The sequence below is a fragment of the Coregonus lavaretus genome (genome assembly GCF_964263955.1).
Source record: "Coregonus lavaretus genome assembly, contig: HAP1_SCAFFOLD_754, whole genome shotgun sequence".
In the NCBI taxonomy this organism is placed as follows: Eukaryota; Metazoa; Chordata; class Actinopteri; order Salmoniformes; family Salmonidae; genus Coregonus; species Coregonus lavaretus.
In genome coordinates this window covers 128,434-200,522 of record NW_028161992.1, presented here as the reverse complement: position 1 = coordinate 200,522, position 72,089 = coordinate 128,434, and the positions used below count along the sequence as shown (strand labels likewise).

General features: G+C 43.1%; 3 protein-coding genes across 3 annotated transcripts in view; all 3 read right to left on the bottom strand.

Annotated features, from left to right (window-relative positions):
* Positions 1-4,535, bottom strand: part of LOC311119771 (tripartite motif-containing protein 16-like) — a 12,254-nt gene extending 7,719 nt beyond the window's left edge. Inside the window, exons 1-2 of the mRNA XM_084194427.1 lie at positions 3,873-4,535; positions 3,364-3,459 (exon numbers count right to left, since the gene is read on the bottom strand). Of these exons, the coding sequence (XP_084050553.1) occupies positions 3,364-3,459; positions 3,873-4,469 (693 nt within the window). The 5' untranslated portion in view covers positions 4,470-4,535. The remainder of the gene's footprint in view (positions 1-3,363; positions 3,460-3,872) is intronic.
* An 8,753-nt stretch (positions 4,536-13,288) lies between these two features.
* LOC311119766 (tripartite motif-containing protein 16-like) lies at positions 13,289-19,007 on the bottom strand (the record flags this gene model as incomplete). Its single annotated transcript, XM_084194422.1, has 6 exons — positions 13,289-15,171; positions 15,408-15,467; positions 15,593-15,752; positions 15,853-16,086; positions 17,907-18,002; positions 18,426-19,007. 6 exons carry the CDS (start codon positions 19,005-19,007, stop codon positions 14,648-14,650), a joined length of 1,656 nt encoding a protein of 551 aa, XP_084050548.1. The 3' UTR covers positions 13,289-14,647.
* Positions 19,008-29,286: 10,279 nt separating this feature from the next.
* LOC311119769 (E3 ubiquitin-protein ligase TRIM47-like) lies at positions 29,287-56,810 on the bottom strand (the record flags this gene model as incomplete). Its single annotated transcript, XM_084194425.1, has 7 exons — positions 29,287-29,460; positions 29,740-29,810; positions 30,218-30,272; positions 30,446-30,562; positions 30,741-30,908; positions 54,331-54,456; positions 56,220-56,810. The coding sequence occupies 7 exons, from the start codon at positions 56,808-56,810 to the stop codon at positions 29,287-29,289; spliced, it is 1,302 nt and encodes a 433-aa protein (XP_084050551.1).
* Between the last annotated feature and the right edge of the window lie 15,279 nt (positions 56,811-72,089).

Here is a 72,089-nt window from a genome sequence, read left to right as displayed (position 1 = left end):
ACAAGACAAACCTTTTTCATTAACCCAACCACCGCCTTGTTCATTCTGGATGCAGAGTGCAGATGTTCCGCTCCAACCTGTTCGCCGACCATGAGCAAAACTTCCTCCACACCTTTCTCCGGAACGCACCCGAAGCGACAGCGTTTCTTCTCCACTCGGTTGAGGCCATCACGCCGCCCTAACAAACTACCCCTACTCCCCCCTCAACTCTACACGATAAACAGTGGAAACCAATAAACAAACCCTCCACCATGAGAAAATAAATTAGGAAAATACGCAAGAACCAAAAGAAAAAAGAATAGTAGCCATCCTCAAGAAACACAAATCTCTCACGCAACCAACTTCTTCTTCTATGATATAATGGCGGTCCACAAACCAACGTTAAAGGTGCATGCCGCCACCTACTGTGCTGGAGTGTGTGGTCAATCACGGTTTCCAACATTTCTAAATCCTCCTACCTAACTCAGTACTTCTGAGAAAATAAAGAAGAGCCCTACTAACTTCTAATAGACCCTCCCCCATCCCCAAAATCCCTTCCAAACCCCCCCAACCCCGTCCAACCCAGCAGAATCTCACCACTAAACCCATTCTCTCAATTCTCCATAATAACATTAATACCTCCAATAGCAGGTCACTCCTATTAGATTTACCAGATGATAAACTATTCAATACAGACAGAGAATCCGACCATACTATAATTCTAACAGGTTGTACGTCCTCCACCCACTGGAGGGCAACTATTATCACCAACAGTTCAACTGAGTATACTGACAGTTCATCTGTTAGTCTTCTACATATCTGCACATCAAATTCAGGAACGTAAACGCCTGCTCCTGTGAGCCCACTATCTGGGTCCTTGGATCCATCTGTGAAAAGTGGTAGAAAAGCATAAAAACTTCTACCAATGTAATTGTCAACCAGTTTCTCTATATCACTGACTTCTGACCAATCTTTCCGTTTCTCTACCAAGGTTAGATCAACAACAGGGTCTGGGAGTAACCATGGAGGAACATCCCCTATCACCACAGAAGGGCCAACCTCCAACTCCCTCAAACCACTCTCATCAGCAAGCTTTCCAACTGTCCAACCAAAACCACTGCCTTGTCTACTAGTATATTCCCAACAGTCATCTAGAACAGTAGCAGTGGGATGCTCAACCTCACAGCCTTTCAACCCAATAAGATAATGACCATTTTTTACGCTGTATATCCAAAGGCATCTCTCCTGCCTCCACCAGTAAGGCACATACAGATGTTGATTTAAATGCACCAATACATATCCTTAAAGCTATATACTGGATTCTGTCCAGCTGCTGAAGCCAAGTTTTGCCTTGTTCGATAAACTATACACCCGTAATCAATTGTCGTCCTGATCAGAGCTCTATAAATATCCATCAACGATTGGTTATGAATGGGGTGCTGACAGACAGAGACCCATACAACCAACTACTGCAAAAGTGATGGAATGAGAGAGGCAGAGACACTGTACATTGCCATAATGTAACGTTTCTTCTTCTTTGGTGTTTAACGGCGGTTGGCATCCAATATGTTGCATTACCGCCCCCAACTGGACTATAATATAAATCCATTATACTTTGTGACACAAAATGGGAAAAGGGGAAATTATAATAATACAAAAAACACCCTTCCAACTAACCCTACACTCATTAAATACCCACTACCCCATTCCACTACTTTGACCCTATCTGCTCCTGCACCATGCCAACGGCCTGGGAGGACGGGACACCACCACTCAACACACCCTGTAACTCCTCTGAAGTCTAATCTTGTATGGCCAAATACTTCTCTGCAGCTGCCACCACAACATCTATTTTCTGTGATTTACGTTCCATTTCTGCGGTACAGTTGATAACCATTGCTATGAACTCTAAGAAGCTAACTTTACTGAAGCATATATCACTCGTTGGCCTATCCCTCTGTGCTGGCACAGATCTACTACTCACAGGGATCCTCTCAGGATCTCTCACCCTTGACCCATCCTCCTCTACTTCCTTCACTGTCTCAGCATACGACACCTTCTGCACTACTCTGACTCTAGCCACCTCAACCTGCCTCTCTCGCACCGGACACTTCCGATCCCCAGCAACATGGACATCCCAACAGTTGACAAACACTTTATTCACCAGAACAATCCTTTATCCCATTCTCTTCCGCACACATAAAACATCTTGGAATTTCCCTCCCACAAACTGCTGCGAAATGACCATAACCGTTGCACCTGAATTTATGGATTTGGCACAAAAGCTTGAATCAAGATAACTGATATATCATAACATGACTTTCTCTGGTAAAGACTCATAACTCAAACGGACTGACTCCTCTGTTTCACCACGCTCACTACCGGGTCTGTGTTGCACCAAACGGCAGGAATCACAAACACCAGCAGTCTTCAACCTTAATTGCTCCACTTCTACACTTAACGCTACCCCAGAAATCACTCCTTTCAATGGTGCCCTGTTCCTAAGAGCAAAGCAAGAAACAGATCTTGACCCAAGTTGCGTGACACGGAGCGCCCACTCCCTCTGGTCAGAAGAAACACAAACAAATATCACAAGTCCACTACAGGTTACCTTCACTGATTCAACTGCACGCAACTCCTTTCCCACCCACCCTGAAACTACAAATGGATCTGCCAAAAGGTATGGATCCACTTTCTCCAACAATGTAACTCCTACTGCACCAGATTCTTCTTTATCATGTCCATTGATGCCAGGCTCTGGTTCCGAGCTCTTCACCACACCTTCTACCTCACTTAACTCTCCCTCATTCATTTCCATTTCACCTCCAGAACTCAGTCTGGCGCACGGCTCACTCGGTTTTCACTTGAATTATAACATTTGAAAGTCTCTATTCCATTGAAACTTTTGTGAGTGTAATGTTTACTGTTCATTTCTGGTGGTTTATTTCACTTTTGTTTAGTATCTATTTTACTTGCTGTGGCAATGTAAACATATGTTTCCCATGCCAATAAAGCCCTTTGAATTCAATTGAATTGAGAGAGAGAGAGAGAGCTCCATGTTAATGTATAGGGGACATGAGTCGGTCATGGTTACTCATGGTCATGTGATGAAGTAGCCCCGCCTTCGACATCAAAATCAGTGTCGGCCCTCAGCCCAATAGGGAATGTCCTCTTGGTGAAACGGTCAAGATGTTGGTTTCTCTCCTCAGGAGACCCGGGTTCATATCCCGCCGGTTACATTAAGCAGTCTATTCTCTGAAAGGGGTTCAGACAGCCTGTTCCCAACAGTGGGGTCAGTGGGATTGGATAGGGGCCCCTCTCTCTCTCTCTCTGACTGGAGGAGAGATGTGAAATGGTGTGTCTCCTCTGGTCAACAATACTCACCTTGAGAGACTCCACAGCCTGTTGGAGCTCCTTCAGGTCCTTCTCTCTCTCCTGGAATCTCAGCTGGACTTTCTGCTGACTCATCCCCAGCTGCCTCTGTGGAGAATCACTCTTCAATGAGCTATCAAGCTTTATTTGTCCAGTAGATCAATAGTATAGTAATGGGACATAGGGCCCATAGAAGATAGGGATTAATATGTTGAGGAAGTGTCTGTGTGAAATTATATTATTATATTGTTATGTGAATGATTATAGTTTTAACAGTGCACAAAACAGGGGAGCTGATTGGGTGTTTGATAACGAATGATAATGGTGTTTGACTTTAGAAAATTGTGATACATTTGGAGAATCTGGGTTAACATATCTATATAATCAAGGTTTGTGTTCATATTTGTTCTGCTGTGGATCGATATCACTTGTATGATCTCATATTCAAACAGCCTTAGTTCCTACTGTATCTTTAATTCTTTGTTTATCAGACAGTCACCAACAAGTAGTTCTGGTCTTACCTGTTTCTCAGTCCTCTCTGCTGCAGCTGACACTGTATCATGGCCTTTATGTTCATCCATTGTACACAGATAACAGATACACTGCTGATCGGTACGACAGTAAACCTCCAGCAGTTTGTCATGATGAGAGCAGATCTTCTCCTGTAGTTGTGCGGTGGCTTTGACCAGCTTGTGCTTCTTGAAAGCAGGAGATTCATAGTGAGGTTGGAGGTGAGTCTCACAGTAAGAGGCCAGACACACCAGACAGGACATGAGGGCTTTCTGCTTTCTGGTCCCAGTGCAGACATCACACGCCACATCTCCAGGTCCAGCATAGCACAGAGCAGGAGGGGGAGCAGCCTGGAGTCCTGTCTTCTTCAGTTTCTCCACCAACTCAGCCAACATGTTATTTTTCCTCAGATTAGGCCTTGGAGTGAAGGTCTCTCTGCACTGAGGACAGCTATAGACCCCTTTCAGAACATCCTGATCCCAGCAGTCCTCAATACAGCTTCTACAGTAACTGTGTCCACAGGCAGTAGTGACCGGCTCCTTCAGTAGATCCAGACAGACAGAACAACAGAACTGGTCCTGGTCGAGCAGAACTCCTTGCTGAGCCATTTGGACGGTTGTTCACTCTCACACAGACAGACGACACAGAGAGTCAGACCAGTTTCGTTTTCTCCTAAAATAGTTTGTGTGAGGGGGAGAAACTTCCTGGTTCTGCCAGAGGGGTGGGGTTAAAAGGAGGGAGGGATATGTTAGAGGAATGGAGGAAGAGAGAGAGGAACTGCATGCAACAGGAAGAGGGAGACAAATAGTTTTGTTCCTAGGTTACAGTCCTTAACATGGAACAAATGAAATAATGAATCTTAAAATGTGAGTTGTTAGAATATATAAAGGGTAACAGTTTCTATGAAGAACATATGTATAATTATTTTAATGACCTTTATATTGCCTTATAATACACTAATGTGTTCTACTTAAGCAATAAGGCCTGAGGAGGTGTGGTATATGGCCAATATACACTACCACAGCTAAGAGCTGTTCTTAGGCACAACGCAATGCGGATTGAGAATTATGGAACACTTTCAAAAATCAAATAAAATCTTAACACAAATATTTAGCAGATGTTATTGTGGGTGTAGCGAAATGCTTGTGTTCCTGGCTCCAACAGTGCAGTAATATCTAACAATACACAATGGACTCTTAACCAACCGTGCTATTTTGTTCGTTGTTTCGCATTGTTTGTAACTTATTTTGTACATAATGTTGCTTCTACCGTCTTTTATGACCGAAAAGAGCTTCTGGACATCAGAAAAGCGATTACTCACCTTGAACTGGACGAATAATTTTTCTTTAATGAGTGGGATTTGTTCCAGACACCTGACAGGGCCCTCATCCCCGTTATTCGCAGTAGAAAGAAAAGGAGATATCGCGGAAGGAGTTTGGGGTGCTTGGTAAGGAGCCGGCGACAAGTGGATAATCTGCCTTTGCCATCGATACTATTGGCCAATTTACAATCGCTTGATAATAAAGTGGACAAACTACAGGCACGAATATCCTACCAACGGGACATTATAAACTGTAATATTTTATGTTTCACCAAGTCGTGGCTGAACGAGGACATGAATAACATACAGCTGGCGGGTTATACACTGTATCGGCAGGATAGAACAGCAGCCTCTGGTAAGACAAGGGGTGGCGGTCTATGTATATTTGTAAACAACAGCTGGTGCACGAAATCTAAGGAAGTCTCGAGGTTTTGCTCGCCTGAGGTAGAGTATCTCATGATAAGCTGTAGACCACACTATCTACCAAGAGAGTTTTCATCTATATTCTTCGTAGCTGTCTATTTACCACCACAAACCGATGCAGGCACTAAGACAGCACTAAATTAACTGTACGACTCCAACACCATCATTAACTTTGCCGATGACACAACAGTGGTAGGCCTGATCACCGACAACGACGAGACAGCCTATAGGGAGGAGGGTCAGAGACCTGCAGTGTGGTGCCAGGACAACATCCTCTCCCTCAACATGATCAAGACGAAGGAGATGATTGTGGACTACAGGAAAAAGAATGCTGGCCTCCCGTGGGAATCGAACCCACAACCCTGGCGTTGCAAACGGCATGCTCTATCAACTAAGCTACATCCCTGCCTGCCATTCCCTCCCCTGCCCTGGACGACGCTGGGCCAATTGTGTTCCGCCCCATGGGTCTCCCGGTCGCGGCCGGCTACGACAGAGCCTGGATTCGAACCAGGATCTCTAGTGGCACAGCTAGCACTGCGATGCAGTGCCTTAGACCACTGCACCACTCGGGAGATCAAAAATACACTGTAGACATTGTTAATGTTGTAAATGGCTTTTGTAGCTGGAAACGGCTGATTTTTTATGGAATATCTACATAGGCAGATGCACATTATCAGCAACCATCAGTCCTGTGTTCCAATGGCACGTTGTGTTTGCTAATCCAAGTTTGGGGTTCAAGATCTCATACAATGCTGTGTACTACTCCCTTCACAGAACTGCGCAAACTGCGCTAACCAGAAAAGAAAGAGGAGTGGGAGGCCCCGGTGCACAACTGAGCAAGAGGACAAATACATTAGTGTCTAGTTTGAGAAACAGACGCCTCACAGGTCCTCAACTGGCAGCTTCATTAAATAGTACCCGCAAAATTCCAGTCTCAACGTCAACAGTGAAGAGGCGATTCTGGGATGCTGACCTAGGCAGTTGCAAAGAAAAAGTCCAGTGTCTGTGTTCTTTTGCCCATCTTAATCTTTCTTTCTGACCTGTAATGTCACTGTCTTGCATGTCTGTTTGCTCACACTCAGGTACATGTAACAAGTGTCTCCTATTTCTCCTGTATGTAACTCCCTCTGGTGTCATTAGATCACATGACCTGGTTGCCACTGTTTTCACCACACGGGCCTCAGCGCTCCATGTTTTCCCATCATGCATTAACACCCTATCATTTGGACTGAGTGTTGGACTGCTGTTGGGACAGCTTTATGGAGGCTCTATCAGTTTGTGGGCACCGTTTGTCAGCGTTATAGTGCAATTAATTTATTTGCCCCACCAAGATTTACATGCTAAAATCGCCACTGCAGGTGTCACATGATGGATTAAACATGTTTGGAGAATTTTACATAGTGGTTCCCAACTTGACTTCTTTGACACATGCTATACATCATGAGAAAAATGCAGTTTAAAGACATTCACCTTTGGATAAAAGTGTCCTACATCAGTCTACAAGGTTTTCATTGTAATCCATTAGGGAGTCACATGATGACTGTGACCCTATGAATAAACCTGCTATTCAACATGTTTGGCTTGCAGTATGTTTGGCTTAGAGTCTTGCATAGGCAGTTATCTGGCTGCTGTGGTGATGGTAGTAATACTGGAGGATGTCCTGGGTAAACCCCAGGATGTAGACCACAGTTATCTAGCTCCTGTGGTGATGGTAGTAATACTGGAGGATGTCCTGGGTAAACCCCAGGATGTAGACCACAGTTATCTAGCTGCTGTGGTGATGGTAGTAATACTGGAGGATGTCCTGGGTAAACCCCAGGATGTAGACCACAGTTATCTGGCTGCTGTGGTGATGGTAGTAATACTGGAGGATGTCCTGGGTAAACCCCAGGATGTAGACCACAGTTATCTAGCTGCTGTGGTGATGGTAGTAATACTGGAGGATGTCCTGGGTAAACCCCAGGATGTAGACCACAGTTATCTAGCTGCTGTGGTGATGGTAGTAATACTGGAGGATGTCCTGGGTAAACCCCAGGATGTAGACCACAGTTATCTAGCTCCTGTGGTGATGGTAGTAATACTGGAGGATGTCCTGGGTAAACCCCAGGATGTAGACCACAGTTATCTAGCTGCTGTGGTGATGGTAGTAATACTGGAGGATGTCCTGGGTAAACCCCAGGATGTAGACCACAGTTATCTGGCTGCTGTGGTGATGGTAGTAATACTGGAGGATGTCCTGGGTAAACCCCAGGATGTAGACCACAGTTATCTAGCTGCTGTGGTGATGGTAGTAATACTGGAGGATGTCCTGGGTAAACCCCAGGATGTAGACCACAGTTATCTAGCTGCTGTGGTGATGGTAGTAATACTGGAGGATGTCCTGGGTAAACCCCAGGATGTAGACCACAGTTATCTAGCTGCTGTGGTGATGGTAGTAATACTGGAGGATGTCCTGGGTAAACCCCAGGATGTAGACCACAGTTATCTAGCTGCTGTGGTGATGGTAGTAATACTGGAGGATGTCCTGGGTAAACCCCAGGATGCAGACCACAGTTATCTAGCTGCTGTGGTGATGGTAGTAATACTGGAGGATGTCCTGGGTAAACCCCAGGATGTAGACCACAGTTATCTAGCTGCTGTGGTGATGGTAGTAATACTGGAGGATGTCCTGGGTAAACCCCAGGATGTAGACCACAGCATATAGAGTTAGTATATATTTTAGGCCTTATCTATTCAGATTCACCAATGTCCCCCTTTCTGAGAATATGAAGACACCAACAAAAGGTTGGTTGAACCTCACAAAGCAGTCGGTCTATGAAGGAACAATATGTTTCTCTCATGATATTTTGACTATCAGGGAGGGATTCAACAGTCTTAGTCAAGGGTTTCATAAAATGTGTTTTTATTTAATCAGGTACTTTTTCATATAGTACATTAACTGTTTTCACACACACACACACACACACACACACAGATACTTGTTAATATGGTTTATGAGGACAATCAGTTTATAACATGGTTTATGGGGACACACCTTTCCCATGGTCCTATCAATGACATGTAATGTTTTATGTAGAAGACACATCTGACTTCAGATTGGTTCATAGGATCATACTGAAGTAACATGTCTGTAAACACATGAGTTGATAGAATTCTCCTCACTCCTACTCTTGAGGGCGGCTGGATGGAGGGCAACTTCAACCTGAAAACAAACACATATTGTCCACATACCCTCTCAGGTTGTACAACGCATTAAACACAACAGTTGTTTGGAACAAAATATTGACCCAACCGTTGTGTCAAATGCTTTGTATATCAGTGATACAACCTGAGTCTGTATGGGGCCATTAAGGGGAAAATGACACTGAGTTTACAAGCTGGAATTTCAATCAAATTGAAATGTATAAAGTCACACATGATACAGCAGCTATGCATCAGCACACTGAACCCTCAACCTCTGACCCCTGATTGAGAGAAGAACCCAACAGTCTGCCTCCAGTTTGACCATCATCTCCTACAGTCTGAAAACAGGAACTTCCTACCACAACCAATCATCACAACCTCTGAAAGAGAAATACGCCCCTCACACAAACTCAGACCCGTCAGAGCAAGAACTGAACTATGTCCAAGATCATCCATCCCCTACATGACTCAATTACTGAACGATGTCCAAGATCATCCATCCCCTACATGACTCAATTACTGAACGATGTCCAAGATCATCCATCCCCTACATGACTCAATTACTGAACGATGTCCAAGATCATCCATCCCCTACATGACTCAATTACTGAACGATGTCCAAGATCATCCATCCCCTACATGACTCAATTACTGAATGATGTCCACGATCATCCATCCCCTACATGACTCAATTACTGAACGATGTCCAAGATCATCCATCCCCTCCATGACTCAATTACTGAACGATGTCCAAGATCATCCATCCCCTACATGACTCAATTACTGAGCGATGTCCAAGATCATCCATCCCCTACATGACTCAATTACTGAACGATGTCCAAGATCATCCATCCCCTACATGACTCAATTACTGAACGATGTCCAAGATCATCCATCCCCTACATGACTCAATTACTGAACGATGTCCAAGATCATCCATCCCCTACATGACTCAATTACTGAACGATGTCCAAGATCATCCATCCCCTACATGACTCAATTACTGAACGATGTCCAAGATCATCCATCCCCTACATGACTCAATTACTGAACGATGTCCAAGATCATCCATCCCCTACATGACTCAATTACTGAACGATGTCCAAGATCATCCATCCCCTACATGACTCAATTACTGAACGATGTCCAAGATCATCCATCCCCTACATGACTCAATTACTGAACGATGTCAAAGATCATCCATCCCCTACATGACTCAATTACTGAACGATGTCCAAGATCATCCATCCCCTACATGACTCAATTACTGAACGATGTCCAAGATCATCCATCCCCCACATGACTCAATTACTGAACGATGTCAAAGATCATCCATCCCCTACATGACTCCATTACTGAACGATGTCCAAGATCATCCATCCAGTACATGACTCAATTACTGAACGATGTCAAAGATCATTGTATTATATTATATGATAATGTATTATTTTTTATTTTATTTTTTTATTTCACCTTTATTTAACCAGGTAAGCCAGTTGAGAACAGGTTCTCATTTACAACTGCGACGTGGCCAAGATAAAGCAAAGTAGTGCAATAAAAACAACACAGAGTTACATATGGGGTAAAAAAACATAAAGTCAGAAATACAACAGAAAATATATATACAGTGTGTGCAAATGTAGCAAGTTATGGAGGTAAGGCAATAAATAGGCTATAGTGCAGAATAATTACAATAGTATTAACACTGGAATGCTAGATGTGCAAGAGATGATGTGCAAATAGAGATACTGGGGTGCAAAAGAGCAAAATAAATAACAATATAGGGATGAGGTAGTTGGGCGGGCTAATTTCAGATGGGCTGTGTACAGGTGCAGTGATCGGTAAGCTGCTCTGACAACTGATGCTTAAAGTTATTGAGGGAGATAAGAGTCTCCAGCTTCAGAGATTTTTGCAATTCGTTCCAGTCATTGGCAGCAGAGAACTGGAAGGAATGGCGGCCAAAGGAGGTGTTGTGTGGGACAATGTCAGGTTCCACCATTCAGAGGTGGTTCAGGCATGGTTTCAGGTCCCTCCCTGATTCGTGACCCTATACCAGCCCCCATACTCTCCTTCCTCAACCTTTTTAAATTATTTTTTTCATCATGGAGGTGGAAGGTGTACGATCGCCATCCCCATGAGCGTGCCACCCTCCTTCTGGCCATGGAAGAGGCATGTGATGACATCAATGCAGACCAATGTCAAGCTTTGATTCAACATGCCGAAAGGTTTCTCCAGCGGTGCATGAACAATGAGGACATTTACTGATGTGGATGAGAATTCATGGCCAAACGCTCTAGATAGCCTTGATGCAAATTATTGCGTGCTAAACATTATTTTATTTTCATTCATTTAATGTCTTACATGTATGATGCAATTATATCTGAAAAATAATTTTTATTTTCCCATGAATGATTGTTGAGGATTTCTTCATTGATCACACCTTTGATTACACATTGGATAGATATCATGTAAATTATAGATTGTCAATTTTGTTGGGTAATGTAAGTGTATTGCCTAATGTAAACTGTCATCTACAGTACTGTAGCATATTACTTTCAGCACTTCTAAGGGTTATTTGAAACAATTATCTTGCAGTGATTGCTATTGGATTAACTGGTAGTTAATGATATATTTTCAATTGAGTAGTTTTAAGTTGTTTTTGTGATTAAACCAATGCTCTCATTACATTTATATTTTGAATCAATGGTTGTGTGGTGAGAGATGTTTCCAATCCAAATGAATGCACAATGACAGGTTTTGAATGAAAGACTGGCTGCTTTACAAGCGTGACCAGCTAGGGGTTTTATACTAAGAGTTGTGAATATGTACCACCTGCTTGTAAAAATAGTACCAAAGTGATTAAAACAAAACCGTAATAGGATTTTTTTGGGGGGGGTGAATTGTTAATTGATTTTCAATAAGGAACACTGAGGGAAAACACAACAGAAGAAAAAGGGGGGACCCAACCACTACAGTGAGGGAAAAAAGTATTTGACCCCCTCTCAAATCAGAAGGATTTCTGGCTCCCAGGTGTCTTTTATACAGGTAACGAGCTGAGATTAGGAGCACACTCTTAAAGGGAGTGCTCCTAATCTCAGTTTGTTACCTGTGTAAAAGACACCTGTCCACAGAAGCAAACAATCAATCAGATTCCAAACTCTCCACCATGGCCAAGACCAAAGAGCTCTCCAAGGATGTCAGGGACAAGATTGTAGACCTACACAAGGCCGCATCAAAGGGACGATGGACGGGGCCATGTACCGTCAAATCTTGGGTGAGAACCTCCTTCCCTCAGCCAGGGCTTTGAAAATGGGTCGTGGATGGGTATTCCAGCATGACAATGACCCAAAACACACGGCCAAGGCAACAAAGGAGTGGCTCAAGAAGAACCTCATTAAGGTCCTGGAGTGGCCTACCCAGTCTCCAGACCTTAATCCCATAGAAAATCTGTGGAGGGAGCTGAAGGTTCGAGTTGCCAAATGTCAGCCTCGAAACCTTAATGACTTGGAGAAGATCTGCAAAGAGGAGTGGGAAAAAATCCCTCCTGAGATGTGTGCAAACCTGGTGGCCAACTACAAGAAACGTCTGACCTCTGATTGCCAACAAGGGCTTTGCCACCAAGTGCTAAGTCATGTTTTGCAGAGGGGTCAAATACTTATTTCCCTCATTAAAATGCAAATCAATTTCTAACAATAAAAAAAAAAAAAATTGTTATTCTGTCTCTCACTGTTCAAATAAACCTACCATTAAAATTATAGACTGATCATTTCTTTGTCAGTTTGCAAACGTACAAAATCAGCAGGGGATCAAATACTTTTTTCCCTCACTGTAACATTCCAGTATAATATTATAATATTCTAATGAGGCAACCACTAACATTACAGTATGATATTCTAATGAGGCAACCACTAACATTACAGTATGATATTCTAATGAGGCAACCACTAACATTACAGTATGATATTCTAATGAGGCAACCAATAATACTACAGTATGATATTCTAATATTTTAACGAGGCAACCACTAACATTACAATGATATTCTAACGAGGCAACCACTAACATTACAGTATGATTTTCTAATATTCTAACGAGGCAACCACTAACATTACAACGATATTCTAACGAGGCAACCACTAACATTACAGTATGATTTTCTAATATTCTAACGAGGCAACCACTAACATTACATTATGATATTCTAATATTCTAACGAGGCAACCACTAACATTACAATGATATTCTAATGAGGCAACCACTAACATTACAGTATGATATTCTAATGAGGCAACCACTAACATTCCAGTATGATATTCTAATATTCTAATGAGGCAACCACTAACATTACAGTATGATATTCTAATGAGGCAACCACTAACATTACAGTATGATATTCTAATGAGGCAACCACTAACATTACAGTATGATATTCTAATATTCTAACGAGGCAACATTAACATTACAGTATGATATACCTTGGAATAAAAAGCAAAGGAAAACTACTACTAGATGGATTTTTTATTTCCCATCACCATGAATCATATTTAATAACTGAACAGTAGCAGACATAACTTCATCTGTTCCTGACTCTAGATAGTGGATTAAAAAGACCATCAATCTCCAATGATATTAAAGTACAATTCTGAACATTACTAATATACTGAGTGGCAGGTCAAGATATCTGCTGTTTTTATTGTTTGGTTAATACCACCACCTGCTGGACAGGTTTAATGTTGCTTGACTGAGCAGTACGGGAGAATAAAAGATGCCAAATTTAGGGCCGGTTTCCCGGACATCTCAATTGAACATGCTTTTTAGTCTAGGACTAGGCTTCATCTTTGTCCGGGAAACCGGCCCATATAGTTCAATTAGCAAGTAAGTAACACTACCTGTTCCATGATACTGAGGAAAATTACATTGAGACGGAGAACCAATTGAGAAAACATTTCAATGGTTCTGAATGACAACCAACATACATTAACAGCATACATCATGATTAATGTGAATATATAAGATTAAAACATTGCACTTACAAATAATATGAATGCATTGAATTGTAATTCACAACATCTTCTGAAGATCAAATCAATCAAATCATTGTACATAAAAACAGAGCAGAATGAATCATCACAGCTGGGGAACATCACCACCAGCATGACTAGTATCTATGTGGACCCTACTACAGTTTAACCAGCTCAGCTATAGACTACACCAGCATGACTAGTATCTATGTGGACCCTACTACAGTTTAACCAGCTCAGCTATAGACTACACCAGCATGACTAGTATCTATGTGGACCCTACTACAGTTTAACCAGCTCAGCTAGACTACACCAGCATGACTAGTATCTATGTGGACCCTACTACAGTTTAACCAGCTCAGCTATAGACTACACCAGCATGACTAGTATCTATGTGGACCCTACTACAGTTTAACCAGCTCAGCTATAGACTACACCAGCATGACTAGTATCTATGTGGACCCTACTACAGTTTAACCAGCTCAGCTATAGACTACACCAGCATGACTAGTATCTATGTGGACCCTACTACAGTTTAACCAGCTCAGCTATAGACTACACCAGCATGACTAGTATCTATGTGGACCCTACTACAGTTTAACCAGCTCAGCTATAGACTACACCAGCATGACTAGTATCTATGTGGACCCTACTACAGTTTAACCAGCTCAGCTATAGACTACACCAGCATGACTAGTATCTATGTGGACCCTACTACAGTTTAACCAGCTCAGCTATAGACTACACCAGCATGACTAGTATCTATGTGGACCCTACTACAGTTTAACCAGCTCAGCTATAGACTACACCAGCATGACTAGTATCTATGTGGACCCTACTACAGTTTAACCAGCTCAGCAGTACTACAGAGCCCAAACCCAGGATAGAGGGGCTGAGTGAATGTGGTCTGGACTCTGTGGAGGAGGGTCATTGTGTCAGAGACACTGTAGAAGGACAGAGTACCTGCCTTGTGATCCAGGTACACTCCTACTCTGGAGGACTGAGGGCCTGATACTTTAGTCTCAACATTATTGTGTCTGAACCAATAACCATCACTATAACACTCTAAACTCCAGGACTTGTTATTGTATCCAAATGCACTACCAATTGCATTACCTCTCCCTGTTCTGCTGATGTCTTTATATGAGACTGCTGTAACAACATCCTCCCCACTCCACTCCACCTCCCAGTAACAGCGTCCAGACAGACCCTCTCTACACAGAACCTGCCACCAGTTGGTGAATCTGTCTGGATGGTCAGGATATGGTTGGTCTTGGTCTGTATAGGTCACCTTTCTGTTCCCTTCAGACAGAGATAGGCGTGTGTGTGCTGTGTTTGGGTCCAGTGTGAGCTGACAGGAATCTGGGAGAAGAGCAGAGCAGAGACCAATGAGGGGAGTTAGAACAATACGTTAAGTCAGATACTGTATCTACCCTGTCTTTGATTAGAGCACAGCAGAGATCAAATCAGAGAAATATGAGGAGTCAGATAGATACCCAGTCTTTGATTAGATCTACTATTGCTATATATTTCTAGAGGGATTGTTAGGAGTGTCAGTAAAAAGAGACTGTTAGTTACTTCAGAATAAAGAGACTCACATTGTAAGAACTGTTCTCTGGTCTTGGGCTCTGGAGGCAGTACAACCTCCACTATATTCACTACAGACACACAAACACATTCACAGAGAGAGGGAATGTTATCATCATACCATATTCCACATGTTTATGACTAGTAGGGAACTTTCAATGGTCTAAAGTTGATGTTCTTATTATTTTCAACACACCTGTAGTGGAGATCTTGGTCCATTCTCCTTTAAGGACGTCTTCTAGTTTCTCTCTCAGTTCAGACACAGTCTTACTCACATCTCCAAAGTACTGAAGAGGACGGACAACGATGCTGGGTAAGTCTGAAGATACACTGGTACCGGAGAGAGACTGATAACTCTGGAGAGAGAGAGAGAGGGAGAGAGAGCAGAACCAAATGATTGAGAGTTTCTCATTGAGTTTTAATTTCACATCACATGTATCAAGGCAGTTGAGTTACCTGGAGGAAATGGATGTGATCCTCTGTGTGTGAGAGCTGCTCCAGCTCAGTGCTTCTCTTCCTCAGCTCAGCTATCTCCTGCTCCAGTTGCTCCAGGAGTCCTTCAGCTTGACTCACTTGAGCCTTCTCTTGGGCTCTGATCAGCTCCTTCACCTCAGAGCGCCTTCTCTCAATGGAGCGGATAAGCTCAGTAAAGATCTTATCACTGTCCTCCACTGCTGCCTGTGCAGAGCGCTGTTAAGAGAGAGAGAGAGAGACTGACTTGTCTTACTTTAATGAGCCATCCTCATTACACTAACACCCCCACCCCTAAAAGCACATTGCGTGCCACCACAACCTCTACACAATCACATTATCCAGTACCCAACACCACAGTACAATACACCAACCAGCACCACATTCCAACCGTCCATCCAACCCCTCCTCTCCGGCCGTACAGACAGCCCCCCTGAGCCCCCATACCTCCTGAAACATCTCCACACTGTTGATCATGTTGTACAACTCAAACTCAACCCTAAGGCGTCAACAGTAATGGCATTACCCTGGCAACACAGAAAAAACATGATGCACAGTCTGTCATTGCAGAAAACGGACACCCCTCCCCAACTCCCAGGTCAACCCGAGCCAACCAGCTATTGGTGTCCAGGGCTCCATGTAATACCCTCCACTGGACGACCCCTGACCTTTCCAGCACTGGGAGTTTATAGAGCCCCTCCACCTATACCCTGCCATGCTCTCAGCCCCCACAACCCCCTGCCACTGATGCCCCTTCACTCCCACTAAGCTCAGAGTGTTAAAAGTCAGTAAGTCCTCCGGACTCTCCTGCCAGTCCCCAGTCTCTGCTGTCACTTGCAGTTGTGGAAATGGTGGTGGCCCCTCCTCAGGCTGCTCCAGCCCTCAGTACTGCAGCATAGAAATCAGAGACCCCTGCTGTATTGAGTCTCTCCTGCCGCATGATGAAGAGCTGCTGATCCAGCCCCAAACCACCAGCCCTCCTCAACAGAGCACATGCTGGTTCCCTCCAGCCCACCTCCGTACGGTACAGAATCCTCTGCGCTGCTTTGAGTCAGAACGCTGCCACCCTGCTCTCCAGGTCCACCAGGCCTTGTCCCCACTCCTGGACAGGCAGGTACAGAGAGACAGCAGCTGAGAGTTTGTGAAAGGCCAGGGAAATGTCAATTTGATTTCTCTGTGACAGAGAGAGTTGGGAAAGGTCTGTGAGCAGAACCTGAGAACACCCAGGATCACAGAGTTCTGCCCTCTATAAATCAGAGTACAACTCCACAGCCGCGGCCTCATCTCCCCCACAACAGAAGTTACCCACCCATCAGGCTCCCTCATCTCCCCACAACAGAAGTTACCCACCCATCAGGCTCCCTCATCTCCCCACAACAGAAGTTACCCACCCATCATGCTCCCTCATCTCCCCACAACAGAATTTACCCACCCATCAGGCTCCCTCATCTCCCCACAACAGAAGTTACCCACCCATCAGGCTCCCTCATCTCCCCCACAACAGAAGTTACCCACCCATCATGCTCCCTCATCTCCCCACAACAGAGTTTACCCACCCATCAGGCTCCCTCATCTCCCCACAACAGAAGTTACCCGCCCATCAGGCTCCCTCATCTCCCCACAACAGAAGTTACCCACCCATCATGCTCCCTCATCTCCCCTCAACAGAAGTTACCCACCCATCAGGCTCCCTCATCTCCCCACAACAGACAAACATAAAACAAGGGATCTTCTTGGTTTCCCTACTCTGTTTTTCCAACCCCAAAAAGAAAGAGCTGGGAGCATCCATCTCTCTCAACACGGAAATCTAGCTCTGAATCTGTGCTTTCCCTACATCCCATCACTGACAGAGAGACTCAAACTCCCCCTTCAGCTGTCCCCACCTCGCCGGTTACATTAAGCAGTCTATACTCTGAAAGGGGTCCAGACAGCCTGTTCCCAATAGTGGGGTCAGTGGGATTGGATAGGGGCATCTCTCTCTCTCTCTGACTGGAGGAGAGAAGTGAAATGGTGTGTCTCCTCTGGTCAACAATACTCACCTTGAGAGACTCCACAGCCTGTTGGAGCTCCTTCAGCTCCTTCTCTCTCTCCTGGAATCTCTGCTGGACTTTCTGCTGACTCATCCCCAGCTGCCTCTGTGGAGAATCACTCTTCAATGAGCTATCAAGCTTTATTTGTCCAGTAGATCAATAGTATAGTAATGGGACATAGGGCCCATAGAAGATAGGGATTAATATGTTGAGGAAGTGTCTGTGTGAAACTATTTTATTATGTTGCTATGTGAATGATTATAGTTTTTATGGTAGGCGTACATGTATCAAGGGGTTGGGGCTGAACTTTGGACTCATAAAAGGACATTCAGAATGATAATGTTGTTTGACTTTAGAAAATGGTGATACATTTGGAGCAAACTCAATATACTCAAGGTTTGTGTTCATATTTATTCTGCTGAGGATTGATTTCATTTGAATGATCTCATATTCAAACAGACTTAGTTCCTACTGTATCTTTAATTATTTGTTTATCAGACAGTCACCAACAAGTAGTTCTGGTCTTACCTGTTTCTCAGTCCTCTCTGCTGCAGCTGACACTGTATCATGGCCTTTATGTTTATCCATTGTACACAGCATACAGATACACTGTTGATCGGTACGACAGTAAACCTCCAGCAGTTTGTCATGATGAGAGCAGATCTTCTCCTGTAGTTGTGCGGTGGCTTTGACCAGCTTGTGCTTCTTGAAAGCAGGAGATTCATAGTGAGGTTGGAGGTGAGTCTCACAGTAAGAGGCCAGACACACCAGACAGGACATGAGGGCTTTCTGCTTTCTGGGCCCAGTGCAGACATCACACGCCACATCTCCAGGTCCAGCATAGCACAGAGCAGGAGGGGGAGCAGCCTGGAGTCCTGTCTTCTTCAGTTTCTCCACCAACTCAGCCAACATGTTATTTTTCCTCAGATTAGGCCTTGGAGTGAAGGTCTCTCTGCACTGAGGACAGCTATAGACACCTGTCAGAACATCCTGATCCCAGCTTTCTTTAATACAGCCCATACAGTAGCTGTGTCCACAGGCAGTAGTCACCGGATCCTTCAGTAGATCCAGACAGATGGAGCAACAGAACAGTTCCTGATATTCTGCCATTTTGGTGCTCTCTCCCGTAGGTTAAGCAATGGCAGTGTCAAAGATGACTTTGTGTTTCATGGAACTCTACACCAGAGGACAGGGAGGGGCTTCCTACTTGACTGTGTACTCTGTATGTAGAGGGGATGTGTTTTCTTTGATAAGGAAGTGTGACAGAGTGTTGGGTAGTAGCCAGAGATGTTCAGTATTTCTCTTACATCTATTTGAAATACGTATTTTAATTACTTCTGAGTATTTTGTCATTTGAATCACACTGGGCTGAACTAAACATTTCAAAATACTAAATACTTTTCTATACCATTTTTTTTATTGTGATTCACATTTTGCAATAATTGAAAGTCGCTCTGGATAAGAGTGTCTGCTAAATGATTACAATGTAAATGCAAAAATTAATAATTGCAATCACTGAAAAACTCAATTTAAAGGGATTCTTCGGGATTTAGGCAGTGAAGCCCTTTATCTATTTCCCCAGAGTCAGATGAACTCATGGACACCATTTTAATGTGTCTGCATCCTGTATGAAGGAAGTTTGAGGTCGTTTTGGGAGCCAATGTCAACTAGCGTTAGCGCAATGACTGGAAGTCTATGGCATGCTAGCAGTTACTATAGACTTCATAGCGCTAATGCTAGTTAGAAACTTCCTTCAAACTGTAGAGACAAATAAATGGTTCCATTCATTCATTGATTTTTAGAACATTTTCAGGTCATTGTTTGTTTTCAGTGGAAAGTCCAAATACATTATTTTTCAGATGTTGGGGGTAAAACTGGCAAAGCTATAATGTTTATTTATGCTCCATAAAGTTGTCCTAGAATCTGTTGTTACCCTGACCTCTCCCACAGATTCCATCAGGTTACTACATTCAAACCATGACCTCTAACCTGCACCTGAACAGCTTCCTCCTGCCCATCGGTGCCATGAACGTCATCAGCATCCTACCTCTGCTGCTGCTGGCCCCTCTCATGGAGTGTGTCACCTCCTGCTACCTGTCCATGGAGAAAACACCCTTCTCCCACGCCAGAGTCATCAGTAAGCACACACACACACACACACGGCACAGATACACACACAAACACACACAGAGAAAGACACACACACACACAAACACACACACACACACACACACACACACACACACACACACACACCCACCCTACTGGTGTACCTGCCCCCTACTGGTGTATTAGAGACAGACAAGAGACGTTTGAACCAAATGAATGCTTCTTTCTCTTCCCAGTCTTCCTCTCTTCTCTGTTCCAGGCTCTGTGATCTCCTTCCACCTGACACCCAGTCATATCAGAGGCATCTCCCTGCACTTCCTCCCCCTGTGGATATACTGCTACATAGATGACTGGAAATAGCTGATTCATTGTGTCAATCAATTCAATAACAGAGCAATTCCAATGTCATGATTTTGACTTTTATATTGAAAGATCACATTGATTCAGTAATTGATTCAGAATACAGAATTGTTTGGATTCATACATGGACATGGGTGATTTAAATATTCTCATCTGTTCATAAATGGATCAACAATGATCCCAGTTTCTGATTTGACTGGTTTGCCAGTACTACAGTTTACATCAAGAGAAAAAGAAACCCATTTCCAGAGGATTGCAACAGCCAAGAGGTGATCAGGTAGACAGTAAAAGTCTGAAGCCTGAGTGTCAGTCTGTATGTGCTATCAGGCCATCTGTTAAGCAAGACCACTAACAGATCTGGGACCAGGCTACAAAGACTGTGCTATGTCTAATTATTATTATTTTTTAATTTTTTTAATAACGTTAAAAAAGGGGAATTGAACCAGATCATAGGCCTACTGGAAGACTGTTAATAACCCAGAAGCTCTCCATCAACATGTCTGAAATGGTTGAAATCATCTGTACCTACTGGTAATTATTGAGATATGATTGTGTACCAATCCCAAACCCAGGATAGAGGGGCTGAGTGAATGTGGTCTGGACTCTGTGGAGGAGGGTCATTGTGTCAGAGACGCTGTAGAAGGACAGAGTACCTGCCCTGTGGTCCAGGTCCACTCCTACTCTGGAGGACCAGGGGACAGATATTTCTGTTTTATTAGCATTGGGCCAAAACCTACAATGGGGGGGGGGCGATAGCACTCCAAAGTCCAGGACTGACTGTTACCTAGAAATGTAGACTCTGGGACCTTTCCTTTCCTGATGATCCCTCTATATGACACTACTATTTCAACCCATCCACCGCTCCACTCTACCTCCCAGTAGCAGACTCCAGACAGGCCCTCTCTACACAGCAGCTGTCTCCAGTAGTCAGGATAGGGCTGAGCTTTATCAGTGGCTGTCACCTTCCAGTTTCCCTCAGACAGGCTGAGTTCTGGATGAGCTGTATTCAGATCCAATGTCAGCTGGAGGACGTCTGACTGATGAAGAACAAAACCCAATAAGTAAAAGAAAGAACATGTATGTTGTCTTTGAGAGGGTGTTTGAATATCACTTACAGAGGGACAACTCTTCTTTGGTCTTCAGCTAAGGAGATATTTCGAATTCTGTCACTATTAAAAAATGCAACTTCATATCACATGTAACAAGGCAGTTTAGTTACCTGGAGGAAATGGATGTGATCCTCTGTGTGTGAGAGCTGCTCCAGCTCAGTGCTTCTCTTCCTCAGCTCAGCTATCTCCTGCTCCAGTTGCTCCAGGAGTCCTTTAACCCGTCTCACTGCAGTCTTCTCCTGGCCTCTAATCAACCTTTTCACCTCAGTGAGTATTCTCTCAATGGACCCGATCAGTTCATTGTCTCATACTTACTAACTTCTGCCTGTACAGAGCACTGATAACTCACAGAGAGAGAGGAGGGGCTCAATTTCCACTGTTACTGGATTCCAGACAACCTGTTCCCCAGTGTTGTCTTGGTACTATTTTCACAAGTGTGTGGTAAAATTTCACAACTCTTAGAACAAAACTCATCACAGATCGTCGAAAAGGCTGTTACTTTTTTCTTCAAAAACTTGAAGCACATTTTCAATTGACTAAGTACAAAACACAAAACCACACAGTAACATTTTCACCAAACCTAAATCAGTGTTTCATCTAGAAATACCTTTCATATAAAGTAAATGCCTTTCACAATGCAATGCTCACAATACTTTTCATATGATTCTCTTCTCATTTGTTTAAATACATTTGACCTTCACTTAGTCTAACTGCGCTTAATGGTTAATCACTTAACCGTTTGGTAAAACTATAGATTTTAAACTGGTTTGTCTACTATATAAGGATTTTGAGAACTACAGAAATGTGTTTGTAAAGTATAAACATCTAGATAACATGTATGATACATGATAACCATACATAATGACTGCTCATTATTGCTAATTGATTCCACATAGTGGGAACCACAATTGGTCACCATATAAAAGGAGGTTTATGAACATTTCTTTCAACATGGAGCAGGATAGACAGCAAGGGAGAGGAAGAAATCAAAGAGTTTGTGGACAAGGGGCCAATCAGAGAGGAGGGCATGGGCCCCATTAAAGAGGTCAGAGAGGTCAAAGAGGTGGACATGGGTCCCGTCAAAGAGGTCAGAGGTCAAAGAGGTGGACATGGGTCCCGTCAAAGAGGTGGCCATCAGAGAGAGGGAGGCAGACGGCAGGGAACTGTTGTGTCTAATGAAGTCAAGGCCATTGTTGTTGACCATGTGGTAAACAGAGGCCTTACCATGGCAGAGGCTGCCAGATTAGTTCACCCCAATCTGAAAAGATCAACTGTCAATAAGATCATAAGAAAATTTTCTCCATGAAAACCGGTAAGTCTGCTGGATATGCACTATGCTTTACCATTACATTTACAATAAATTACATGTTGTAATGCATGTAAATTCACATAACTTGTTCCAGTATTCTTCCAGTATGATCTACTGACAGTATACTCTTGTTCTACCCTCAGAATTGACAGAAGACCCCGTGGTGGTGGTGGTCGTGTGCTGAACGACCAGCAGGAGTGGGCAGTGGTGGAAATGGTGAGGGTCCAGGAATGACATACGTCTGTCTGAAATAAAGCAGGCCATTGAGGAGAATGATGACACCTTTGCCAATGTGGCATCCATCAGCCTACCAACAATCACCCGCCTTTTGAAGAGGCACCAGGTATCTATGGAACACATTGACCTGGAGCCTTTTGAGAGAAACAACTGGGGGCCGAGTATGTTCAGGTACAGCACTATATAAATACACTGTATTACTGTTGCTATTAATGCACATGCTACTTCACAATATCATAATGGAACTATACTGTAAAAAGAACTAACCAAAATATATTTTTAGAGGGTGATGGTGCTTGATGCTGCTGTGAACCATCACTAGTATATCTTTGTTGATGAGGCGGGCTTCAACCTGGGCCAAAACTTGGGTGCCGTGGGCGGAACCCTATTTGCCGACGGGCGTCCGTCCAAGTGCCTGGACAACGCGGAGGAAACATTTCCAAGTGCAGCAGCTATCTCTGAAGATGGTGTGGTAGGACGTAGACCATTACTTGGATCCTACCACGCTGCACACCTCATTGTGTTTCTCAATGAAATGGAGCAGGCCTGTCAAGGTGAAGGGGTCACCTATGTCATTGTGTGGGACAATGTCAGGTTCCACCATTCAGAGGTGGTTTAGGCATGGTTTCAGGTCCCTCCCTGATTCGTGACCCTATACCAGCCCCCCCGGTACTCTCCTTCCTCAACCTTATTAAATTATTTTTTTCATCATGGAGGTGGAAGGTGTACGATCGCCATCCCCATGAGCGTGCCACCCTCCTTCTGGCCATGGAAGAGGCATGTGATGACATCAATGCAGACCGATGTCAAGCTTTGATTCAACATGCCGAAAGGTTTCTCCAGTGGTGCATGAACAATGAGGACATTTACTGATGTGGATGAGAATTTATGGCCAAATGCTCTAGATAGGCTTGATGCTAATTAATGCGTGCTAAACATTATTTTATTTTCATTCATGTAATGTTTCATTTAAATGTCTTACATCTAATTACAGACAGTACTGTATGTTGCAATTATATCAGAAAAATAAAAAAAATTCCCCATGAATGATTGTAGAGGATGTCATCATTGATCACACCTTTGATTACACATTGGATAGATATCATGGAAATGATAGATTGTCAATGTTGTTGGGTAATGTAAGTGTATTGCCTAATGTAATCTGTAATCTACAGTACTGTAGCATATTACTTTCAGCACTTCTAAGGGTTATTTGAAACAATTATCTTGCAGTTATTGCTATTGGATTAACTGGTAGTTAATTATATATTTTCAATTGATTAGTTTTAAGTTGTTTTGGTGATTAAACCAATGCTCTCATTACATTTATATTTTGAATCAATGGTTGTGTGGTGAGAGATGTTTCCAATCCAAATGAATGGACAATGACAGGTTTTGAATGAAAGACTGGCTGCTTATCAAGCGTGACCAGCTTGGAGTGTTATACTAAGAGTTGTGAAAATGTACCACCTGCTTGTGAAAATAGTACCAAAGTGATTAAAAAGAAACCGTAATAGGATTTTTTGGGCGGGGATGAATTGTTAATTAATTTTCAATAAGGAACACTGAGGGAAAACACAACAGAAGAAAAAGGGGGGACCCAACCACTACAGTGAGGGAAATAAGTATTTGACCCCCTCTCAATCAGAAAGATTTCTGGCTCCCAGGTGTCTTTTATACAGGTAACGAGCTGAGATTAGGAGCACACTCTTAAAGGGAGAGCTCCTAATCTCAGCTTGTTACCTGTATAAAAGACACCTGTCCACAGAAGCAAACAATCAATCAGATTCCAAACTCTCCACCATGGCCAAGACCAAAGAGCTCTCCAAGGATGTCAGGGACAAGATTGTAGACCTACACAAGGCTGGAATGGGCTACAAGACCATCGCCAAGCAGCTTGGTGAGAAGGTGACAACAGTTGGTGCAATTATTCGCAAATGGAAGAAACACAAAATAACTGTCAATCTCCCTCGGCCTGGGACTCCATGCAAGATCTCACCTCGTGGAGTTGCAATGATCATGAGAACGGTGAGGAATCAGCCCAGAACTACACGGGAGGATCTTGTCAATGATCTCAAGGCAGCTGGGACAATAGTCACCAAGAAAACTATTGGTAACACACTACGCCGTGAAGGATTGAAATCCTGCAGCGCCTGTAAGGTCCCCCTGCTCAAGAAAGCACATATACAGGCCCGTCTGAAGTTTGCCAATGAACATCTGAATGATTCAGAGGAGAACTGGGTGAAAGTGTTGTGGTCATATGAGACCAAAATGGAGCTCTTTGGCATCAACTCAACTCGCCGTGTTTGGAGGAGGAATGCTGCCTATGACCCCAAGAACACCATCCCCACCGTCAAACATGGAGGTGGAAACATTATGCTTTGGGGGTGTTTTTCTGCTAAGGGGACAGGACAACTTCACCGCATCAAAGGGACGATGGACGGGGCCATGTACCATCAAATCTTGGGTGAGAACCTCCTTCCCTCAACCAGGGCATTGAAAATGGGTCGTGGATGGGTATTCCAGCATGACAATGACCCAAAACACACGGCCAAGGCAACAAAGGAGTGGCTCAAGAAGAAGCACATTAAGGTCCTGGAGTGGCCTACCCAGTCTCCAGACCTTAATCCCATAGAAAATCTGTGGAGGGAGCTGAAGGTTCGAGTTGCCAAACGTCAGCCTCGAAACCTTAATGACTTGGAGAAGATCTGCAAAGAGGAGTGGGAAAAAATCCCTCCTGAGATGTGTGCAAACCTGGAGGCCAACTACAAGAAACGTCTGACCTCTGATTGCCAACAAGGGTTTTGCCACTAAGTACTAAGTCATGTTTTGCAGAGGGGTCAAATACTTATTCCCCTCATTAAAATACAAATCAATTTATAACATTTTTGAAATGCGTTTTTCTGGATTTTTGTTTTGTTATTCTGTCTCTCACTGTTCAAATAACCCTACCATTAAAATTATAGACTGATCATTTCTTTGTCAGTTTGCAAACGTACAAAAAAAGCAGGGGATAAAAATACTTTTTTCCCCTCACTGTAACATTACAGCATAACATTTTAACGAGGCAACCACTAACATTAAAGTATGATATTCTAATGAGGCAACCACTAACATTACAGTATGATATTCTAATGAGGCAACCACTAACATTACAGTATGATATTCTAATGAGGCAACCACTAACATTACAGTATGATATTCTAATGAGGCAACCACTAACATTACAGTATGATATTCTAATGAGGCAACCACTAACATTACAGTATGGTATTCTAATGAGGCAACCACTAACATTACAGTATGATATTCTAATGAGGCAACCACTAACATTACAGTATGATATTCTAATGAGGCGACCACTAACATTACAGTATGATATTCTAAAGAGGCAACCACTAACATTACAGTATGATATTCTAATGAGGCAACCACTAACATTACAGTATGATATTCTAATATTCTAATGAGGCAACCACTAACATTACAGTATGATATTCTAATAAGGCAACCACTAACATTACAGTATGATATTCTAATATTCTAATGAGGCAACCACTAACATTACAGTATGATATTCTAATGAGGCAACCACTAACATCACATTATGATATTCTAATGCGGCAACCAATAACATTACAGTATGATTTTCTAATATTCTAATGAGGCAACCACTAACATTACATTATGATATTCTAATGAGGCAACCACTAACATTACAGTATGATATTCTAATATTCTAATGAGGCAACCACTAACATTACAGTATGATATTCTAATGAGGCAACCACTAGCATTACAGTATGATGTTCTAATATTCTAACGAGATAACCACTAACATTACATTATGATATTCTAATGAGGCAACCAAAACCATTACAGTATGATATTCTAATATTCTAATGAGGCAACCACTAACATTACAGTATGATTTTCTAATATTCTAATGAGGCAACCACTAACATTACATTATGATATTCTAATGCGGCAACCACTAACATTACAGTATGATTTTCTAATATTCTAATTAGGCAACCACTAACATTACAGTATGATTTTCTAATATTCTAATGAGGCAACCACTAACATTACAGTATGATATTCTAATAAGGCAACCACTAACATTACAGTATGATATTCTAATATTCTAATGAGGCAACCACTAACATTACAGTATGATATTCTAATGAGGCAACCACTAACATTACAGTATGATATTCTAATATTCTAATGAGGCAACCACTAACATTACAGTATGATATTCTAATAAGGCAACCACTAACATTACAGTATGATATTCTAATATTCTAATGAGGCAACCACTAACATTACAGTATGATATTCTAATGAGGCAACCACTAACATCACATTATGATATTCTAATGCGGCAACCAATAACATTACAGTATGATTTTCTAATATTCTAATGAGGCAACCACTAACATTACATTATGATATTCTAATGAGGCAACCACTAACATTACAGTATGATATTCTAATATTCTAATGAGGCAACCACTAACATTACAGTATGATATTCTAATGAGGCAACCACTAGCATTACAGTATGATGTTCTAATATTCTAACGAGATAACCACTAACATTACATTATGATATTCTAATGAGGCAACCAAAACCATTACAGTATGATATTCTAATATTCTAATGAGGCAACCACTAACATTACAGTATGATTTTCTAATATTCTAATGAGGCAACCACTAACATTACATTATGATATTCTAATGCGGCAACCACTAACATTACAGTATGATTTTCTAATATTCTAATTAGGCAACCACTAACATTACAGTATGATTTTATAATATTCTAATGAGGCAACCACTAACATTACAGTATGATTTCCTAATATTCTAATGAGGCAACCACTAACATTACATTATGATATTCTAACGAGGCAACCACTAACATTCCAGTATGATATTCTAATGAGGCAATCATTAACATTACAGTATAATATTCTAATGAGGCAACCACTAACATTACAGTATGATATTCTAATGAGGCAACCACTAACATTACAGTATAATATTCTAATGAGGCAACCACTAACATTACAGTATGATAGTCTAATATTGTAATGCCAGTGAGCAAATCTCCAATCTCCACCCTATTCCCTATGTAGTGCACTACTTTAGATCTGGTCAGAAGTAGCCTAGTGCACTACGTAGGGAACAGGGTGTCATTTGGGCCAGAGTCAGTAACTCCCCTGGGTATGAATTGTCTCTCTATCTTATCTGTCTTCTATATTATGTTCTCCTCTCCTCCTCTCTTCTCTCCTCTATTCACTCTATTCTATCATCCACACCACATGCCAGCTTCAACACAATCCATTTACAAGTTAAAGACACACCTTGGAATAAATAGCAAAGGAAAACTACTACTAGATGGATTTTTTATTTCCCATCACCATGAATCATATTTAATAACTGAACAGTAGCAGACCTAACTTCATCTGTTCCTGACTCTGGATAGTGGATTAAAAAGACCATCAATCTCCAATGATATTAAAGTACAATTCTGAACATTACTGATATACTGAGTGACAAGTCAAGATATCTGATGTTTTTATTGTTGGGTTAACAGCACCACCTGCTGGACAGGTTTAATGTTGCTTGACTGAGCAGTATGGGAGAATAAATTATACCAAACTTAGGGCCGGTTTCCCGGACATCTCCATTGAACATGCTTTTTAGTCTAGGACGAGGCTTCATCTGTGTCCGGGAAACCGGCCCATATAGTTCAATTAGCAAGTAAGTAACACTACCTGTTCCATGATACTGAGGAAAATTACATTGAGACAGAGAACCAATTGAGAAAACATTTCAATGGTTCTGAATGACAACCAACATACATTAACAGCATACATCATGATTAATGTAAATGTATAAGATTAAAACATTGCACTTTCAAACAATGTGAATGCATTGAATTGTAATTCATAACATCTTCTGAAGATCAAATCAATCAAATCATTGTACATAAAAACAGAGCAGAATGAATCATCACATCTGGGGACCATCACCACCAGCATGACTAGTATCTATGTGGACCCTACTACAGTTTAACCAGCTCAGCTATAGACTACACCAGCATGACTAGTATCTATGTGGACCCTACTACAGTTTAACCAGCTCAGCTATAGACTACACCAGCATGACTAGTATCTATGTGGACCCTACTACAGTTTAACCAGCTCAGCTATAGACTACACCAGCATGACTAGTATCTATGTGGACCCTACTACAGTTTAACCAGCTCAGCAGTCCCAGAGAAAAAACATTGTAAACGAAACCCAGGATAGAGGGGCTGAGTGAATGTGGTCTGGACTCTGTGGAGGAGGGTCATTGTGTCAGAGACACTGTAGAAGGACAGACTACCTGCCTTGTGATCCAGGTACACTCCTACTCTGGAGGACTGACGGACTGATACTTCAGTCTCAACATTATTGTGACTGAACCAATAACTACCAATAAAGTACTCTAAACTCCAGGACTTGTCATTCTCTCCAAATCCACCATCTGTCCCTGTTCTGCTGATGTCTTTATATGAGACTGCTGTATAAACACCCCCCCCACACCACTCCACCTCCCAGTAACAGCATCCTGACAGACCCTCTCTACACAGAACCATACAGCAGTCGGTGAATCTGTCTGGATGATCAGGATATGGTTGGACTTGGTCTGTATAGGTCACCTTTCTGTTCCCTTTAGACAGAAAGAGGTGTTTGTCTGCTGTGTTTGGGTCCAGTGTGAGCTGACAGGAATCTGGGAGAAGAGCAGAGCAGAGCAGAGACCAATGAGGGGAGTTAGAACAATAAGTGAAGTCAGATACTGTATCTACCCTGTCTTTGATTAGAGCACAGCAGAGATCAAATCAGAGAAATATGAGGAGTCAGATAGATAATAATAATAATAATATGCCATTTAGCAGACGCTTTTATCCAAAGCGACTTACAGTCATGCGTGCATTCATTTTTTTTGTGTATGGGTGGTCCCGGGGATCGAACCCACTACCTTGGCGTTACAAGCGCCGTGCTCTACCAGCTGAGCTACAGAGGACCACTGGATACCCAGTCTTTGATTAGATCTACTATTGCTATATATTTCTAGAGGGATTGTTAGGAGTGTCAGTAAAAAGAGAATGTTAGTTACTTCAGAATAAAGACACTCACATTGTAAGAACTGTTCTCTGGTCTTGGGCTCTGGAGGCAGTACAACATCCACTATATTCACTACAGACACACAAACACATTCACAGAGAGAGGGAATGTTATCATCATACCATATTCCACATGTATATGACTAGTAGGGAACTTTCAATGGTCTAAAGTTGATGTTCTTATTATTTTCAACACACCTGTAGTGGAGATCTTGGTCCATTCTCCTTTAAGGACGTCTTCTAGTTTCTCTCTCAGTTCAGACACAGTCTTACTCACATCTCCAAAGTACTGAAGAGGACGGACAACGATGCTGGGTAAGTCTGAAGATACATTGGTACCGGAGAGAGACTGATAACTCTGGAGAGAGAGAGAGAGAGAGAGAGAGAGATAGAGAGAGAGAGAGAGAGAGAGAGAGAGAGAGAGAGAGAGAGAGAGAGAGAGAGAGAGAGAGAGAGAGAGAGAACAGAACCAAATGATTGAGAGTTTCAATTTGAGTTTTAGTTTCATATCACATGTATCAAGGCAGTTTAGTTACCTGGAGGAAATGGATGTGATCCTCTGTGTGTGAGAGCTGCTCCAGCTCAGTGCTTCTCTTCCTCAGCTCAGCTATCTCCTGCTCCAGTTGCTCCAGGAGTCCTTCAGCTTGACTCACTTGAGCCTTCTCTTGGGCTCTGATCAGGTCCTTCACCTCAGAGCGCCTACTCTCAATGGAACGGATCAGCTCAGTAAAGATCTTATCACTGTTCTCCACTGCTGCCTGTGCAGAGCGCTGTTAAGAGAGAGAGAGAGATTGACTTGTCTTACTTTAATGAGCCATCCTCATTACACTAACACCCCCCCCCCTCCTAAAAACACATTGTGTGCCACCACAACCTCCACAAAATCAGTGTAGATGTCGGATCCCCACCTCAAGCTGAACCTCGGCAAGACGGAGCTGCTCTTCATCCCGGGGAAGGACTGCCCGCAACATGATCTCGCCATCACGGCTGACAACTCCATTGTGTCCTCCTCCCAGAGTGCAAAGAACCTTGGCGTGACCCTGGACAACACCCTGTCATTCTCTGCTAACATCAAAGCGGTGACCCGATCCTGCAGGTACATGCTCTACAACATTCACAGAGTACGACCCTACCTTACACAGAAAGCGACACAGGTCCTAATCCAGGCACTTGTCATCTCCCGTCTGGATTACTGCAACTCGCTGTTGACTGGGCTCATTGCCTGTGCCATTAAACCCCTGCAACTTATCCAGAACGCTGCAGCCCGTCTGGTGTTCAACATTCCCAAGTTCTCTCATGTCACCCCGCTAATCCGCACACTCCACAGGCTTCCAGTTGAAGCTCGCGTCTACTACAAAACCATGGTGCTTGCCAACGGAGCTGTGAGGGGAACGGCACCTCCTTACCTTCAGGCTCTGGTCAGACCCTACACCCAAACGAGGGCACTACGTTCATCCACCTCTGGCCTGCTAGCCCCCCTACCTCTACGGAAGCACAGTTACCGCTAAGCCCAGTCAAAGCTATTCGCTGCTCTGGCACCCCAATGGTGGAACAAGCTCCCCCACGACGCCAGGACAGCGGAGTCACTGACCACCTTCCGGAGACACTTGAAACCCCACCTCTTTAAGGAATACCTGCAATAGATGGAACTGTCCCTGGTGAAAACGGTGGTGGCCCCTCCTCAGGCTGCTCCAGCCCTCAGTACTGCAGCATAGAAATCAGAGACCCCTGCTGTATTGAGTCTCTCCAGCCGCATGATGAAGAGCTGCTGATCCAGCCCCAAACCACCAGCCCTCCTCAACAGAGCACATGCTGGTTCCCTCCAGCCCACCTCTGTACGGTACAGTAGCCTCTGTGCTGCTGAGTCAGAACGCTGCCACCCTGACCAGAAAAAATTCATTAACTTGCGCTGCAGGTCCACAAGCAGACCACCGGGGGCGTTGAGAATGGCCAATTTAAGCCATAGAGAGGATGCCACCAAGTTGTTGATGATCAGCACCGTCCCTCTGTATGCCACTTGGGAGATGAGCCACCTCCACTTCGTCAGCCTCGACACCACCGCTTGTGACACTCCTTCCCAGTTCTTCCTATCCCAACCCTCCGAGCCCAGATACACCCCAAGCATCTTGAGCCACTCACAGCCCCACTGCAACCCCACTGGAAGCTGCGGAGGTGCCCTGTCCCTCCATGCCCCACATAACAGAGCCTCACTCTTGCCCCAGTTTACCTAAGCAGAAGACGCCCCCTCGTACACCCTCAAACTATTCTCCAGGGCCTGTAGGTTCTGCTCAACCCTAACCAACACAGACGTCATCAGCGTATGCTGACACTGCTATGCCTGTCCCCAACCCTATGCCTGTCTCCCACACTCCCTGTAGCCTCCTGCGTAGCAGGCCCAGAAAGGGCTCAATAACAAGAGTGTATAGCTGCCCTGACAGAGGGCATCCCTGGTGAATGCCCCTCCCTACCCAGACTGTCCTACTGAGCCCTCCCCACACCTTGACCATACATGAAGCCCCAGCGTACAACATTTGAACACAGGCCACAAAATTCTCCCCACAACCAAAACAATACATTGAACAGATATTCATGGTCCACCCTATCAAAGGCTTTCTCCTGATTATGAACAGATTGTCTGTGATTAGGTGTCCTGATACACAGTTACCCATCCATCTTATAGTCCACACAGAGCAATGCCACAGGCCTCCAGTTCCTTATGTCGCTCAAATCCCCTTTTTTGGGCAGGAGAGTCAAAGCCTCCTGTCTACAGCTTAGCGACAGATCCCCCACCCCGACGCACTCACGCAACACACGTCCTGTCCAATAATTTCCCAGACCTTTTAAAAAAAACATCAGAGGCAGACCGTCTGAGAGACGGCAGCTGAGAGTTTGTGAAAGGCCAGGGAAATGTCAATTCTCTGTGACAAAGAGAGTTTGGAAAGGTCTGTGAGCAGAACCTGAGAACACCCAGGATCACAGAGTTATGCCCTCTATAAATCAGAGTACAACTCCACAGCCGCGGCCTCATCTCCCAACAACAGAAGTTACCCACCCATCAGGCTCCCTCATCTCCCCACAACAGAAGTTACCCGCCCATCAGGCTCCCTCATCTCCCCCACAACAGAAGTTACCCACCCATCAGGCTCCCTCATCTCCCCCACAACAGAAGTTACCCACCCATCAGGCTCCCTCCTCTCCCCCACAACAGAAGTTACTCCCCCTTCTGCTGTCCCCACCTCTCCCAAAAGCCTTGGAAGCTTGAGCATAAAGTGACATCTTGGAAGAGCTTTACATGGAATTTCCAATAGGACACCTGCCTGGGCCCTGGTGAAACAGAGACCTGAACCCTGTACTAGGTGCAGACACATTTTGGAAAGCAAAGACAAGGTCACTGATTTTGGCTCTAACCACTAACAACCTACCCTTACACACCTCTTTTGCTACCCCTGCACTAAGATTTGTGCCATGGCTCAGCACCTGCGCCCCCTTACACCAGACCCCCAATACACTTAATTAATCACATCACTGTGTGTCTCTTGCAAAAAAATCAAGTTTAAATGTTTTGGTTTGACATATTCCCCCAGTCTCTGCCGCCGTTCATGTTAAGGAAGTCTAACCGTGAAATCTCCATAAGAGGTGGGAGGGAAAACACCACAATCAGAAACCAGTAGAGAAGCCCATAAAGCCACCATGCCAGAAAAAACCATCCATTTAAGCAGATTCTGAAGACATGCCCTTAAGAACCCATGACCCATTTTCTCATCCTATACCGCTTCCTGGGTGAGAGGACACTAAACCCCTAATTCTTCATCACGTGTTGTACTGACCTTACAAACCTTCCAGGATCAATAAAATAAGACTCCAGCAGAACCTTATTTTTCAGCTTTAGTCTCCATCAGGAACCTAGAAAGTTCTCTCACGGTATATACTGGGCCCTCAGCCTGACTGGCTGTCAGCTCTGGATCCAATGAGCCGTCTGAAAACGAGACCGCCTTCTCCTCCGCTCCCGCAGACTCACCTCCCCCCTCTTCCTCCTCCTCCCCAGTCTCTGCCTCCCTGCACTTCCCCCCTGATCAGTGCCTCTTCCCCAATGACAGGCAATATTTCCTGGGATGAGCCCACCAAGCCTTTCCCCACCGGAGTCTCTGTTACTACAGAAACCTGCCTCAGCTCATGTAGCCCAGCTGCAACCTCCCCACCACCGCTTTCTCCACGGCCTGCGCACCACCACTTGGCCCTGCTCTACTCTCCTCCTTCCTGGTACCACCACCACTTGACCCTGCTCTACTCTCCTCCTTCCTGGTACCACCACCACTTGACCCTGCTCTACTCTCCTCCTTCCTGGTACCACCACCACTTGACCCTGCTCTACTCTCCTCCTTCCTGGTACCACCACCACTTGGCCCTGCTCTACTCTCCTCCTTCCTGGTACCACCACCACTTGACCCTGCTCTACTCTCCTCCCTCCTGGTACCACCACCACTTGACCATGCACTACTCTCCTCCTTCCTGGTACCACAACCACTTGACCCTGCTCTACTCTCCTCCTTCCTGGTACCACCACCACTTGAACCTGCTCTACTCCCCTCCCTCCTGGTACCACCACCACTTGGCCCTGCTCTACTCTCCTCCTTCCTGGTACCACCACCACTTGGCCATGCACTACTCTCCTCCTTCCTGGTACCACCACCACTTGACCCTGCTCTACTGTCCTCCCTCCTGGTACCACCACCACTTGGCCCTGCTCTACTCTCCTCCTTCCTGGTACCACCACCACTTGGCCCTGCTCTACTCTCCTCCTTCCTGGTACCACCACCACTTGACCCTGCTCTACTCTCCTCCTTCCTGGTACCACCACCACTTGACCCTGGTCTACTCTCCTCCTTCCTGGTACCACCACCACTTGACCCTGCTCTACTCTCCTCCCTCCTGGTACCACCACCACTTGACCCTGCTCTACTCTCCTCCTTCCTGGTACCACCACCACTTGACCCTGCTCTACTCTCCTCCCTCCTGGTACCACCACCACTTGACCCTGCTCTACTCTCCTCCTTCCTGGTACCACCACCACTTGACCCTGCTCTACTCTCCTCCCAGCCTCTGCCCCCTGAGTCCTAGTAGGCTGGACAACAGAACAAGTCAAAATTCACTGAAGGCTGTAAAACGGCCAAAGAACATTGGCTGAGCTGGAACACTAGCGTGAGGCCAAAGCAAATGAATTGAAGCGAACCATCACTGAGCCTCTTCTGACTGGAATGCTCCTTAGAATTCAATTTTCCCTAAATGGCACCAAAAAATGTCTACCTTTTTATTTCACCACTACAATCTGTTCTTAGGACGAAACAGAAAAAAATAAGTAATAAATAACAACTGGTGTAGAAAGTAAACATCCACACCTCGATGGTGCCAAGTGTGCTTATGTCTGCATTACCAGGAAGTAGGATTTTTTTTTAAAACTTCTGACTATTTCTGGTCTAGTGATCAATGACAGCAGAGTACACTGCCCAACCTGATGTCATTAGAAAGAGGAGATTATCCTGATTAAAATGGTGTCTGACTTGAAATATACCATTGTGAGATATTTTGTGAAATAAAGAGACATACCTATATTTCCCCTAAAGGAAACAATGGGACGACCTCAGAGCTCCAGGAGTACATGTTGTTTTTGGGACGTTTTAACTACCAGCAATACGCTGCCCAAACTTACATCATTAGAAATAATAGGTTATCTTGATTAAAATGATGTAGAACTTCAAACCATTAAAATTAATACATATATTGTAGAAAGGCGCAAAGTTCTGTATCCAATCTTCAAGGAAAACAGATTAAAAGGGAAACGTGTTGCACTAGTGGTGGATAAATTATATATTGACAACCAAATGTTCAGAGACACAAAGACTACTCCATGGCTATTCTAAAAGTTGTAATAGAGGAGTCGAATAATGGAACACCCAATACTAGCAATGATAGGGATTGTAATATTAAATAACATTTATAGTAAGTATAGTATTTTATAAATGGATAAAACGATATAACAAGCAGAATAATACATCTTTAAATACAAATAATTAGAACATGGCTTTTTTGGCGGGAGGTTGTTGTTTTGGCGGATGGTTGTTGTGGTTGGTCCTGTGTTCTCTCTGGCGTCCTTTCCCCCTTGCAGCAGATGTGGATGCGGGTGCGTTTGCACGCTCGGCCCATTTCTTCCGCAGTCAACCATGTGGTGTGCATTTTTGTGTTTGAAAAGGTGCGGCGTTAAGTGAGTGAGAGGGGAAATGGTATATCCCAGAGCCGACCGGGGGTCTATGAACAGGGGTAGTGAGAGAGAGAGCTTTCAATTTTGTGTAGATTAGGGATATACATTTTTAAATATAGTATACATCTAATCTAATTATTCATTGTCATATCATGATGGAAAGATCCCTAACCCTATAACCTGGACACCCACCTGAGTGACCCATACACCAAAGAGAAGTTCCCATCTATTTTATGGACCTGCTGTGAATATGCAGCCTAAACAGAGAAATAAATGCGGTCAGAGACCTACTTGAGCAGCACCGCCCCCTCAAGATTCTGAGCCTGCCTGGCAGGGTTGGTCCCACAAAGCCAGAGCCCCCTGATGGGAGAGCATAATATACAAGGACATTCTCAAAGCTGCTAATGAGAACCTTGACGACCTTGTACCTAGCCGGTGGGGATTCCGGTGGGGTACGCCCACCCAGGTAGTGGCAGTGCTGGCAACACTGGCTGCAGTAACCCATGGGGAGGGGGTCACACTCGGACAATCAGAGAGGGGGTTTATCATTGTGGCCCAGGTGGCACAAAATAATCAAAGGTCTGACCGCATGGAGATGCTTGGGAAAATGGTTACAACAGGGGATCAGAGTGTTTGTGTCTCAGGTGAAGAGGGTGGATCTGATCTCCATCACCTAGGACTTGACATAGATTAAGTAGATTAATCAAATCTCACATTGTTGTCAATTTCTGCTCAATCTGCATGCTTTCTCAATCAGCTGTAACTGTATGTGCACTCGTAGATCAAGTTATGTCTCGAGTTGGGCTCTGGGATATAAAAGCCGCTGAGTATCGGATTTTATGGTGGATTGTGGAGGAGGGGGGTTGAGTGTGTTGGAGTATGTGAGTATGTGCGTGTGTGCTTGTCTGGCATCTGTTGTGGGGGGGTCGGGATGTTGGGGGGGGGGTATGGGATGGACCGCAGGAATTATTTGCTAGGATAATAATTGCTTGTCAATGAATTAAATGTAATACAATGGCAATCCGGGTTATATGTTAGAATCCTATGCGTGAACTGCCGACATTATTACGCATATTAATTGATAATGATGGAAAATAGGATATGCATAATTAAAAAAATTATAATAGTTATATAGATATATATATATAGAGGTGAAAGCATTGGAAATGCTTTTGGCGGTTAACCTGCTTCTGTTTTGTGGGTGGCACTGTGTGCTGTTTTCGATGGATGGGTCCTGGCCTCTCGGGGCCTTAGGGATACGGAGGGACGTGGGTGGGATGCTGATCACTGGGATGACGGCTCAACTTGGGATGGGGAGGGGCTTTAGCGGGGGAATTAGTGGAGAACAATTGAAGGGTTACTCCGTAGCAATGCAAATATCACGGTACAGCTATATGGACACTCAATCATTACGCTATTTTTTATTGGTAAATTTACAAACATATATAATGATAAATAGACTTGAAACTTGTATCTCATTATGGTGTATGGTGAAATACGTATAGCCAGTTATAATTGTAATGGCTTAGCTGATAATAACAAAAGAAGAACAATATTTACATGGCTCAAAGAGAAGGAATATAATATCTATTGTATACAGGAAACTCATTCAACAATTCGAGATGAAGTAGCGTGGAAAAAAGAATGGGGGGGGGGGGGAATATACTTCTCCCATGGGCAAAGAAATTCAAAAGGGGTGATGATATTAATTAATAGTAATTTCGATCCGAATGTGCAAATTGTCCAAATAGATACGCAAGGTAGATGGATTATTTTAAATATGGTATTGGACCATAAACAGATATGGCTCATTAACCTTTACGGACCAAATAATGATGATCCACAATTCTTTGACAATATATATAATAAATTATCAAGCCTGCAAGCAACTCAAGACAATATTATTATGGTGGGGGATTATAATACTGTTTTAAATAGCTCAATGGACCGAAAAGGAAATCACACCACAAACAATCACCCATATGCTCTTAAGGAAATTGTGAATGTCATGGATACATTAGAACTAGTAGATATATGGAGGCTTATATATGCTGATCTAGTGAGATATACATGGCGGAGACTGAATCAAGCTAGTCGTCTTGACTTCTTTCTTATCTCATTCTCGTTGGCACCAAAAGTAAAAAAAGTGTTGATAGGGGACAGAATGTGGTCGGACCATCATATAATAGGCATATACATTACTCTGACTGAATTTCCACGTGGGCGAGAATATTGGAAATTTAATCAAAGCCTATTGGATGATAATTTATTTATAATTAGAACAAAGGAATTTATAACTGACTTTTTCCAACATAACATAGGTACAGCGAATCCCCTTATTGTATGGGACACCTTTAAATGTGCCTTTAGAGGCCATGCAATTCAGTACTCATCTCGAAAACAAAAGCAATTAGGTCAAAATAGTTTATACTAAGAAAGGAAATAGAAAGTCTAACAGAACAGATAGATGGCAATAAAAACTGTAACATAGAGGCTCAGAATAAATTAGAGGAAAAACAAAAAGAAATGGAAAAACTTATTCAAGAAAGATCAAGTGTAATATATTATAAAAATAAAGCAAACTGGATGGAATATGGGGAAAAATGCACAAAATTCTTTTTTAATCTTCAACATAGGAATGCTACCAAAAAGAACTTAATGAAACTGGTTACAATTGACGGAGTCACCCATAATTCACCTAATGATATTTTGAAGGAAGAAACAAAGTACTTTAAGCATATGTTTTCTTTTCAGTCGCCTCCATCTCCTCTAACTGAAGCTAATTGTAGAGATTTTTTTCTATTGATAATGTCAAATTAACAGCCACACAGAAAGACTCATGTGAAGGTGAAATTACAGAGGAGGAACTTCTGGATGCAATTAAAGACTTTAAGTCCGGGAAAACTCCAGGGTTGGATGGCATACCAATCGAGGTATACCAAACCTTTTTTGATATACTAAGAGGACCGTTATTAGCATGTTTTAACCACTCCTATGTAAATGGTAGATTATATGACACTCAAGAAGAAGGTCTGATCTCATTATTACTGAAACAGGATACAAGTGGAAAATATAAAGATCCAGTCCATTTACAAAATTGGAGGCCCCTTACACTTCAGTGTTGTGAAAATCCTAGCAAAATGTATAGCGCATAGAATTAAAAAGGTATTGTCGGATATTATTCATTCTAATCAGACAGGTTTTTTACATGGAAGATACATTGGAGATAATATAAGGCAAGTATTGGAAACAATAGAACACTATGGAAAATATGGGAAACCAGACCTGCTATTAATAGCAGACTTCGAAAAGGCATTTGATAAAGTTCGACTGGGATTTATATATAAATGCCTGGAGCATTTCAATTTTGGAGAATCTCTTATAAAATGGGTCAAAATCATGTATAGTAACCCTAGGTGTAAAATAGTAAATAATGGCTATTTCTCAGAAAGTTTTAAGCTGTCAAGAGGAGTGAAACAAGGTTGTCCACTATCGGCATATCTATTTATTGTGGCCATCGAGATGTTAGCTATTAAAATCAGATCCAATAATAATAATATCAGAGGATTAGAAATACAGGGCTTAAAAACAAAGGTGTCATTGTATGCAGATGATTCATGTTTTCTTTTAGATCCACAACTAGAATCCCTCCAGAGCCTCATAGAGGATCTAGATACATTTTCTATCCTCTCTGGATTAAAACCAAATTTTTACAAATGTACTATATTACGTATTGGATCACTAAAAAATAGAATTTTTACATGACCATGTAGTTTACCAATAAAATGGTCTGATGGTGATGTGGATATACTCGGAATACATATCCCAAAGGAAATAAATGATCTCACTTCAATACATTTTAATAGAAATTTAGCAAAAATAGATAAGATCTTACTACCATGGAAAGGAAAATACCTGTCAATTTGTGGAAAAATCACCCTGATTAACTCTTTAGTATTATCCCAGTTTACCTATTTGCTTATGGTCTTGCCTACGCCTAGCAAACAGTTTTTTAAATTATATGAGAAAAAAATATTCAATTTTATTTGGAATGGCAAGCCAGACAAAATTAAAAGAGCATATTTATATAATGAATATGAATTCGGAGGACAGAAATTATTAAATATTAAAGCATTAGACCTATCACTAAAATCTTCAGTCATCCAAAAGTTATACTTAAATCCGAACTGGTTCTCAAGCAAATTAGTAAGATTGTCTCACCCACTGTTCAAGAAAGGCCTTTTTCCCTTTATTCAGATTACAACCTCTCACTTTCAGTTATTTGAAAAGGAAATAATCTCCCAAATGTCACTATTTCTAAAACAAGCCATAGAAAGTTGGTTGCAATTTCAATTTAATCCTCCAGAAACGACAGAACAAATAATGCAACAAATATTGTGGTTAAATTCAAATATTCTAATTGACAAAAAACCTTAATTTTTTGACAGAATGTTTAAAAAAGGTATAATCTTCGTAAATGATATCATCGGTAGGACTGGTGGAGTTATGTCACACATGCAGCTAACAAAAACATATGGAAATGTCTGCTCTACCCAAAATTACAACCACATAATTGCAGCCTTACCGCAAAAGTGGAAGAGGAAAGTTGAAGGGGGAGAAAGTAAGGAACTTGTCTGTCGGCCTTGCATTAAAGAACATAATTGGTTAAGGAAAACTGTGATAAATAAAAAAGTATATCAGTTTCACTTAAGGACCAAAGGATTGACAGCCGTCCCATATAGATTGCAAAATAGTTGGGAAGAGATCTTTGACGTACCGATCCCATGGCATAGTATTTATGAACTGACACGCAAAACGACACCGGATTCAAAAATTAGAATCTTTCAATTTAAATTATTATATAAAATTCTTGCTACCAATAGAATGTTATTTATATGGGGGATACAATCTTCCCAGCTCTGCAGATTTTGCTGTGAAGAGATAGAATCATTAGATCATTTGTTTTGGTTCTGTCCATTTGTAGCTTGTTTTTGGACACAGGTCCAGGAATGGCTAAAGGATTGCAATATTTACCTGGAACTAACCTTGCAGATAGCATTACTGGGTGATCTGAAAAGTCATAGTCAATCAATCAATATATAATAATACTTTTAGCAAAAATGTTTATTTTTAATTCACAATCTGTAGAAGCAATGAGAATAGAAAGGTTCAGAACTTTTGTAAAACATCACAGTACGGTTGAAATATATATGGCAAATAGAAATCCTATATGGATGGTGTTAAGAGATAGATGGGAGGTATTGAATAGAGTTGAAGGATGGGACTAATAACAAATAACAACAAATAATAACTAAGATAGCTAATAATGTAAGCATACTGTGTCCATAATAAGTATATAGGTTGTATGTTGGGAGCTTTTGGGAAAGAGCACAGTTAGAAAGATATGGCATTTAGAAGCAAACCGGATTGACATCATGAAAATGATCGGAGAGGTTGAGAGTAGAAGAAGTTCAGGAGCAAAAAAATTAATAAATATATATATATATATATATATATATATATAATTATTGTAAAATTAACTCTGTCCATAAGGTGTAGATAGTAAGTATAAACCGGAAGTAGAGGCCTGGGCGTTGTTGTTCACTAATTTACTCCAAGTAGGGAAAGGATGGTGGGGTTGAAAAGTAATAAAGGGGAATATATATATAAAAAATAAAATAAAACATGGGGGATTGGAAGTGATGCAGACAATTACATTGATAGAAGATACAATCTATCTGCAATATTAAGCTGATCCATTCCCCCCGAAAAAAATAAATAAATAAATATATTTAAGATAATTTGTGAAATAGACAGACATGTCCCTATTTCCCCAAAACAATGGCAGTCTGAAAGTTCTAAGAGCAGTCTTTTATTTAACCAGTTCACCATTTATCTACGACCATTTGCCTTTTTGTGGATTGTTTACATTTTGTTTACATTTACATGTGAGTCATTTAGCAGACGCTCTTAATCTAGCGGTTAAGAGCGTTGGGCAGTAATCGAAAGGTGGCTGGTCAGAATCCCCGAGCCGACTAGGTGAGAAATCTGTACCCTTTGTACATCGACAGATTTAGGCACTTAACCCTAGTCGTTCTGGATAAGAGAGTCTGCTAAATGACTCACATGTAAATGTAAACTAGGCCTCTGTGAAAGCGTGGCAATAACTTATTAACTTTACATTATTCACAGACAGACTCCTCTGAAGGCAGGCAGGCAGCACACTCCTGAAAACTAACTGCTCAGCAAAGCAAAGGCTATTTTGAGAGCTAGCAGATTTATATAAAAAAAGCTCATTTTCAGTGTGTGTCCAGTGTCTGTTTATATGTTAAGGGGGTGTTACTTTGGCAGGTAATGTCACCCATCTAAATACAGTGGGGGAAAAAAGTATTTAGTCAGCCACCAATTGTGCAAGTTCTCCCACTTAAAAAGATGAGAGAGGCCTGTAATTTTCATCATAGGTACATGCCAACTATGACAGACAAAATGAGAAAAATTAATCCAGAAAATCACATTGTAGGATTTTTAATGAATTTATTTGCAAATGATGGTGGAAAATAAGTATTTGGTCAATAACAAAAGTTTCTCAATACTTTGTTATATACCCTTTGTTGGCAATGACACAGTTCAAACGTTTTCTGTAAGTCTTCACAAGGTTTTCACACACTGTTGCTGGTATTTTGGCCCATTCCTCCATGCAGATCACCTCTAGAGCAGTGATGTTTTGGGGCTGTCGCTGGGCAACACGGACTTTCAACTCCCTCCAAAGATTTTCTATGGGGTTGAGATCTGGAGACTGGCTAGGCCACTCCAGGACCTTGAAATGCTTCATACGAAGCCACTCCTTCGTTGCCCGGGCGGTGTGTTTGCGATCATTGTCATGCTGAAAGACCCAGCCACGTTTCATCTTCAATGCCCTTGCTGATGGTAGGAGGTTTTCACTCAAAATCTCACGATACATGGCCCCATTCATTCTTTCCTTTACATGGATCAGTCATCATGGTCCCTTTGCAGAAAAACAGCCCCAAAGCATGATGTTTCCACCCCCATGCTTCACAGTAGGTATTGTGTTCTTTGGATGCAACTCAGCATTCTTTGTCCTCCAAACACGACGAGTTGAGTTTTTACCAAAAAGTTATATTTTGGTTTCATCTGACCATATGACATTCTCCCAATCCTCTTCTGGATCATCCAAATGCACTCTAGCAAACTTCAGACGGGCCTGGACATGTACTGGCTTAAGCAGGGGGACACGTCTGGCACTGCAGGATTTGAGTCCCTGGCGGCGTAGTGTTTTCCTGATGGTAGGCTTTGTTACTTTGGTCCCAGCTCTCTGCAGGTCATTCACTAGGTTCTGGGATTTTTGCTCACCGTTCTTGTGATCATTTTGACCCCACGGGGTGAGATCTTGCGTGGAGCCCCAGATCGAGGGAGATTATCAGTGGTCTTGTATGTCTTCCATTTCCTAATAATTGCTCCCACAGTTGATTTCTTCAAACCAAGCTGCTTACCTATTGCAGATTCAGTCTTCCCAGCCTGGTGCAGGTCTACAATTTTGTTTCTGGTGTCCTTTGACAGCTCTTTGGTCTTGGCCATAGTGGAGTTTGGAGTGTGACTGTTTGAGGTTGTGGACAGGTGTCGTTTATACTGATAACAAGTTCAAACAGGTGCCAATAATACAGGTAACGAGTGGAGGACAGAGGAGCCTCTTAAATAAGAAGTTACAGGTCTGTGAGAGCCAGAAATCTTGCTTGTTTGTAGGTGACCAAATACTGATTTTCCACCATAATTTGCAAATAAATTCATTAAAAATCCTACAATGTGATGTTCTGGATTTCTTTTTCTCAATTTGTCTGTCATAGTTGACGTGAACCTATGATGAAAATTACAGGACTCTCATCTTTTTAAGTGGGAGAACTTGCACAATTGGTGGCTGACTAAATACTTTTTTTCCCCACTGTATGGTGTTTTTGGTTTATGTCAGTTTCATTGTTTGTTATGCTATGAATTGTTATTTTATGGTTGTAAGTGATCAAATGAACTAGAACATTTTATATTTAGCAATTTTGAGTAATTACTACTTTAGTAAGGATATACTTACTAAGGATATACACTTTATTCAGTACTACTGCAGTTGCTAAATAATTCCAATAGATGGCAGCATAAGACCATGCATTACATTTCAGAAGATTAGTTTAGTTCTCTCCCTGGATACACCACCACTCCACCTCACAGGAAAACTCCTGCCTGAGCTTTTTACTGTCCCTTTCCACACTGCTAACGCAAGAGGAAGGACTGAAAACACATTACTGTGAAGTAATATAATGATGATTCATGTTTATTATTACCTGTTTTTATGCTCATGTTTTAAAATTATACCTCATTACTATAACAATTATCAAAAAGCGCGAACATTAATTCAGTCACCTCTGGTCGACAAATATGTATTTTTCTAGTACATTCATTGTCAAATTCATCAACCAGCACAGAGCCACTCTGCCTTCTCGAACAAGTAGCCAACTCAACAAGCCCCGCAAAAAGCTTGTGCCGTCAGCGGCAGCGAGCACTCTGCCTTCTAGCACAAGCGAGGGGCATGTTGAGGTACATTTTCTAACCGCGATGGTTGTGGGTTGGAATATATGAGATATTAAGATGATGTCATAATGCATGTTTACTAGGGTTGAGGTTAGCGCATCTGACTAGTGATTATTTGGCCGGTGTTCAATACCTGCTAGAGTTAATATTTTGTTGCTCTCCCAAAAGCAACACAGGCCTAATACGAGATATATAGCTAACTGTAAAGTAATGAGTGACCTTTTTAGAAAATCATAGGACATAGTCTTTGGTTGCATTTTATGCTTGTAGCTTATAACTGATGCATTGTGGTCTTATGCAGCCATCTATTGGAAATATTTAGCAATTAAAAGTTATTAATTCACGTAAAGACATTGGTGAGGCAGCTGAGAAATAAAGTGTATTTTTCTAATTAATTCTGTAGATCAGTCTCAAACCTGCCCCACCTAATACATGCCAATTGCTGGACTTTCACATAGAGGTTACTAGGTCACACCCAGTTCAAACCACATTTAAAAAATAAAACAAATGTGTTGTTTATCAAGTGTTCTGCCTTGCAATAATACATATAATAAAATGACTAATAAAGGTTACATAGGTTTTTTTTTTTTTTAAATAACAATAAATGCTTTTTAGTACTATAATGGAATTTACTAACATAAAATTATTACTAAAAAAGTTTATAAAACGTGTTCTAGGCTACCCTACCCTAGAATTAGGGTTAGGGGTTAGAGTTAAGGCTAAAATAGGTTATAAGTAGAGTTAGAGTTTCTGTATAGCACTTTGTGACATCTGCTGATGTAAAAAGGACTTTATAAACACATTTGATTGATTGATTGTTAGGTTTAGGGTATTTAAAGCAAAAAGAAAATGAATAGGTTTATAGCCCTCTTGCTGCTCCCTGTGGCCTTCTGTGGGTACTACATACCTCATTCACAACACTTGCTAGGCTCATTATCTGAGGTAGCAACTGTGTCAGATCTATAAATCAATGAGCTACACCTATCCATTTAGTTTACAACTCAGTGAACCTGCGCAGCATTCGCTCAATTCAATGCCTACGAACTTACAGATTTCGACGCATATCAGATTACCCAGCAGTAATATAGAAACAATAAATGCTTTAAAAAAAATAAAAAGTTATTTCTTAATTGAAAAAATATATTCTGGCTGTTTAAAATCAGCCACATCTTGAAAAAGAGGACAGACATGCGTTTTGGTTAGGTTATACACCTTTTTCTGAAAGAAAATGATTAACCGTGACCAGAAAATGTTTATTGTTTGATTGCCTCTGCGCCAACCATACGTAGCACTGTGGGTCACCACAAGGTGTACCCAGGTGAACAGTGAGTTTGCTCACCAAGTAGTCATAACCTTGTTAATAATAAGTTACCTGAGGTAAAGCTACAATGTTAATAGGGGCTGGTCTCATTACCAACAATAGTGAAGCTGGCATTGTAACGCAGAACAATGGGCTGGGAATAGAACTTTCATTAGGCGAGTTGGTGCCACAGAGCTCAATACAACTAATAGGAGCTGGCAGGGTTAAACATGTCCTATTATTTCTAAACTACGGCAAGCATCTGGGACATATGGTAATATTATGAAACTGGGCTCCATGGCGGATGCAATGAAGTAGTTTTATCAGAAAAAGGCGTTAAAATGTATTGTGTCCAGCCTAGTCCTAGCCCCCGCTGCCGGCTTGTCTGCATTAGCATTATGTCCTACATCCCCACACTAGAAACACCCAAAACTATCTGTGCTAGCAAACCCTGCGTTCCACCCCTCCCCTGCGTAACCTTGAAGTTTGTTAAGAAACAAACACTTGTCTACGAAAAGAGAAATGTTTAACGGCTTCCGCTTGGCACCCAGCCGAGAGCACACGAAAACCACTTGCAAATTTACCAAAACGAACCAACTACTTGCGTTCTGTTCGTAAGTAATAAACGGAGGCAGATTAGCCACCACAACTCTTGTCGAAAGAGGCGACATCTGAACCAACACACCCCTCACAAAAATCCCACTCACAACAAGACAAACCTTTTTCATTAACACAACCACCGCCATGTTCATTCTGGATGCAGAGTGCAGATGTTCTGCTCCAACCTGTTCGCCGACCATGAGCAAAACTTCCTCCACAGCTTTCTCCGGAACGCACCCGAAGCGACAGCGTTTCTTCTCCACTCGGTTGAGGCCATCACGCCGCCCTAACAAACTACCCCTACTCCCCCCTCAACTCTAAACGATAAACAGTGGAAACCAATAAACAAACCCTCCACCATCAGAAAATACATTCAGAAAAAAGGCAAGAACCAAAATAAAAAAGAATAGTAGCCATCCTCACGAACCACAATCCTTTCCAAACCCCCACAACCCCGTCCAACCTCAATGACCCTACACTTCAATCTTTCCCTCTCTTCAACACACTTACAACAATATAACAACACATGCTCCACCGTTTCATCGACCATACCTTCCAGACACAAACCATTCACATGCTTGCCAACCAGATGTAATGGCGAGATCAATGTACAATGTCCTACGCGCAATCGAGTAAACACCACCTCTTCCTTCCTAATCTGACTTTTGAATCTTGGTCCATCGACGTTTCTGTAAAATTGTGAACTATTCATATAAATGCCAGCCCTTGTGCTCAGAGTACCATCTCTTCTGCCTCACATCTATCAAAATGGCTCTGATCTTACATTTGGCCTCACCTCTACCCAGTGGAACATTAATATCAATTATATCTCGTTTCAAAGCTCTTTTAGCTAACTGGTCTACAATTTCATTCCCTTCCACACCCGAATGTGCTGGGGCACAGCAGAATCTCACTACTAAACCCATTCTCTCAATTCTCCATAATAACATTAATACCTCCAATAGCAGGTCACTCCTATTATATTTACCAGATGATAAACTATTCAATACAGACAGAGAATCTGACCATACTATAATTTTAACAGGTTGTACGTCCTCCACCCACTGGAGGGCAACTATAATCGCCAACAGTTCAACTGAGTATACTGACAGTTCATCTGTTAGTCTTCTACATATCTGCACATCAAATTCAGGAATGTAAACGCCTGCTCCTGTGAGCCCATATCGTATCTGAAGATTATGCCTTTGTTAAATGTTTTTCATGACGAAATGGAATGTTGGTTGTTCAGGCCAGAGGGGGGATGTTTTATGATGTTATTTGAAATGTGCCGCTTGGAGGGTGACGCCCGAGGGGAGACTGGTGATTGGCCAGAAGAGGGGGTAACCCTTATTTTGGTATTGTCTATATAAGAAGGGTTTTAGACAATAAACCCCAGAGCAGCCATTAGAATTGGAGGACACTGCTCTCCAGACCTTGCAAGTCTGTTACTCATGCTGAAGCTTGTGATCTGAATAAACCTTATGATCAACGTTCAGTATGAGCAGACTCCTTTTGTTCATCAGCAATGACGACCACCATTCATCATATACGACACCCACTATCTGGGTCCTTGGATCCATCTGTGAAAAGCAGTAAAAAAGCATAAAGCATAAAAACTTCTACCAATGTAATTGTCAACCAGTTTCACTATATCACTGACTTCAGACCAATCTTTCCTTTTCTCTACCAAGGTTAGATCAACAACAGGGTCTGGGAGTAACCATGGAGGAACATCCCCTATCACCACAGAAGGGCCAACTCCCTCAAACCACTCTCATCAGCAAGCTTTCCAACTGTCCAACCAAAACCACTGCCTTGTCTATTAGTATATTCCCAACAGTCATCTAGAACAGTAGCAGTGGGATGCTCAACCTCACAGCCTTTCAACCCAATAAGATAATGACAATTTTTTATGCTCTATATCCAAAGGCATCTCTCCTGCCTCCACCAGTAAGACACATACGGATGTTGATTTAAATGCACCAATACATATCCTTAAAGCTATATACTGGATTCTGTCCAGCTTCTGAAGCCAAGTCTTTACCTCTGTTCCATAAACTGTACACCAGTAATCAATTGTCGTCCTGATCAGAGCTCTATAAATATCCATCAACAATTGGTTATGAATGGGGTGCTGACAGACAGAGACCCACACAACCAACTACTGCAAAAGTGATGGAATGAGAGAGGCAGAGACATCGTTACAACACTGTACATTGCCATAATATAACGTTTCTTCTTCTTTGGAGTTTAACGGCGGTTGGCATCCAATATGTTGCATTAACGCCCCCAACTGGACTATAATCTATTTTACTTTGTGATACAAAATGGGAAAAGGGGAGAGGAACATTTAATTAAAAACCTTCCAACAAACCCTACACTCATTAAATACCCACTACCCCATTCCACTACTTTGACCCTATCTGCTCCTGCACCATGCCAACGGCCTGGGAGGACGGGACACCACCACTCAACACACCCTGTAACTCTTCTGAAGTCTAATCTTGTATGCCCAAATACTTCTCTGCAACTGCCACCACAACATATTTTTTATTTGATTTACGTTCCATTTGTGCGGTACAGTTGATAACCATTGCTATGAACTGTAAGAAGCTAACTTTACTGAAGCATATATCACTCGTTGGCCTATCCCTCTGTGCTGGCACAGATCTAGTACTCACAGGGATCCTCTCAGGATCTCTCACCCTTGACCCATCCTCCTCTACTTTCTTCACTGTCTCAGGATACGACACCTTCTGCACTACTCTGACTCTAGGCACCTCAACCTGCCTCTCTCGCACCGGACACTTCCGATCCCCAGCAACATGGGCATCCCAACAGTTGACAAACACTTTATTCACCAGAACAATCCTTTATCCCATTCTCTTCCGCACACATAAAACATATTGGAATTTCCCTCCCACAAACTGCTGCGAAATGACCATAAACGTTGCACCTGAATTTATGGATTTGCCACAAAAGCTTGAATCAATATAACTGATATATCATAACATGACTTTCTCTGGTAAAGACTCAAAACTCAAAAGGATTGACTCATATGTTTCACCACGCTCACCACCGGGTCTGCGTCCCACCAAACGGCGGGAATCACAAACACCAGGAATCTTCATCTTCAATTTCTCCACCTCCACACTTAACGCTACCGCAGAAATCACTCCTTTCAATGGTGCCCTGTTCCTAAGAGCAAAGCAAAAAACAGATATTGACAAATACAGCGCCGGAAGAAGATGGCTGCCGTTTTACAGCCCTCTAACCAATTGTACTATTATGTGTGTTTTTCCGCGTTATTTGTAATTTATTTTGTACATAATGTTTCTGCCATCGTCTCTTATAACCAAAGAGAGCTTCTGGATATCAGGACAGCGATTACTCACCTCGCGTTGGACGAAGACTTTTTCTTCAACGAGGCGTTCGCGAAGGATATTCTACAGACTCCCGACAAGGCCCAGATCCCCGTCATTCGCGTGAGGAAGAGACGGAGATATCGTGGACGCAGATCCGGGTGCCTTGTAAGGATCCGACGGCGAACGAGTAAACTGCCTCTCCCATCAATCCTATTAGCCAACGTTCAAGCTTTTGAGAATAAAATGGACGATTTAAGATTACGGTTATCCTACCAACGGGACATTAAAAACTGTAATATCTTATGTTTCACGGAGTCGTGGCTGAACGACAACAATGACAACATTCAGCTAGCAGGCTATACGCTACATCGGCAGGACAGAACGGCAGACTCGGGTAAGACGAGGGGTGGCGGTCTCTGTATATTTGTAAACAACAGCTGGTGCACAAAATCAAATACTAAGGAAGTCTCTAGGTTTTGCTCGCCTGAGGTAGAGTATCTCATGATAAGCTGTAGACCACACTATTTACCAAGAGAGTTTTCATCTATATTTTTCATAGCTGTCTATTTACCACCACAAACCAATGCTGGCATTAAGATTGCACTGAATGAGTTGTACAAGGCCATTAATCAACAGGAAAATGCTCATCCAGATGCAGCGCTCCTAGTAGCCGGGGACTTTAATGCAGGGAAACTTAAATCCGTTCTACCTCATTTCTACCAGCATGTTAAATGTGCAACCAGAGGGGAAAAAACTCTAGACCACCTTTACTCCACACACAGAGACGCATACAAAGCTCTCCCTCGCCCTCCATTTGGCAAATCTGACCATAACTCTATCCTCCTGATTCCTGCTTATAAGCAAAAACTGAAGCAGGAAGCACCAGTGATTCGGCTAATACAAAAGTGGTCAGATGACGCAGATGCTAAGCTACAGGACTGTTTTGCTAGCACAGACTGGAACATGTTCCGGGATTCTTCAGACAGCATTGAGGAGTACACCACATCAGTCACTGGCTTCATCAATAAGTGCATTGATGATGTCGTCCCCACAGTGACCGTACGTACATACCCCAACCAGAAGCCATGGATTACAGGAAACATCCGCACTGAGCTAAAGGGTAGAGCTGCCGCTTTCAAGGAACGGGACTCTAACCCGGACGCTTATAAGAAATCCCGCTATGACCTCCGACGAACCATCAAACAGGCAAAGAGTCAATACAGGTATAAGATTGAATCATACTACACTGGCTCTGACGCTCGTCGGATGTGGCAGGGCTTGAAAACTATTACAGACTACAAAGGGAAGCACAGCCGCGAGCTGCCCAGTGACACAAGCCTACCAGACGAGCTAAACCACTTCTATGCTCGCTTCGAGGCAAGCAACACTGAAGCATGCATGAGAGCACCAGCTGTTCCGGACGACTATGTGATCACGCTCTCCGTAGCCGATGTGAGTAAGACTTTTAAGCAGGTCAACATTCACAAGGCCGCAGGGCCAGACGGATTACCAGGACGTGTACTCCGAGCATGTGCTGACCAACTGGCAAGTGTCTTCACTGACATTTTCAACATGTCCCTGACTGAGTCTGTAATACCAACATGTTTCAAGCAGACCACCATAGTCCCCGTGCCCAAGAACTCTAAGATAACCTGCCTAAATGACTACCGACCCGTAGCAATGACGTCTGTAGCCATGAAGTGCTTTGAAAGACTGGTCATGGCTCACATCAACAGCATAATCCCAGAAACCCTAGACCCACTCCAATTTGAATACCGCCCCAACAGATCCACAGATGATGCAATCTCTATCGCACTCCACACTGCCCTTTCCCACCTGGACAAGAGGAACACCTACGTGAGAATGCTATTCATTGACTACAGCTCAGCATTCAACACCATAGTGCCCTCTAAGCTCATCACTAAGCTAAGGATCCTGGGACTAAACACCTCCCTCTGCAACTGGATCCTGGACTTCCTGACGGGCCGCCCCCAGGTGGTAAGGGTAGGTAACAACACATCTGCCACACTGATCCTCAACACGGGGGCCCCTCAGGGGTGCGTGCTCAGTCCCCTCCTGTACTCTCTGTTCACCCATGACTGCATGTCCAGGCACGACTCCAACACCATCATTAAGTTTGCCGACGACACAACAGTGGTAGGCCTGATCACCGACAACGATGAGACAGCCTATAGGGAGGAGGTCAGAGATCTGGCCGTGTGGTGCCAGGACAACAACCTCTCCCTCAACGTGACCAAGACAAAGGAGATGATTGTGGACTACAGGAAAAAAAAGAGGACTGAGCACGCCCCCATTCTCATCGACGGGGCTGTAGTGGAACAGGTTGAGAGCTTCAAGTTCCTTGGTGTCCACATCACCAACGAACTATCATGGTCCAAACACACCAAGACAGTCGTGAAGAGGGCACGACAAAGCCTATTCCCCCTCAGGAGACTAAAAAGATTTGGCATGGGTCCTCAGATCCTCAAAAAATTCTACAGCTGCACCATCGAGAGCATCCTGACTGGTTGCATCACCGCCTGGTATGGCAACTGCTTGGCCTCTGACCGCAAGGCACTACAGAGGGTAGTGCGTACGGCCCAGTACATCACTGGGGCAAAGCTCCCTGCCATCCAGGACCTCTATACCAGGCGGTGTCAGAGGAAGGCCCTCAAAATTGTCAAAGACTCCAGCCACCCTAGTCATAGACTGTTCTCTCTGCTACCGCACGGCAAGCGGTACCGGAGTGCCAAGTCTAGGTCCAAAAGACTTCTCAACAGCTTCTACCCCCAAGCCATAAGACTCCTGAACAGCTAATCATGGCTACCCGGACTATTTGCACTGCCCCCCCACCCCACCCTTTTTACGCTGCTGCTACTCTGTTAAGTATTTATGCATAGTCACTTTAACTCTACCCACATGTACATATTACCTCAACTACCTCAACTAGCCGGTGCTCCCGCACATTGACTATGCAACGGTACCCCCCTGTATATATAGCCTCCCTACTGTCACTTTATTTTACTGTATATATAGCCTCCCTACTGTCACTTTATTTTACTTCTGCTCTTTTTTTCTCAACACTTTTTTTTGTTGTTGTTTTATTCTTACTTTTTTGTTTAAAATAAATGCACTGTTGGTTAAGGGCTGTAAGTAAGCATTTCACTGTAATGTCTGCACCTGTTGTATTCGGCGCATGTGACCAATAAAATTTGATTTGATTTGATTTGAAGTTGCGTGACATGGAGCGCCCACTCCCTCTGGTCAGAAGAAACACAAACAAATATCACAAGTCCACTACAGGTTACCTTCACTGATTCAACTGCACCCAACTCTTTTCCCACCCAACATGAAACCACAAATGGATCTGCCAAAAGGTATGGATCCACTTTCTCCAAAAATGTAATTCCTACTGCACCAAATTCTTCTTTATCATGTCCATTGATACCAGGCTCTGGTTCTGAGCTCTTCACCACACCTTCTACCTCACTTAACTCTCCCTCATTCATTTCCATTTCACCTCCAGAACTCGGTCTGGCGAACGGCTCACTCTGTTTGCACTTGAATTATAACATTTGAAAGTCTCTATTCCTTTGAAACTTTTGTGAGTGTAATGTTTACTGTTAATTTCTGGTGGTTTATTTCACTTTTGTTTATTATCTATTTCACTTGCTGTGGCAATGTAAACATATGTTTCCCATGCCAATAAAGCCCTTTGAATTCAATTGAATTGAGAGAGAGAGAGAGAGCTCCATGTTAATGTATAGGGGACATGAGTCGGTCATGGTTACTCATGGTTATGTGATGAAGTAGCCCCGCCTTCGACTTCAAAATCAGTGTCGGCCCTCAGCCCAATAGGGAATGTCCTCTTGGTGTAACGGTCAAGATGTTGTTTTCTCCCTCAGTAGACCCGGGTTCATATCCCGCCGTTTACATTAAGCAGTCTATTCTCTGAAAGGGGACCAGACAGCCTGTTCCCAACAGTGGGGTCAGTGGGATTGGATAGGGGCATCTCTCTCTCTCTGACTGGAGGAGAGAAGTGAAATGGTGTGTCTCCTCTGGTCAACAATACTCACCTTGAGAGACTCCACAGCCTGTTGGAGCTCCTTCAGCTCCTTCTCTCTCTCCTGGAATCTCTGCTGGACCTTCTGCTGACTCATCCCCAGCTGCCTCTGTGGAGAATCACTCTTCAATGAGCTATCAAGCTTTATTTGTCCAGTAGATCAATGTTATAGTAATGGGACATAGGGCCCATAGAAGATAGGGATTAAAATGTTGAGGAAGTGTCTGTGTGAAATTATATTATTAAGTTGTTATGTGAATGATTATAGTTTTAACAGTGCACAAAACAGGGGAGCTGATTGGGTGTTTGATAACGAATGATAATGGTGTTTGATAACGAATGATAATGATGTTTGATAACGAATGATAATGGTGTTTGACTTTAGAAAATTGTGATACATTTGGAGACTCTGGGTTAACATATCTATATAATCAAGGTTTGTGTTCATATTTGTTCTGCCGTGGATCGATATCACTTGAATGATCTCATATTCAAACAGCCTTAGTTCCTACTGTACAGTGCCTTGTGAAAGTATTCATCCCCCTTGGCATTTTTCCTATTTTGTTGCCTTACAACCTGGAATTAAAATGGATTTTTTGTGGGTTTGTATCATTTGATTTACACAACATGCCTAACACTTTGAAGATGCAAAATATTTTTGTGTGTGAAACAAACAAGAAATAAGACCAAAAAAAAGAAAACTTGAGCGTGCATAACTATTCACCCCACCAAAGTCAATACTTTGTAGAGCCACCTTTTACAGCAATTATAGCTGCAAGTCTCTTGGGGTATGTCTCTATAAGCTTGGCACATGTAGCCACTGGCAAAACTGCTCCAGCTCCTTCAAGTTGGATGGGTTCCTCTGGTGTACAGCAATCTTTAAGTCATACCGCAGATTCTCAATTGGATTGAGGTCTTGGCTTTGACTAGGCCATTCCAAGACATTTAAATGTTTCCGCTTAAATCACTTGAGTGTTGCTTTAGCAGTATGCTTAGGGTCATTGTCCTGCTGGAAGGTGAACCTCTGTCCCAGTCTCAAATCTTTGGAAGACTGAAACAGGTTTCCCTCAAGAATTTCCCTGTATTTAGTGCCATTCATCATTCCTTCAATTCTGACCAGTTTCCCAGTCCCTGCTGATGAAAAACATCCCCACAGCATGATGCTGCCACCACCATGCTTCACTGTGGGGATGGTGTTCTCGGGGTGATGAGAGGTGTTGGGTTTGCGCCAGACATAGCGTTTTTCTTGATGGCCGAAAAGCTCAATTTGAGTCTCATCTGACCAGAGTACCTTCTTTCATATGTTTGGGGAGTCTCCCACATGCCTTTTAGCGAACACCAAATGTGTGGTAATGCCTTTTTTCTGGCCGCTCTTCCGTAAAGCCCAGCTCTGTGGAGTGTACGACTTAAAGTGGTCCTATGGACAGATACCCCAATCTACGCTGTGGAATTTTGCAGCTCCTTCAGGATTATATTTGGTCTCTGTTGCTTCTCTGATTAATGCCCTCCTTGCCTGGTCCGTGAGTTTTGATGGGCGGCCCTCTCTTGGCAGGTTTAATGTGGTGCCATATTCATATGCACGTACCACTTTTCCGTTATTTATTTTTTAGAATTATTTGAAAAAAGTTATTTTTTTTAAATTCCACTTCACCAATTTGGACTATTTTGTGTATGTCCATTACATGAAATCCAAATAAAAATCCATTTAAATTACAGGTTGTAATGCAACAAAATAGGAAAAACGCCAAGGGGGATGAATACTTTTGCAAGGCACTGTATCTTTAATTCTTTGTTTATCAGACAGTCACCAACAAGTAGTTCTGGTCTTACCTGTTTCTCAGTCCTCTCTGCTGCAGCTGACACTGTATCATGGCCTTTATGTTCATCCATTGTACACAGATAACAGATACACTGCTGATCGGTACGACAGTAAACCTCCAGCAATTTGTCATGATGAGAGCAGATCTTCTCCTGTAGTTGTGCGGTGGCTTTAACCAGCTTGTGCTTCTTCAAAGCAGGAGATTCATAGTGAGATTGGTGGTGAGTCTCACAGTAAGAAGCCAAACACGTCAGACAGGACATGAGGGCTTTCCGCTTTCTGGTCCCAGTGCAGACATCACACGCCACATCTCCAGGTCCAGCATAGAACAGAGCAGGAGGGGGAGCAGCCTGGAGTCCAGTCTTCTTCAGTTTCTCCACCATCTCAGCCAACATGTTATTTTTCCTCAGATTAGGCCTTGGAGTGAAGGTCTCTCTGCACTGAGGACAGCTATAGACCCCTTTCAGAACATCCTGAACCCAGCAGCCATCAATACAGCTCCTACAGTAACTGTGTCCACAGGGGATGGTGACTGGTTCCTTCAGTAGATCCAGACAGACAGAACAACAGAACTGGTCCTGGTCCAGCAGAATTCCCTGCTGAGCCATTTGGACGGTTGTTCACTCTCACACAGACAGACGACACAGAGACTCAGATCAGTTTCGTTTCCTCAGAAGTGAGTTTTTGGGAGGGCGAGGACTTTCTGGATCTGCCAGATAGGTGAGGTTAGAGGGAGGGAGGGAGGGAGGGATAGAGAGAGAACTGCGTTCAACGTGGAGAGGGAGACAAATATTTTAGTTTCTAGGTTAGGGCCCTTTATTTGGAATAAATCTAACAAATATGAGTTGTTAGAATATATAAAGGGTAACAGTTACATATTATAATTATTTTAATAAGCTTCATAATGCCTTATAATACACTTATGTGTTATAACACTGATTATAAGAGTCTATAATAATTCATAAGTGGTTGTAATGGGGGGGGGGGGGGGGGGGGGTGTTGATATTGATACAATATACTGTAGTTTAAATGAATACTGTATGTATTGACCGATCATTGAGAATGAGGTAATACTTTACATTACAGTGTGGGTATTACTGTTAGGCCTAGGGTCAGGGTTAGAGTTAATACATTCAGCAGTAACCCTAACCCTAGCCATATCTAGGACTAAAAAGAGACCTAGCAACTGGGTCTGTTTTAATGTCATGCTTGGTAGACCTACATTTTACATTTACATTTTAGTCATTTAGCAGACGCTCTTATCCAGAGCGACTTACAGGAGCAATTAGGGTTAAGTGCCTTGCTTAAGGGCACATCGACAGATTTTTCACCTAGTCGGCTCGGGGTTTAGAACCAGCGACCTTTCGGTTACTGGCACAACGCTCTTACCCACTAAGCTACCTGCCCCACCTAGCAACTGGGTCTGTTTTAATGTCATGCTCGGTTGACCTAGCAACTGGGTCTGTTTTAATGTCATGCTTGGTTGACCTAGCAACTGGGTCTGTTTTAATGTCATGCTAGGTTGACCTAGCAACTGGGTCTGTTTTAATGTCATGCTTGGTTGACCTAGCAACTGGGTCTGTTTTAATGTCATGCTCGGTTGACCTAGCAACTGGGTCTGTTTTAATGTCATGCTTGGTTGACCTAGCAACTGGGTCTGTTTTAATGTCATGCTTGGTTGCCTTAGCAACTGGGTCTGTTTTAATGTCATGCTTGGTTGACCTAGCAACTGGGTCTGTTTTAATGTCATGCTTGGTTGACCTAGCAACTGGGTCTGTTTTAATGTCATGCTTGGTTGACCTAGCAACTGGGTTTGTTTTAATGTCATCCTTACTGTAGGTTATTTTAAGGCGTTTACATACTGTAAACTCAATTTTTCCTTATTAAATTATTCTATAATATGTAGAGTATTTATTACATATTATAATAAGGTATACCACTGTATCATAGCCCAACAATGAGACATACGTGGACTTTTAGGAAACTCTATAAGCATAATTGAAGCTACAAAAATGTCAATGTTCAACCTTAACATGTGCTAACTACGCAACAGACCAGATGAACAGGAATTATATTTACTCTCATGGGTGGCTAAAAATAACTATCTGAAAGCCACACCCCTACTAAACTATGCCTACAGTCTTCTGATCTGACCTGATGGGTCATATCTCAATAACCAAGCAACAATAACCCAAAACCCAGCATCCATAACCCAGCAGTTTTTAAAGAAAACAACCCAACTAAGTGACCCAACGCCTGCAACCCAACATTTGGGTCAACCAAACAACCCAGTATTGTTTAGAGTGTGGGGACAGGTGTAGACCCCTTTCAGATCATCCTGATCCCAGCTTTCTTTAATACAGCCCATACAGTAGCTGTGTCCACAGGCAGTAGTCACCGGATCCTTCAGTGGATCCAGACAGACGGAGCAACAGAACAGTTCTAGATTGTCAAACATTTTAGTGCTTTCACCTGAAGGTTGAGCAACAGGGTGTCAAAAATGACTTTCTGTTTCATGGAACTCTACACCAGAGGACAGGGAGTGGCTTCCTCTTGACTGTGTACTCTGTATCTACAGGTTTTTGGGGGATGGAAGTCAAGCTAAGAAGATGACGTTGCATACAGCTGTGTCCACAGGGAATAGTAACTGGATCATTTGGTGGATCCAGACAGCAGAGTGGATATTTTAAAAGGGCCTCTGCAATGTCCATACAACAAACTGCACAGCAGAGTATCAGAGATAACTTTAATTTCTTTGAAAGTCTGAGTGGTGGGGGAGGCCTTTTAGATCTGTTTGGAGACGTTTGTCCTGGATGGATGCACTGAGGTATATAGGGATGGAAGCCATAGTGACGTGTAACCAAATATAAGGTTGTGGTAAAACATTACAACGTTTTAAAGGTTCCATAAATGTACAGTGACCTATTCAGAAGCCACAGTGGTGAATGATGAATATGTCAAATCAAAAGTTTTCTTTCATTTTCAGTCATGAAAAATGATCATAAATTGTAAAGAAACATGTGGATGCAGTGGGGTGCAAATACCTCTGTAGAATTAATTAAGCGAGAAATGGCGGTGGAAACGGCTTTATGCACAAATATTGATATAATAACCATCATATTGAAGTAAACTTGGAGTCACACGATGATATGTGGTGTGGTCCTCCCACTACGACTCGGGAAACCATGCAGTTTATTAAGCTACAGATGAAATAAGTTATGCTGAACTTCACAGGGTGGTGAAAGTGTACGATGATGAGCTTGATGCTCCTTTCCAATAAATATCGAGGGTCTTTTTGTCCATAATAATGTCATCATGTAGGCAGCCTGTCCAGAGTTGGCACGTTCACTATATAATGCCCCAAAACATCTGACAAAACCATCGGTAGAGTTGAAAATGTGATGGAAACCCATTTAACAGAACGTTTTTAACCGGTTTTTGTATTTTCCCAAAAATATATTTGTATGTGCATTACATCATCATGCACAGCCATTTATCCTCAACAAGTCAATTTGATGGAAACATCTCTGCTGGTAAAATTCACGTTTTTATGAAGATTTTACAATATTCAAATGAAAATCTGTCGCCAGTCGAATGGAAACAGATTTTCATGCGAATTTTCAAAAATCTGCATAAAAACAATATCCTCATCTATAACTGGGTCTGTTTTAATGTCATGCTTGGTTGACCTAGCAACTGGGTCTGTTTTAATATCATGCTTGGTTTACCTAGCAACTGGGTCTGTTTTAATGTCATGCTTGGTTGACCTAGCAACTGGGTCTGTGTTAATGTCATGCTTGGTTGACCTAGCAACTGGGTCTGTTTTAATGTCATGCTTGTTTGACCTAGCAACTGGGTCTGTTTTAATGTCATGCTTGGTTGACCTAGCAACTGGGTCTGTTTTAATGTCATCCTAGGTTGACCTAGCAACTGGGTCTGTTTTAATGTCATGCTTGGTTGACCTAGCAACTGGGTTTGTTTTAATGTCATGCTTGGTTGACCTAGCAACTGGGTCTGTTCTAATGTCATGCTAGGTTGACCTAGCAACTGGGTCTGTTTTAATGTCATGCTCGGTTGACCAAGCAAATGGGTCTGTTTTAATGTCATGCTTGGTTGACCTAGCAACTGGGTCTGTTTTAATGTCATGCTTGGTTGACCTAGCAACTGGGTTTGTTTTAATGTCATGCTTGGTTTACCTAGCAACTGGGTCTGTTTTAATGTCATGCTTGGTTGACCTAGCAACTGGGTCTGTTTTAATGTCATGCTTGGTTGACCTAGCAACTGGGTCTGTTTTAATGTCATGCTTGTTTGACCTAGCAACTGGGTCTGTTTTAATGTCATGCTTGGTTGACCTAGCAACTGGGTCTGTTTTAATGTCATCCTAGGTTGACCTAGCAACTGGGTCTGTTTTAATGTCATGCTCGGTTGACCTAGCAACTGGGTCTGTTTTAATGTCATGCTTGGTTGACCTAGCAACTGGGTCTGTTTTAATGTCATGCTTTGTTTACCTAGCAACTGGGTCTGTTTTAATATCATGCTTAGTTGACCTAGCAACTGGGTCTGTTTTAATATCATGCTTGGTTGACCTAGCAACTGGGTCTGTTTTAATGTCATGCTTGGTTGACCTAGCAACTGGGTTTGTTTTAATGTCATGCTTGGTTGACCTAGCAACTGGGTCTGTTTTAATGTCATGCTTGGTTGACCTAGCAACTGGGTCTGTTTTAATGTCATGCTTGGTTGACCTAGCAACTGGGTCTGTTTTAATGTCATCCTTACTGTAGGTTATTTTAAGCCGTTTACATACTGTAAACTCAATTTTTCCTTATTAAATTCTTCTATAATATGTAGAGTATTTATTACATATTATAATAAGGTATCCCACTGTATCATAGCCCAACAATGAGACATACGTAGACTTTTAGGAAACTCTATAGGCATCATTGAAGCTACAAAAATTTCAATGTTCAACCTTAACATGTGCTAACTACGTAACAGACCAGATGAACAGGAATTATATTTACTCTCATGGGTGGCTAAAAATAACTATCTGAAAGCCACACCCCTACTAAACTATGCCTACAGTCTTCTGATCTGACGTGATGGGTCATATCTCAATAACCAAGCAACAATAACCCAACACCCAGCATCCATAACCCAGCAGTTTTTAAAGAAAACAACCCAACTAAGTGACCCAACGCCTGCAACCCAACATTTGGGTCAACCAAACAACCCAGTATTGTTTAGAGTGTGGGGACAGGTGTAGACACCTTTCAGATCATCCTGATCCCAGCTTTCTTTAATACAGCCCATACAGTAGCTGTGTCCACAGGCAGTAGTCACCGGATCCTTCAGTGGATCCAGACAGACGGAGCAACAGAACAGTTCTAGATTGTCAGCCATTTTAGTGCTTTCACCTGAAGGTTGAGCAACAGGGTGTCAAAGATGACTTTCTGTTTCATGGAACTCTACACCGGAGGACAGGGAGTGGCATCCTCTTGACTGTGTACTCTGTATCTACAGGTTTTTGGGGGATGGAAGTCAAGCTAAGAAGATGACGTTGCATACAGCTGTGTCCACAGGGAATAGTAACTGGATCCTTTGGTAGATCCAGACAGCAGAGTGGATATTTTAAAAGGGCCTCTGCAATGTCCATACAACAAACTGCACAGCAGAGTATCAGAGATAACTTTAATTTATTTGAAAGTCTGAGTGGTGGGGGAGGCCTTTTAGATCTGTTTGGAGACGTTAGTCCTGGATGGATGCACTGAGGTATATAGGGATGGAAGCCATAGTGACGTGTTTATTTTTTTATTTTTTTTATTTAACCTTTGTTTAACCAGGTAAGCCAGTTGAGAACAGGTTCTCATTTACAACTGCGACCTGGCCAAGATAAAGCAAAGCAGTGCAATAAAAACAACACAGAGTTACATATGGGGTAAAAAACATAAAGTCAAAAATACAACAGAAAATATATATACAGTGTGTGCAAATGTAGCAAGTTATGGAGGTAAGGCAATAAATAGGCTATAGTGCAAAATAATTACAATAGTATTAACACTGGAATGCTAGATGTGCAAGAGATTATGTGCAAATAGAGATACTTTGGTGCAAAATAAATAACAATATAGGGATGAGGTAGTTGGGTGGGCTAATTTCAGATGGGCTGTGTAAAGGTGCAGTGATCGGTAAGGTGCTCTGACAACTGATGCTTAAAGTTATTGAGGGAGATAAGAGTCTCCAGCTTCAGAGATTTTTGCAATTCGTTCCAGTCATTGGCAGCAGAGAACTGGAAGGAATGGCGGCCAAAGGAGGTGTTGGCTTTGGGAATGACCAGTGATATATACCTGCTGGAGCGCAGACTACGGGTGGGTGCTGCTATGGTGACCAATGAGCTAAGATAAGGCAGGGATTTGCCTAGCAGTGATTTATAGATGGCCTGGAGCCAGTGGGTTTGACGACGAACATGTAGTGAGGACCAGCCAACAAGAGCGTACAGGTCACAGTGGTGGGTAGTGTATGGGGCTTTGGAGACAAAACGGATGGCACTGTGATAGACTACATCCAATTTGCTGAGTAGAGTGTTGGAGGCTATTTTGTAAATGACATCGCCGAAGTCAAGGATCGGTAGGATAGTCAGTTTTACGAGGGCATGTTTGGCAGCATGAGTGAAGGAGGCTTTGTTGCGAAATAGGAAGCCGATTCTAGATTTAACTTTGGATTGGAGATTCTTTATGTGAGTCTGGAAGATGAGTTTACAGTCTAACCAGACACCTAGGTATTTGTAGTTGTCCACATACTCTAGGTCAGACCCGTCGAGAGTGGTTATTCTAGTCGGGTGGGCGGGTACCAGCAGCGTTCAATTGAAAAGCATGCATTTAGTTTTACTAGTGTTTAAGAGCAGTTGGAGGCTACTGAAGGAGTGTTGTATGGCATTGAAGCTCGTTTGGAGGTTTGTTAACACAGTGTCCAATGAAGGGCCAGATGTATACAAAATTGTGTCGTCTGCGTAGAGGTGGATCTGAGAGTCACCAGCAGCAAGAGCTGGTAACCAAATATAAGGTTGTGGTAAAACATTACAACGTTTTAAAGGTTCCATAAATGTACAGTGACCTATTCAGAAGCCACAGTGGTGAATGATGAATATGTCAAATCAAAAGTTCTCTTTCATTTTCAGTCATGTAAAATGATCATAAATTGTAAAGAAACGTGTGGATGCAGTGGAGTGCAAATACCTCTGTAGAATTAATTAAGCGAGAAATGGCGGTGGAAACGGCTTTATGCACAAATATTCATATAATAACCATCATATTGAAGTAAACTTGGAGTCACACGATGATATGTGGTGTGGTCCTCCCACTACGACTCAGGAAACCATGCAGTTTATTAAGCTACAGATGAAATAAGTTATGCTGAACTTCACAGGGTGGTGAAAGTTCACAGGGAAGAGCTTGATGCTCCTTTCCAATAAATATCGAGGGTCTTTTTGTCCATAATAATGTCATCATGTAGGTAGCCTGTCCAGAGTGGGCACGTTCACTATATAATGCACAACCAAATCTGACAACACCATCGGTAGAGTTGAAAATGTGATGGAAACCCATTTAACAGAAAGTTTTTAACCGGTTTTTGTATTTTCCCAAAAATATATTTGTATGTGCATTACATCATCATGCACAGCCATTTATCCTCAACAAGTCAATTTGATGGAAACATCTCTGCTGGTAAAATTCACGTTTTTATGAAGATTTTACAATATTCACATGAAAATCTGTCGCCAGTCGAATGGAAACAGATTTTCATGCGAATTTTCAAAAATCTGCATAAAAACAATATCATCATCTATAACTGGGTCTGTTTTAATGTCATGCTTGGTTGACCTAGCAACTGGGTCTGTTTTAATGTCATGCTCGGTTGACCTAGCAACTGGGTCTGTTTTAATGTCATGCTTGGTTGACCTAGCAACTGGGTCTGTTTTAATGTCATGCTCGGTTGACCTAGCAACTGGGTCTGTTTTAATGTCATGCTTGGTTGACCTAGCAACTGGGTCTGTTTTAATGTCATGCTTGGTTGACCTAGCAACTGGGTCTGTTTTAATGTCATGCTTGGTTGACCTAGCAACTGGGTCTGTTTTAATGTCATGCTTGGTTGACCTAGCAACTGGGTCTGTTTTAATGTCATGCTCGGTTGACCTAGCAACTGGGTCTGTTTTAATGTCATGCTTGGTTGACCTAGCAACTGGGTCTGTTTTAATGTCATGCTTGGTTGCCCTAGCAACTGGGTCTGTTTTAATGTCATGCTTGGTTGACCTAGCAACTGGGTCTGTTTTAATGTCATGCTCGGTTGACCTAGCAACTGGGTCTGTTTTAATGTCATGCTTGGTTGACCTAGCAACTGGGTCTGTTTTAATGTCATGCTTGGTTGACCTAGCAACTGGGTTTGTTTTAATGTCATGCTTGGTTGACCTAGCAACTGGGTCTGTTTTAATGTCATGCTTGGTTGACCTAGCAACTGGGTCTGTTTTAATGTCATGCTAGGTTGACCTAGCAACTGGGTCTGTTTTAATGTCATGCTCGGTTGACCTAGCAACTGGGTCTGTTTTAATGTCATGCTTGGTTGACCTAGCAACTGGGTCTGTTTTAATGTCATGCTTGGTTGACCTAGCAACTGGGTCTGTTTTAATGTCATGCTTGGTTGCCCTAGCAACTGGGTCTGTTTTAATGTCATCCTTACTGTAGGTTATTTTAAGGCGTTTACATACTGTAAACTCAATTTTCCCTTATTAAATTCTTCTATAATATGTAGAGTATTTATTACATATTATAATAAGGTATACCACTGTATCATAGCCCAACAATGAGACATATGTGGACTTTTAGGAAACTCTATAAGCATAATTGAAGCAACAAAAATGTCAATGTTTAACCTTAACATGTGCTAACTACGCAACAGACCAGATGAACAGGAATTATATTTACTCTCATGGGTGGCTAAAAATAACTATCTGAAAGCCACACCCCTACTAAACTATGCCTACAGTCTTCTGATCTGACCTGCTGGGTCATATCTCAATAACCAAGCAACAATAACCCAACACCCAGCATCCATAACCCAGCAGTTTTTAAAGAAAACAACCCAACTAAGTGACCCAACGCCTGCAACCCAACATTTGGGTCAACCAAACAGCCCAGTATTGTTTAGAGTGTGGGGACAGGTGTAGACACCTTTCAGATCATCCTGATCCCAGCTTTCTTTAATACAGCCCATACAGTAGCTGTGTCCACAGGCAGTAGTCACCGGATCCTTCAGTGGATCCAGACAGACGGAGCAACAGAACAGTTCTAGATTGTCAGCCATTTTAGTGCTTTCACCTGAAGGTTGAGCAACAGGGTGTCAAAAATGACTTTCTGTTTCATGGAACTCTACACCAGAGGACAGGGTGTGGCTTCCTGTATCTACAGGTTTTTGGGGGATGGAAGTCAAGCTAAGAAGATGACGTTGCATACAGCTGTGTCCACAGGGAATAGTAACTGGATCCTTTGGTAGATCCAGACAGCAGAGTGGATATTTTAAAAGGGCCTCTGCAATGTCCATACAACAAACTGCACAGCAGAGTATCAGAGATAACTTTAATTTCTTTGAAAGTCTGAGTGGTGGGGGAGGCCTTTTATATCTGTTTGGAGACGTTAGTCCTGGATGGATGCACTGAGGTATATAGGGATGGAAGCCATAGTGACGTGTAACCAAATATAAGGTTGTGGTAAAACATTACAACGTTTTAAAGGTTCCATAAATGTACAGTGACCTATTCAGAAGCCACAGTGGTGAATGATGAATATGTCAAATCAAAAGTTTTCTTTCATTTTCAGTCATGTAAAATGATCATAAATTGTAAAGAAACGTGTGGATGCAGTGGGTGCAAATACCTCTGTAGAATTAATTAAGCGAGAAATGGCGGTGGAAACGGCTTTATGCACAAATATTGATATAATAACCATCATATTGAAGTAAACTTGGAGTCACACGATGATATGTGGTGTGGTCCTCCCACTACGACTCAGGAAACCATGCAGTTTATTAAGCTACAGATGAAATAAGTTATGCTGAACTTCACAGGGTGGTGAAAGTGCACGGTGATGAGCTTGACGCTCCTTTCCAATAAATATCTAGGGTCTTTTTGTCCATAATAATGTCATCATGTAGGTAGCCTGTCCAGAGTGGGCACGTTCGCTATATACAGTGGGGGAAAAAAGTATTTAGTCAGCCACCAATTGTGCAAGTTCTCCCACTTAAAAAGATGAGAGAGGCCTGTAATTTTTATCATAGCTACACGTCAACTGTCACGATCGTCGTTACAGGAAGCGGACCAAGGCGCAGCGTGTGAAAGAAACATGACTTTATTTAATTAAAGTACTAACAAACAAACAAAACACGACTCGTGAAGTCCAACGGTTAACATACCGACACGGAACAAAAACCCACAACACCCAAGAGAAAACACACAGTTTAAATTTGGCTCCCAATCAGAGACAACCAGCCGACAGCTGACACTCGTTGCCTCTGATTGGGAGTCACACATGCAAACATAGACATAGACAACCTAGAACACCCAACATAGAAAATGAACACATAGAATGCACACACCCTGGCTCAACATATAGAGTCCCAGAGCCAGGGTGTGACAGTACCCCCCCCTAAAGGCGCGGACTGCGACCGCGTCTTAACAAACCCCAAACAGGGGAGGGCTGGGTGGGCATTCCTCCTCGGAGGCGGCTCCGGCTCCGGCCTTGACCACCACCCCTCCATAATACCCCCGTAGCGCCCCTGGTCCGGTCCTACCCCGCTGGCTGGATCTGGACTGGACATAGACGGAGCGGATTGCTTACGCTCCGTTGTGGAGCAGCTGACCAGTCTTACCAGGCTGACGACTCGCAACCCGGGCTTAGTGCGAGTAGCAGGAACGGGCTGAACCAGGCTGACGACTCGCACCCCTGGCTTGGTGCGAGTGGCAGGAACGGGCTGGACCAGGCTGACGACTCGCACCCCTGGCTTGGTGCGAGTGGCAGGAACGGGCTGGACCAGGCTGACGACTCGCACCCCTGGCTTGGTGCGAGTGGCAGGAACAGGCCGGGCCGGGCTGGCGACGCACCCCGTAGGCTTGGTGCGTGGAGCAGGGACAGGCCGGGCTGGGCTGGCGACGCACACCGTAGGCTTAGTGCGAGGAGCAGGAACAGGCCGGGCCGGGCTGGCGACGCACCCCGTAGGCTTGGTGCGTGGAGCAGGGACAGGCCGGGCTGGGCTGGCGACGCACACCGTAGGCTTAGTGCGAGGAGCAGGAACAGGCCGGGCAGGGCTGGCGACGCACACCGTAGGTTTGGTGCGTGGAGCAGGGACAGGCCGGGCTGGGCTGACGACGCACCCCGTAGGCTTGGTGCGTGGAGCAGGAACAGGCCGGGCTGGGCTGGCGACGCACACCGTAGGCTTAGTGCGAGGAGCAGGAACAGGCCGGGCAGGGCTGGCGACGCACACCGTAGGTTTGGTGCGTGGAGCAGGGACAGGCCGGGCTGGGCTGGCGACGCACCCCGTAGGCTTGGTGCGTGGAGCAGGAACAGGCCGGGCTGGGCTGGCGACGCACACCGTAGGCTTAGTGCGAGGAGCAGGAACAGGCCGGGCAGGGCTGGCGACGCACACCGTAGGTTTGGTGCGTGGAGCAGGGACAGGCCGGGCTGGGCTGACGACGCACCCCGTAGGCTTGGTGCGTGGAGCAGGGACAGGCCGGGCTGGGCTGGTGACGCACCCCGTAGGCTTGGTGCGTGGAGCAGGGACAGGCCGGGCTGGGCTGGCGACGCACCCCGTAGGCTTGGTGCGTGGAGCAGGAACAGGCCGGGCTGGCGACGCACACCGTAGGCTTAGTGCGAGGAGCAGGAACAGGCCGGGCAGGGCTGGCGACGCACACCGTAGGTTTGGTGCGTGGAGCAGGAACGGGCCGGACCGGACTGGTGACGCACACCACTTGCTTGGTGTGAGGAGCGGGACTGGGTTTCATCATAACCCTCCGCTCCCTCAACTGCCTACCGAGTTCCTCTCGCCGTGCCTCATTTCTCACCCTTTCCCTAATCGCCTCTAATAGCTCCATCCTCTGCAACATTAACTCCTGCTCCCTCTTCGCCAGTAGCCCCCTTAACCTGGTGGCCTCCTCTCCAAATCGCCCAATACGCCCTGTGGCAGCCTCCTGCTGCCCAGTCGCCCATGACGTGTGCCCCCCCCTAAAAAATTATTGGGGGTGCCTCTCGTCCGTCCGACGATGGCACTGCTGACGCCGCTGCTCCTCTCTTGTCCAGTCTGCCTGCTCCTGGACACGCTGCTTGGTCCTTTTACGGTGGGTTTTTCTGTCACGATCGTCGTTACAGGAAGCGGACCAAGGCGCAGCGTGTGAAAGAAACATTACTTTATTTAATTAAAGTACTAACAAACAAACAAAACACGACTCGTGAAGTCCAACGGTTAACATAGCGACACGGAACAAAAACCCACAACACCCAAGAGAAAACACACAGTTTAAATATGGCTCCCAATCAGAGACAACCAGCCGACAGGTGACACTCGTTGCCTCTGATTGGGAGTCACACATGCAAACATAGACATAGACAACCTAGAACACCCAACATAGAAAATGAACACATAGAATGCACACACCCTGGCTCAACATATAGAGTCCCAGAGCCAGGGTGTGACATCAACTATGACAGACAAATTGAGAAGAAAAAATCCAGAAAATCACATCGTAGGATTTTTAATGAATTTATTTGCAAATTATGGTGGAAAATAAGTATTTGGTCACCTACAAACAAGCAAGATTTCTGGCTCTCACAGACCTGTAACTTCTTCTTTAAGAGGCTCCTCTGTCCTCCACTCGTTACCTGTATTAATGGCACCTGTTTGAACTTGTTATCAGTATAAAAGACACCTGTCCACAACCTCAAAACAGTCACACTCCAAACTCCACTATGGCCAAGACCAAAGAGCTGTCAAAGGACACCAGAAACAAAATTGTAGACCTGCACCAGGCTGGGAAGACTGAATCTGCAATAGGTAAGCAGCTTGGTTTGAAGAAATCAACTGTGGGAGCAATTATTAGGAAATGGAAGACATACAAGACCACTGATAATCTCCCTCGATCTGGGGCTCCACGCAAGATCTCACCCCGTGGGGTCAAAATGATCACAAGAACGGTGAGCAAAAATCCCAGAACCACACGGGGGGACCTAATGAATGACCTGCAGTGAGCTGGGACCAAAGTAACAAAGCCTACCATCAGTAACACACTACGCCGCCAGGGACTCAAGTCCTGCAGTGCCAGACGTGTCCCCCTGCTTAAGCCAGTACATGTCCAGGCCCGTCTGAAGTTTGCTAGAGTGCATTTGGATGATCCAGAAGAGGATTGGGAGAATGTCATATGGTCAGATGAAACCAAAATCGAACTTTTTGGTAAAAACTCAACTCGTCGTGTTTGGAGGACAAAGAATGCTGAGTTGCATCCAAAGAACACCATACCTACTGTGAAGCATGGGGGTGGAAACATCATGCTTTGGGGCTGTTTTTCTGCAAAGGGACCAGGACGACTGATCCGTGTAAAGGAAAGAATGAATGGGGCCATGTATCGTGAGATTTTGAGTGAAAACCTCCTTCCATCAGCAAGGGCATTGAAGATGAAACGTGGCTGGGTCTTTCAGCATGACAATGATCCCAAACACACCGCCCGGGCAATGAAGGAGTGGCTTCGTAAGAAGCATTTCAAGGTCCTGGACTGGCCTAGCCAGTCTCCAGATCTCAACCCCATAGAAAATCTTTGGAGGGAGTTGAAAGTCTGTGTTGCCCAGCGACAGCCCCAAAACATCACTGCTCTAGAGGAGATCTGCATGGAGGAATGGGCCAAAATACCAGCAACAGTGTGTGAAAACCTTGTGAAGACTTACAGAAAACATTTGATCTGTGTCAATGCCAACAAAGGGTATATAACAAAGTATTGAGAAACTTTTGTTATTGACCAAATACTTATTTTCCACCATAATTTGCAAATAAATTCATAAAAAATCCTACAATGTGATTTTCTGGATTTTTTTTCTCATTTTGTCTGTCATAGTTGACGTGTACCTATGATGAAAATTACAGGCCTCTCTCATCTTTTTAAGTGGGAGAACTTGCACAAGTGGTGGCTGACTAAATACTTTTTTCCCCCACTGTAATGCACAACCAAATCTGACAAAACCATCAGTTGAGTTGAAAATGTGATGGAAACCCATTTAACAGAAAGTTTTTAACCGGTTTTTGTATTTTCCCAAAAATATATTTGTATGTGCTTGACATCATCATGCACAGCCATTTATCCTCAACAAGTCAATTTGATGGAAACATCTCTGCTGGTAAAATTCACGTTTTTATGAAGATTTTACAATATTTACATGAAAATCTGTCGCCAGTCGAATGGAAACAGATTTTCATGCGAATTTTCAAAAATCTGCATAAAAACAATAACCTCATCTATAACTGGGTCTGTTTTAATGTCATGCTTGGTTGACCTAGCAACTGGGTCTGTTTTAATGTCATGCTTGGTTGACCTAGCAACTGGGTTTGTTTTAATGTCATGCTTGGTTGACCTAGCAACTGGGTCTGTTTTAATGTCATGCTTGGTTGACCTAGCAACTGGGTTTGTTTTAATGTCATGCTTGGTTGACCTAGCAACTGGGTCTGTTTTAATGTTATGCTTGGTTGACCTAGCAACTGGGTCTGTTTTAATGTCATGCTTGGTTGACCTAGCAACTGGGTCTGTTTTAATGTCATGCTCGGTTGACCTAGCAACTGGGTCTGTTTTAATGTCATGCTCGGTTGACCTAGCAACTGGGTCTGTTTTAATGTCATGCTCGGTTGACCTAGCAACTGGGTCTGTTTTAATGTCATGCTTGGTTGACCTAGCAACTGGGTCTGTTTTAATGTCATGCTTGGTTGACCTAGCAACTGGGTCTGTTTTAATGTCATGCTCGGTTGACCTAGCAACTGGGTCTGTTTTAATGTCATTCTTGGTTGACCTAGCAACTGGGTCTGTTTTAATGTCATGCTCGGTTGACCTAGCAACTGGGTCTGTTTTAATGTCATGCTTGGTTGACCTAGCAACTGGGTCTGTTTTAATGTCATGCTTGGTTGACCTAGCAACTGGGTCTGTTTTAATGTCATGCTTGGTTGACCTAGCAACTGGGTCTGTTTTAATGTCATGCTCGGTTGACCTAGCAACTGGGTCTGTTTTAATGTCATGCTCGGTTGACCTAGCAACTGGGTCTGTTTTAATGTCATGCTCGGTTGACCTAGCAACTGGGTCTGTTTTAATGTCATGCTAGGTTACCTAGCAACTGGGTCTGTTTTAATGTCATGCTCGGTTGACCTAGCAACTGGGTCTGTTTTAATGTCATGCTCGGTTGACCTAGCAACTGGGTCTGTTTTAATGTCATGCTTGGTTGACCTAGCAACTGGGTCTGTTTTAATGTCATGCTTGGTTGACCTAGCAACTGGGTCTGTTTTAATGTCATGCTTGGTTGACCTAGCAACTGGGTCTGTTTTAATGTCATGCTTGGTTTACCTAGCAACTGGGTCTGTTTTAATGTCATGCTTGGTTGACCTAGCAACTGGGTCTGTTTTAATGTCATGCTTGGTTGCCCTAGCAACTGGGTCTGTTTTAATGTCATGCTTGGTTGCCTTAGCAACTGGGTCTGTTTTAATGTCATCCTTACTGTAGGTTATTTTAAGGCGTTTACATACTGTAAACTCAATTTTTCCTTATTAAATTCTTCTATAATATGTAGAGTATTTATTACATATTATAATAAGGTATACCACTG